The sequence below is a fragment of the Polyodon spathula genome, chromosome 1 (assembly GCF_017654505.1).
Source record: "Polyodon spathula isolate WHYD16114869_AA chromosome 1, ASM1765450v1, whole genome shotgun sequence".
Classification (NCBI taxonomy): Eukaryota; Metazoa; Chordata; class Actinopteri; order Acipenseriformes; family Polyodontidae; genus Polyodon; species Polyodon spathula.
The window spans coordinates 47977461-48038408 of record NC_054534.1 but is presented as its reverse complement, the minus strand read 5'-3'; the positions used below and the strand labels follow the sequence as shown (position 1 = coordinate 48038408).

The window sequence follows — 60948 nt, the reverse complement described above, 5'->3', positions numbered from 1 at the left end:
GATCTCATCCTTCCTAGCCCTGACGAGTGAGAATCCATTTGGAAGAGGGCTGCCCTCCTGCAGTTTGTTCTTTTTGAGAACCTGTAGCAGGGTGAGCAGTCCAAATCGCCCGCCATCGCCCGCCAGCGCCCTGGCCGCGTGGTCTGGCCTTATGCACCTAGCACAAGAAGTGTGCCCATCCTGTTTTGGGAGCTTGGCAGCACAATGGTCGCACTGGTGGAACCCAGCTGAGGACCCTGTAGAGCTCACAGACATGGAGCAGGGGCGTTGGTGCCGAGGAATATGCGTCTGTGCCGAGCTGTCTGTGTCGGTGACTATCGGCGTCGGTGTCAGTGCCGGAGTGTGTGCGAACAGTGCCAGGCTGTTGATCGGCGCCGAGTCAATCAGCGTCGGCGTCGAGTAACGCGGTAGCGCTAGGAAAGCCTGAGGCTGAGAAGGGCGCGTAGGCCCAAGCTGGATGGTAGCTGAAGCCAAGTAAATCAGTGTAGAGGACAGCACCGCGAGCCCGTGGGGTCACCCTACAGCACCACAATAGCTCACATGACTCAGCAAACGGTATTTTAACTACACAAGGTAATAATCGAGACTAAAAGCCTAGCGCCAATCTATAGAGGGGTAGAAACCAATTCTAATCAGTAGAATCTAACGAAGCGAGACTAACGCAATTTACAATCTCAAAACCATTTGTAGTTATCTAGCTTAACATTATGAATCCAGTTTTTAGGTCAAAACCATACAAATGAGCCAATTTCCAGCACAAAGAAAAGCACAGATCAGCGTGTTGTCTCAGTGAGGTGAGAGAGAAAATGGCGATATGTTGATAGGGCAGCTTTTTTATTGATTGACAGATCAGAGAAGCTCTCTTCCCATTCGGTAATGGTTGTCACTTGTGTAAATGTCTCAAGTTAAAAAAAAAAAAAAAAACTTGCAAGGAAACCCCGTGATTCACACAATTTATGAAAAAAGAAACTAATTAGTAAACAAACCGTTGCTTCTGCCCACTCTACCTAGACTGACCAACCGGTTCAATTCCTCGCTCCTCTCCCCTTTATAAGTGGCGTGGTGGCACCAGGGTTGCCAGGTCTGCTTTAAAACCGCTTAATTGTGTTTCTATTTCCACGGAGTCACTTACAATTTCACCTGGTCGCTTTTTTACTATATTTTGGGCTTCTTTTCATGCTTGGTCGCTTATGTTGAAAATGGTTAACGCTGCAAAAGTCTGTTCAATTAAATATCATTCTTGTATACAAAAGCGAAACACGTTATCTACCAGGTTTTTGTTTTCTCTGTAAGACATAAGGGGTCGATTGCAGCGTACCAAGGTTAGTCCACTTGATGCGTTTAACTCAGTGGTCATCAAAGTAATTTGGGCACAGGCATAAACGGGTTTTATTTGGCTGTTTGCGGGCATGCTGACTATTGCACTGCCTTCTCGAGACATATAGTGTGTGTGTGTGTGTGTGTAATATATATATATATATATATATATATATATATATATATATATATATATATATATATATATATATATGCAGTACCAGTCAAAAGTTTGAGCACACCTGCTTGAAACCAGGTTTTTCATGATTATCTATGCTTTTAACTGTATAATCTTGTCTATAAACACTTAATATTTCATTATATGATATGTGTACTTATATAAGCTGATAATCATAAGTGAATTGCATTCAAAAATGCAATTTTTAAATGAAAATGTAAATGTTGTGAAATTCAATGAAATGGTCACCCAAAGCAAGGGGATTTCAGTCTGAAGCTCAAGTCAGTTAAAAGTCTGAAATGTGTATAACACGCTGTTAGAACACTGGCCTAAGTATAAAAGTGTCTGTTAGATGTTCTCTGAGTTAACTAGCATGTTATCTAATTAACCTTTTGTCACCAATTATTGTTAACAGGTGAGGGTCCATGATTACTATAAATATTGGTAGCATAGGCACAAGTTTGTCATTCATGAATGTAAGGGAGCAGAAAATGGCAAAATGCACTCAGTTAAGCAAAGAAAAAAGACAGTCTGTAATTAAGAAATGAAGGTCAATCTTTAAGACAAATTGCAAGAACTTTGCAAGTGTCTGTAACTGCAGTGGCCAAGACCATCAAATGATTTGAAGAAACTGGTACTCATGCGGAACGAACAAGGTCAGGCAGGCCAAGAGGGACCTCAGAATCAGAACAAATTAATTTGAGTCACAAGTCTGCGAAACCGGCAATTAACTGCCCCTGAAATACAAGTTCAGCTAAATGCTACTAGAAGTACAGATGTTTCAACATCAACTGTTCAGAGGAGAGTGCATGAAGCCGGTCTAACTGGAAGAATTGCTGCAAGGAAACCATTGTTAAGAGTGTAGAATAAAAGGAAGAGACTTGCTTGGAACACAAAAACTGGATGTTTGAGGAGTGGAAGTCGGTCTTATGGACCGATGAGTCAAAATTTGAAATATTTGGGTGAGTGCACGAGTTCTGCATGTGTGGTTCCCACTGTCAAGCATGGAGGAGACAGTGTCATGGTCTGGGGTTGCTTTGCTAGTGACAAAGTTGGTGATCTTTACCAAGTCCAAGGCAAGCTCAACCAGCATGGCTATCATAGCATACCTCAGAGGCATGCCATTCCATCAGGATTACGGCTAGTTGGGCAGTCCTTCATTCTTCAGCAAGATAATGACCCAAAACACACCTCAATGTTGTGCAAGAACTATCTGGTGAAGAAGGAAAGTGAAGGAGAACTCAATCTAATGACCTGGCCTGCCCAGTCTCCAGACCTCAATCCCATAGAACTTGTATGGGACGAACTGGACAGAAGAGTCAAAGCAAAGCTATCCACAAGTGCCCTACATCTCTGGGAATTGCTGCAGAAGAGCTGGGAAGAGATGTCAGGTGATTTCCTGATGAAACTTGTTAACCAAATGCCTTGTGTTTGTGAGGCTGTTATCAAGGCAAAGGGTGGCTATTTTGAGGAATCCAAGATTTAGAGACAATTTTCAATTTTCTTGAACATTGCTTTGATACTCCTTATGTTTTGTTTTGTATATTATAACGTGTTTTCATTTTCAAGTATTTACAGAAACGTATATGACGTAAAACATTGTCAATTATGAAAAAAACCTAGTTTCTAGCAAGTGTACTCAAACTTTTGAATGATACTGTATATGTAGGGAATATCACAATTTTTGTCACACTTCGAAACCAATTTTATATACCAATAACAAACTAAATTTGTCCTGTTGTCATATTCTCTTTTTTTTTTTTTTTTTTTCACCTTTTGTGGTTATCATAAATAAATAACGGAGGGCCACACAACTTTTCCACATTTTTATTGTTCCAAACACAAACTATGAAAAGGCTTTTTTAATCCTTAATGCCCTTTCATTCGCAATAGCTTATAGGTGCAGCATCACTCTGGGAGATAAAAAAACAAAAACAAAACTAAACTTGCATCTGTTGTTTTTCTCTCTATTGACAGTTAAAGACACAAAAAAGGAAACCGAGAAACAGCTTGAATGCTTAACTCGGTCAGATCTATTAACTGTAAAATCAACCAAAAAGGAAAATCAAAAGCCAAGGCAATTACTTAAGCACGTACTGTCATATTTAAAAGATTACATATCTCAAATCAAATGGTAAGTAAGGAAGCATCATGCATTCTTTTCTAAAAATAAGTTTGGTTCCATACCTCTTTCTTATTATGCAGTTTAGCAAAGGGTCCCATCAATGATACAACTGAGTGCTAAAGAATACTTGCATTCCAATGCAACTGTAAATAGCATATTCCAGTCTAGTGAAAATGGTTTTAACTGATGCATTCATATGAATTGAAAAAAATACAGCTGCATTTACAAACCAGATTTACAAGTGCTGTACACTACAGAATGTGTGACCATAAAACAGCATGAGCTTGTTTTGTAGAGTGACCAACAGATTCATAACAACTTGACTGTTGTATGTAGAACTCCAGAACACATGACAATGGCATATGTACGACACGTGTGTGTAGTTGAATTCACATTAATAAATGTAGTAAGAAATTGTATATACGAAAGCCATGTTTACATATTTGCGCTTGTTTCTCTCATTGCCAACAAAAATGAGCCTGTGCTTCAGTTTCAAGAAGAGGGTCGTGGTTTGTGTGATTCTGTCACATCAGGTCTGTTCTCTCTGCTCCCTATGCCATTCTTTTCCTTTTCCTTTGGTTCCCGCCCTGGTCGTACTTTAACAATGGAAGTACCAGTGTACCGAACTTGTGGTCCTCAGACACTCCACCAGACACCGACACACTTCTTTTTGTGATCTTCAGTCCCATGGCTTTGGCAATTTCCAACATTCTTAAAAACAAAGTTCAACAAAAAAATATGTAGAATTTATGTATGGTAAATTAAACTGGTATTCAAGCACTCTTTCACTGAAGCTGTTAAGATGTTATTTTGGTACATGCCAGCTGACCACTGCAAAACCAAGGAATCATAACTAGGATGTACCTGTAAATATAGGGCCTTTATATGGTTGCTGAACATGTTTACCTGTTTTCAGGTATATTTAAATTAAAATATTGTTGAAGCACATTACCTAACTACTGAAGCAATGACAAGGTGGTAGTAAACCCCTGTATATGTCTCTATGTATTAAATGCAATGGGGTTCTGCTGTTGAGTATAAACCTGTATTCCTCAAAAGTTTGGACAGGCAACCTAAAATTATGTATCTATTGTTGAAAGAATACAAAATAATAGATAATAGAAAAGCCATGTGTTTATACTGATTTTTTTTTTTTTTTTTTTTAGGGGGGGGAGTTACCCATAAATATATTGGGTTACAGCTGATATGTAACGGAGGTACATGAGTTGGTTGCCCAATTTTCTTTGAAGGCTATTTATAGTTAGACATAGTTAGTTAGAAGATTTATTATCTCTTTTTTATACACCTTTGTATGATGTCATGTGTGTAAACTGAAAAAGAAATAAAGGAAATGAAAATGCTGCCTTACTTATTCTCACTGAGCTTCATGTCCCGCTGCAGAAGTGTCAGGTCTGTTTGAAAGTCATTGATATGCAGAGCCAGGGCCAGGACGTAGGCTGAGATCTTGGACTTCATTGAGGATGAAACCACATTCTGGATACTTAAAAGAAAACAGATCACTTTCACTGGAACTTCAAAGTCATTTGATCAAGGAAAACTTATGGATGAAAGTATATTAAGCCTTATATATCCATTTAATATTTGCAAATATGAACATGAATAAGGAAATTAAATTAGCTGACAACAAACCCTTTACATACCCATCTACAGATGTGTCAATGCTGGGTACACTTAGGTGTACTTACCGCTGGTCAGGATAGACATATGACGTAGGGGTCTTACATAAACTGTTACTCACCTGCCAGAGTTGAATGATAAGAATGTGAAGTTCTTCATTAATTTGCTCTGAATTAAACGCGGACAGGTATCAGCCAGGCCAACTGAAAGACACAACATGTTGCATGGTTAACAACTTTACTCTAGCAATGGTTAGGACAAAAATAAATAAATACATACATTTTAAAAATTCCGGAACCAGACTTTCCCCATCTTTACCCCCGACACCACATTTGTATTACTGTTTAAAAACCCCTCAGACCTTACCTCCAGAATGAGAACCCGGGGAAAACAGCCAATTTTTTTTGTTTTTGTAATACAACATTTACATGATTTTTAATACGCAGCGAGTTGTGAGTGATATTTGGAGGGGAAAAAACAGTAATTTTAAGTGTGCAGCAAAATAAAAAAAAAGTGCATCATTTACGTAAAGAGAACTGCATTTTTTTTTATTTAACAGATGCAATAGATTTGGAAAGCACATGTTGGAAGACAGTTTTATGTGTTATTTGTACAGATTTAATTCAGTGGTCTGCAGGTCCATAAATTATACTAGTTTTTTTTTTCTTTTTTTAAACAAAATGAACCTTTAAAGTGTTCCAAAAGAAAGTTCAGTCATGGCATCCTAGAATAACCTGAGACACTTCCACGATTGCCAAGCAATCACAGCACAGTGAACGGACATCACATTTGTTAGGCACGGGGCACAGGCAGAAGTAGTTCAGACAGAGCAGAGTTTAACATTTTTAATAAATTACCATCAGAAAAAAGATAACGTGTTTGTTTATCATAATGTTCAATCATCTGCATACTCATCACATTCCTTGTGAAATGCTGCTGTTATCAACTATTTTCTAAGTGAAAATCTCATATGTTTTGTCAATGCCGGTGCAAAAAAACTAATTCATAGCTACATATTGCAAGTACGATACTTTAAATAAATATTGCGTACTTCATGTTAATTGTGCTATCTTTTATGTTTGGTTTAAGTACAATAATACAAACATTTTTTTATAATCTTAATTTAAACAAATAAGTCAATCCCTCTTAGTAGGCAATCACGTAGTCCTATGACACAATTTTCCATCTATAAAGCAACAGAACCCCAAAGAAGCATTTTAAGGAGTGGAGTGTAATATTTTAAAGGAAACGTCAACAAAACAAACAGTTTTAAATATCCATCTGTGGCAAAGTGGTTTGCAGTGCGCAGGTGTAGAACTGATGCAGTGCTCAGTAATAATATTACACAACGCAGTTCACGGTGAAAAGCTGCTCTTTATTGTGCTGCAAATAATAACTGGCACTGCACAAAGGTATGTATGGCACAGTTAAAACCCCCAGGGTTCACTCCCGAAATAATACTGAATACTAACACGCACTTTAAACACACACAAGATCACAGTTCCCAAGCGAGTGCTCCTAGGATACAATAATGGTAGAATATTACTGCAGTGTGGTCCATGGTTGGTGCTGGCTTTTTAGCAGCAGCTCCCGGATTTTTGCAGTCTACGAATGACAAACGACACAGTTACTGAGGCACACAAACAACACGAAACACTCACGGTTAAACCACAGTGCTCCTTTACAGGTCCTCTCATAACCATAACAAAGGAACAGATTGCTTTGTCACACCCCCTGATATACCCTAAGTCACGCCCCCTTCAGTAGAGATTGCAATCACTTTTCTTCCAATACGTGATTGTCACATCGCTAACCACATTAAAGTGATGAATTGGAATTAATTGCCAACCCATCCAGTTTGAGGTTGGCCCTTGCAGATCGGGAAGGAGATTTAAAATACACACACACACATATTATGGTGTGCTGTCACAGACATGATGTTTCTTGTCTCTAGACCAGCATCAGAAAGTATGTTTAAGTAGCTTTTTATGTTATCAGATTAGTTGTAGATTAGAATGTTAAGAAAAAGCTGGTATGTATGCGCAGATTGATTTAAAATTTATTTCACAGCTAAGAACTTCAACCTTCCAGCGGGGATCTATGCAAAACAGAAGCCCACTAGCTCTGGAATCTCAATCGTTTTATTTATTTATTTATATACACACACACACACACACACACACACACACACACACACAGTCATTCAGACCCCCGATCAATTCTCTCATATTACCAAATTACAAATGGTACATTGAAATTTCGTTCTGTTTGATATTTTATTTTTAAACACTGAAACTCAGAATCAATTATTGTAAGGTGACATTGGTTTTATGTTGGAAAATATTTAAGAAAAATAAAACACTGAAATATCTTGCTTGCATAAGTATTCAACCTCTGTGCTGTGGAAGCTCCCAGTTTGCACTGATGAAAGAAATTGCCCTAACGAGGACACAATTACCTTACCATTGGCCTCCACCTGTGAACCATTAAAGTTGCTGTCACATTTTCTGGATGAAAACCCCACTGTTGAAGGATCACTGGTAAGGCTGTGAATCTGAAGGAAAATGAAGACCAAAGAGCATTCTACAGAAGTTAGAGATAAAGTAATACAAATGCATAGATTAGGGTAAGGGTACAAAATAATATCCAAGTGTTTGGATATACCAGTGAGCACAGTTAGATCAATAAGCAGGAAGTGGAAGCTACATCACATCACCCAGGCACTGCCAAGAAAAGGCTGTCCCACAAAACTCAGCGCTCAAACAAGGAGACTTGTGAGAGAAGCCACAGAGAGGCCAACAATCACTTTGAAGGAGCTACAGAGTTCAGTGGCTGGGAGTGGAGTAATGGTGCACCAGTCAACCATATCAAGAGCTCTGCATAACACTGGCCTGTATGAGAGGGTGGCAAGAAAGAAGCTGTTACTCAAAAAGTACCACATGAAAGCAGGTCTGGAGTTTGCCAGAAAGCATGAGAGTGACCCAGCTGCGATGTGGGAAAAGGTTTTGTGGTCAGATGAGACCAAGTTAGAGCTTTTTGGCTAAAACTCAAAGCGCTATGTGTGGCACAAACCTAACACTGCCCATGCCTCAAGACACACCATCCCTATAGTGAAGTATGATGGTGGCAGCATCATGCTGTGGGGATACTTCTCATCAGCATAAGAACATAAGAAAGTTTACAAACGAGAGGAGGCCATTCGGCCCATCTTGCTCGTTTGGTTGTTAGTAGCTTATTGATCCCAAAATCTCATCAAGCAGCTTCTTGAAGGATCCCAGGGTGTCAGCTTCAACAACATTACTGGGAAGTTGATTCCAGACCCTCACAATTCTCTGTGTAAAAAAGTGCCTCTATTTTCTGTTCTGAATGCCCCTTTGTCTAATCTCCATTTGTGACCCCTGGTCCTTGTTTCTTTTTTCAGGCTGAAAAAGTCCCTTGGGTCGACACTGTCAATACCTTTTAGAATTTTGAATGCTTGAATTAGGTCGCCACGTAGTCTTCTTTGTTCAAGACTGAACAGATTCAATTCTTTTAGCCTGTCTGCATATGACATGCCTTTTAAGCCCGGAATAATTCTGGTCGCTCTTCTTTGCACTCTTTCTAGAGCAGCAATATCTTTTTTATAGCGAGGTGACCAGAACTGCACACAATATTCAAGATGAGGTCTTACTAGTGCATTGTACAGTTTTAACATTACTTCCCTTGATTTAAATTCAACACTTTTCACAATGTATCCGAGCATCTTGTTAGCCTTTTTTATAGCTTCCCCACATTGTCTAGATGAAGACATTTCTGAGTCAACAAAAACTCCTAGGTCTTTTTCATAGATTCCTTCTCCAATTTCAATATCTCCCATATGATATTTATAATGTACATTTTTATTTCCTGCGTGCAGTACCTTACACTTTTCTCTATTAAATGTCATTTGCCATGTGTCTGCCCAGTTCTGAATCTTGTCTAGATCATTTTGAATGACCTTTGCTGCTGCAACAGTGTTTGCCACTCCTACTTTTGTGTCGTCTGCAAATTTAACAAGTTTGCTTACTATACCAGAATCTAAATCATTAATGTAGATTAGGAATAGCAGAGGACCTAATACTGATCCCTGTGGTACACCGCTGGTTACCACACTCCATTCTGAGGTTTTTCCTCTAATCAGTACTTTCTGTTTTCTACATGTTAACCACTCCCTAATCCATGTACATGTGTTTCCTTGAATCCCAACTGCGTTCAGTTTGAGAATTAATCTTTTGTGCAGGACTTTGTCAAAAGCTTTCTGGAAATCTAAATAAACCATGTCATATGCTTTGCAATTATCCATTATCGATGTTGCAGCCTCAAAAAAATCAAGCAAGTTAGTTAGACACGATCTCCCTTTCCTAAAACCATGTTGACTGTCTCCCAGGACCCTGTTACCATATAGGTAATTTTCCATTTTGGATCTTATTATAGTTTCCATAAGTTTGCATATAATAGAAGTCAGGCTTACTGGTCTGTAGTTACCTGGTTCAGTTTTGTTTCCCTTTTTGTGGATCGGTATTACGTTTGCAATTTTCCAGTCTGTCGGTACCACCCCTGTGTCAAGAGACTGCTGCATGATCTTGGTTAGCGGTTTGTAAATTACTTCTTTCATTTCTTTGAGTACTACTGGGAGGATCTCATCCGGCCCAGGGGATTTGTTTATTTTAAGAGCTCCTAGTCCCTTTAACACTTCTGCCTCAGTTATGCTAAAGTTATTTAAAACTGGATAGGAACTGGATGACATGTGGGGCATGTTGTCAGTATCTTCCTTTGTAAAAACTTGTGAAAAGTAATCATTTAATATATTTGCTATTTTTTTTCTTCATCTACGATTTTGCCATTTGTATCTCTTAAACATTTAATCTCCTCTTTGAATGTTCGCTTGCTGTTGTAATATTGGAAAAACATTTTGGAATTGGTTTTAGCTCCCTTAGCAATGTTCATTTCTATTTCTCTCTTGGCCTTTCTAACTTCCTTTTTGACTTGCATTTGCAGTTCTGTGTACTCTTTCTGTGTACTTTCTTTTTGGTCCTTTTTTAATGCTCTGTAAAGTGCCTTTTTTCGCTGAATATTTTTTTTAATTGATCTATTAAACCATTTTGGCAATTTAGTTTTACATTTAGATTTGTCTACTTTAGGGATGTAATTGTTTTGCGCCTCTAGTACTACATTTTTGAAGAACAACCATCCTTCTTCTGTGGGTGTTTTCTCTATTTTACTCCAATCTACTTCTGTTAGTCTCTGTTTCATACCTTCATAGTTTGCTTTTCTAAAATTGTAAACCTTAGCTTTAGTCATTACTTTTGGGGATTTAAAAAACACTTCAAATGAGACCATGTTGTGGTCTGAGTTTGCCAGTGGTTCTCTGACCTCTGTTTTAGTTATTCTATCTTCGTTATTTGAAAAGACTAAATCAAGGCATGCCTCCCCTCTAGTGGGTGCCTTCACAAATTGTGTTAGGAAGCAGTCATTTGTCATTTCCACCATTTCTATTTCATCCTTCGCGCTACCCACCGGGTTTTCCCATTTTATTTGGGGGAAGTTGAAATCCCCCATTAGTATGGCTTCTCCTTTGCTACACACATTTCTAATGTCATTGTATAACAGATTATTGTGCTCACCGTCTGAATCTGGCGGTCTATAGCATGCTCCTATTATTATGCCTTTTGAATTTTTGTCCGTTATTCTGACCCATATTGATTCGGTTTTATTTTCTTTGTCCAGGTTTAACACCTGGACTTCAAGACTGTTTCTTATAGCGCTACCCCTCCTCCTCTTCTGTCCTGCCTGTCTTTCCTATACAGTGTATACCCACAAATATTATATTCGTCCCCATCACTCTCAGACAACCACGTTTCTGTAACACCTATCACATCATAGTTACCTGTTAGTGCAGTAGCTTCAAGTTCTAGAATTTTGTTTCTGATACTTCTAGCATTTAGATAAATACATTTAATGGTTGTCTTACCTGAGTTGTTGTTCTTGTTTTGATGCTGTCTCCCTTCTGTTTTTTTGTTGATTTCTCCCCCCTTCCTTTCTAGTTTAAATGCTTCTGAACCTGCTCGAGGATCTTTTCTCCAAGTAGACTAGTTCCCTTGTTATTTAAATGTAGTCCATCCCGTCTATACAGATAGTCCTCGTTGTAGAATGTGGTCCAATGATCAAGATAGGTGAAGCCTTCCCGTGCGCACCACGTCTTCAGCCATGCGTTTTGATTAATTATTTCCAGCTGTCCATATGGTCCTTTGCAAGGTGCCGGTAGTATACCAGAAAATACCACAGTTTTGGTTTTCTCTTTTAATTTCCTTCCTAGTTCTCTGAATTTGTTTTGCAGAGATTTTGGTCTGTCTCTTCCAATGTTGTTTGTACCGACGTGGACGACTACTACTGGGTCGTCTCCTGTTCGTTCTAGGAGCCTGTCCACGTTCTCAGTGATGTGCTTGACCGAGGCTCCCGGAAGGCAGCACAATTGCACAGTTGCATTGTAACAAGATGCCCAAGACTGGGCATCTTGTTACAATTGAAGGAAGAATGGATGGAGCAAAATACAGGAAAATGCTGCAAGAGAATCTGCTTCAGTCTGATAAAAAACTGAAGCTTGGGAGGAAATTCACCTTTCAGCAGGACAATGATCCCAAGCACAAGGCCAAAACATTCGAGTGGCTCAAGAACAAAAAGGTGAATGTTCCACAGTGCCCCAGTCAAAGTCCTGATCTCAATCCCATTGAAAACACCGTGTAACAATTATTTTTTTTTTTTTTTTTTTTTTTTTGTTCCTGGGTAGTAAGTGTTATTTCCTAATTGCTTATGCCTCAAAAGTATAGAAAATGGCTTATTCCCCACAAACTTTGCTTTTGTGACCAGGACAGTGATATTTCAAAATATCACTATTTCCAATGGGAAAACGGGCAAATGTGTGTCTTCTCGTTCAAATAAAGTCAGAAAAAAACAACATATGAATCCAAATTAACATGTATTTATACTAAAGTAATCCAAAAATGACTACAAAAGATATAGAAGTGAGTAGTTTTTCGAGATTTACGATTAAACTGTATTTACTGTATTAGTATAAATACATTAGTATTAGTTAAATACATGTTAATTTGGATTCATATGTTGTTTTTTTCTGACTTTATGTGAACGAAAAGACCCGTTTTCCCATTGGAAATCCTGTCCTGGTCACAAAAGCAAAGTTTGTGGGGAATAATAGCCATTTTCTATACTTTTGAGGCATAAGCAATTAGGAAATAACACTTACTACCCAGGAACAAAAATTGTGTTACATAGTGGAATCTGTGGCACTATTTGAAAATTGCGGTCCACAAGCGTCGTCCAACCAACCTGAACAACCTGGAGCAAATCTGCCAAGAAGAATGGTCCAAAATCACTTTAATTTAATTTAGTATATAACTATTCACAAACCACCATTTACAACATCCTTAAATATACAGTTTGGAGGTACTGTAGAGCCACAACTACAGTACTACAAAAAAGATTCCATAATTAATAAATAATAAAAATCTCCAACCCTGTTTTTTTATATATTTGACTCATAAAAGAACTTAGTCTAAACAATGCACAACAGCACCCCCAAATCGCTGTCAGCCAAAATGAGTCTTCAACTCTGAATATTACGAATGGATGGTCAAAAGTCAGTATTTAAAAAAAAAAATATATATATATATATATATATATATATATATATATATATATATATATATATATATATATATATATATATATATGGTATATTTATTTCATAGAATGATGTTTTTGCTTACGAGTTGTAACGAATGCACTTGTACTGTGGGCTAGGTTTTGACATGCATGTGTGTTTTATTTTTTTTCTTCATAGAAACGGTTTTATACTAACCTTTGTACCTCATAACATTAATTAAAAAATCCAATTCATGCCTATAACTTAAGTTTTGTGACTAATTTGAAGCTATTAATAATGTTTCAATGTTAACTAAATCGAGTTACTAATCAAATTGATTCACCTTGTTACACAACTGATTTATTAGTGTTTGGACATACTGTTACTTGATTGATTACTGTCTTGTTCACAGTCGATTTAGATTTTACTGCCGATGTATTTCAAAAGGTCTTCTAGGATGTGCTTTTTTTTTTCTTTGCACCGGGGCCAAGTAAATTGCAGTGCCGGTGTCACAGGTAACAAGTTAGCTGGGAAATAAGTTACCGTTTGCCTTTTTATGCCTTTCTATGCATGCGAGAACAAAAATGGGATGTGTTTAACCAAGTTTACAAATATAGCCACTTTCACTTTGTGATAAACTGATGTTGTCTTTCGCCATTCAAATCGTAGGGTGCCTAACAAAAGTTTTGAGATAACGGAAACATTTTTTCATCTGTTGCATCTTCTTTAGCAGCCGCAACTATCCCAGATACAATACATTTGGTTACACTGTTTACTGTCAGGAGATTAAGGATGATTTAATTGCGCAGCAGAATCCCGTTAGGTGATGAGCTGATAATATCTCTTCAGCTAAAGCAGGCACAGTAATTTAAGATATTACTACAATGAAAAACAGTAGAGTGAGTTTTGCACTAAACTATTGTGGTGAAAACAAAGTATTTCTCATTTTAAGAAAGATGAAAGCAGAATGGATAGAAATACTGTAATTAGGAAGTGTACCGGTGAGAAAAAGCAAAACATTTAGGGAATTCAAAATGAAAAGCACTGCAGCTTACTTGAAAAACTGCCATTCACTAAATTTAGCTCTGATTGTGCTAATGAAAATATGACATGTGCTTGCTGTGCTGTATTCAATATCACAAATAGGGCTTATAGTTTAGGTTTTTATTTTCTGTCTCTCTCCCTCCCTTTAAACATTAATAGTTGTTAAGCCTTAACTGAATAGCAGACTGTTTAAATTAGCGACACACTACTAGAAACTAACGCAGTGGAAACTAATACGCTGAATTCGGTGATTAAAGCCAGAATGAAATGCAGGTCCAAACAGAATCAGGTGAGATCAATGCAAGTCTTTTGTTAACGCAGTCAAGATATAAGGGTAAAAAGAAGCAACTTCCTTTGGTAATTAATGTTTGATTAATAAAGCGAATCGGCTCAAAATATGTTTAAAGCGACATCACGTGATCAAAAATAAACCCCTAAAACCAGAAGACCTAATCATAAATAGCATAACGCACAAATTCCAAAGACTTGCAAAATAATTAAAATAAACAGGCTGCAAATGTGGCAACGAACAAGTGAGTACAGACATTAACTTACTGTTTAGTATTATTTTAGTGTCTTGTACTTTAAAGCCCAAGACACACTGGCTGATGTGATCAATAGCGACAAGATTTTTCAGTCGCATCAGGTAGTGTATGCTTCGAGATGCGATTTTACAGGATCGTCTGATCGATTTCAGTCGACTCAAAGTTTAAACACGTTTAATATTTTGCGATGTAATTCCTTTGCATTGGCTAGTCTGTTATACTAGCAAGTGTAAAAGTCAGCAACCAATGATTTCACTGCATTTGGTCATCTCTCTCTGGAAGTATAAGCATTGTACTTTAACAATATTTACGTAAGTTTAAAAACTGCTGCTATAACCATGCTGTATGATTGACATATAGTGTAATTAATGACCAAATCACATTTTTATTTATATGTTTTCCCTTCATTGTAAATATACGGAATTTGGTATAATTTTATTATGACACTATTAATAAATTATTCATACAACATGGTTATGGCAGCAGTTTAAGTATTCTGTAAATATTTTGTCTAAGTTAAAAAGTATAATGCTTACAGGGGTGTCAGGGCTTGTTTTCAATAGATATTACATACTGTACATGCACATACATACACAGCACATCAGATAAGGTTTGGGTCATGAATAATCTTGATAAATATGTACAATCTTTAATGATTGGGTAGGCATTAAAAAAGAGCCTTCCTCCCTTTTTAACTGAAACGTTACTTTGAACTACTGTACTACCACGTGTGTGTTCTACACATTTTTTTTGAGTTATCACACTGACTGCAAATTAATTATTTTACTTATATTTTAATATTAAATTCTTAAACTTAGAATATGTTAAAATTACATTATAAAATCCATAAAGAAATAAAACAAGGACATTCATTAATAAGTTATAAAACGGTTAGTTTAATATTACAGGCACCTTTTTTTAGTGGTTGCCTCTGACGACTGTTCCAGTTGGATTTGTACCTGGATTGGGGTGTTTACACTTCAACCTGTGTAGCTTCAAATTTTTGTTATTCTTCTGTGATTGGCTGCAAGACAACAGGGCCGGCCAGAGATTGGATAACAAAATATGGATTGGTTTTTCTTGTGTAGTTTCTTAGTAACTGAAGACATTGTATTCTTGGAGATGTAGTTGTTAGTGGAAGTTTTAGGGGAGGCAGGAGGCAGGCAGACCATTTTAAATTATTGCAGATTTCAGATTTTTTAATGCGTAAAAATGGCAGCTTATCTGTACATACATATACCAACATCGCCTTCTAGCCAAGCCTGTAGATATTTGCCCCATTGCCACTGTACTTTAAGTATCCAGGACAAATCAAACATCAGGAAAAACGTATTGTGTGTCCCTTCCTGTGATTTTATCGGGCAGTGTGTGATGCCCGCTTGCAAAGATTTTTTTTGTGAGGAGACTATCGGGCATTGGGATGCGATGATCATATTGGGCAGAACGTACCGGGCTTAACAGTTGAATATGATAAGAACCAAACTGCTCCTGAAGTGGCATTCAGGAACTGGATTTGGCGAGCAATTTTTTTGGTGTAGCTGCCATTGGCTCCTAAGGCAAAACATTTGTCTGGAGCCCTGCATGATGTTTGATATCGGAATTACTTTTCTGAAACATATTGTAATTCTTATGTTCATGTAAACAACTGAATGTCTCCCCTTCTGTTGCTCTTGCTGTTATGCCCAACCCCCTGAAGGAAATCTTAAAAGTACTGTGTACTTGCTGCAGTACCAACTCCATGACTACCAGCGGACGAGAAATGACAATAAATAGTAAAAACACATTGAAGAAGCTCATTCTCCATGGCTTCTATAAGCATCACACTTACACTTGTGCTTGATGACTTTCATGAACGACAACTTGATAAGCTGGTTCAGGTACCACAGACAGCGTGCTTTGTGATCTCTGAGCTCGTCATTCATGGGCATGCACTTCAGCTCTTCCACCACAAACGAGGGGCTGTAACACACACACACAGGAAATGGATCAGAAACAAATTATTTTAAAAACTGACCAATTAGGCATGAACTACATTTTTAAATTCAGACTTTAAATCACTTCTGTATATTGTAACCTTTTTGATAACTGCACACCTTCAACAAAAAATGTGTCAAAATACTATTGTGTGAAATAATTTCTACCAGCAGGGATATTAAGATCATCATCAATAAAATGTTAGTATAAAATGTCCACCTTTCTCAAGTATGAACACCAAATAGAAGTAATTGTCATTCTCACCTGCCCTCCTCTATCATTTTCGGTATGTCTTCAGATAAGATGTCCCTAAACGCTTTAGCAGGGGTTGCAGAGGCTTCATACTCTGCCGGGGAGATAACTGAACAACAACTGCTAAGGAAAATCTGGAATGAACCACTTCACTGCTTTATACCACAATTACATGCAAGTATTTCCCTGAACAGCAGAAAAGAATACATTTGTCACCAAGTACGGCTAGTTTTGGAAAAGGATACGGTCATCAAACTTGTAAACATCTTCTGGTTTGGTGGCAGCAGTCTGACACGGCGGAATGAAGAGCACTGCGTCCTGAGCCTCTGTCTGAGCAACATCGTTCACTAAAGCTAAAAAACAAAAGCAGCATATATCACTATATGTGTATATATACACACACACTCACATCCTGAGCCATTCGAAAAAAAAGGCGACGGCAAAACAGCATATTCATCTAGAAGAGTATATTTGACTTTTCACCCATATTTGACTCCTGTCCATCCAAAGACTACTTTCGACAACACCCACAATTTTTTATTTTTTAGGTGGAAACCTCAGGGATTCTGTGGCTGAGAGCAGGCTAGGCTCTAAGGGTTCACTCCTGTTTCAGCCCCCCAGCACTTGACTGAGCAGCTGAAACAGAAGTGACATTAAAGAATAACACACAGAGCTTTTATACACTTGCTGATGACGTGTTGCTTAGGGGCGAATTCGCCTTTCCAGAAAAGCAACTAAGTTTACAATTCCTTAATTTTATTTTTTGCAGTTCATTATCTACCCAGTTTAATTCAGCATTCCTGAATGATCAAATTAATTATATTTAAGATTTTAATATTGGCTTAATTTACGTTATTGTTCATTAAAATCAGTTGCAATTTGAACCTTAATACCCGTTTAATGTCTTATTACAGATACTAATATTCATGTATTATAAAATAAATAATAGATGGGCTTCAGTGAGTTAAAGGAAATAATTCCATCTTGGGTTTCAATCTATAATTTTGGTAATTGTAAACACACGGCAGTTAGAAATTTAAAAACCCCAATAAAAATACTTCAACACTGATTTTTTATTTTTTAAACTTGGAGTTCTATTCTGTGTTTTAGTGCTATCAAACCTGAACTGAAATATTCAACGTCAAAACTAACAAAACACAAAATGCTGCATCCAATGTTTAAAAGCGAGTTAAACCTAAAAACCCATTTGCATAAACACACAGTAATGGGGGTGTCAGATTTCTTGTATTGCTGGTGTTTCTTCATACCTACAGTGCCTATAGAATGTCTACACCCTCTTTCAAAAATGCTCACCTTTTGTTGCCTTATAGTCTGGAATTAATGCATTTATAAAAAAAAAATGTAAAAAAATTATATTTATTTCATTTATTTACACATCCTACCCCCCAACTTCCAAGTGAAAAAAATATTCTAGAAATTTGTAGAAAATTAAATATAAAAAATTAAAATAGCTTGGTTGGATAAGTGTCCATCCCCCTTGTAATGTCAATCCTAAATTAGCTCAGGTGTAACCAATTGCCTACAAAATCCCACGCCAAGTTAAGCGGCCTCCATCTGTGTTAAATTGTAGTGATTCACATGATTTCAGGATAAATTCAGCAGTTCCTGTAGGTTCCCTCTGCTGGGTAGTGCATTTCAAAGCAAAGACTCAACCATGAGCACTAAAAAAACTCCAAAACAAAGTTATTGAAAGGCACAGATCAGGGGATGGGTATAAAAAAAATATCAAAAGGCCTTGAATATCCCTTGAAGCACGCTCAAGACTATCATTAAGAAGTGGAATGTCTATGGCAGCACCAATACCCTGCCTAGATCAGGCCGTCCCTCCAACCTGGATGACTGAGCAAGAAGGAGACTGATCAGAGAGGCTACCAAGAGGCCAACGGCAACTTTGCAAGAGCTACAGACTTATGGCCAAGACTGGTCAAAGTGTGCATGTGACAACAATATCCAAAGCACTCCGCAAATCTGCCCTGTATGGTAGGTGGCAAGAAGGAAGCCATTACTCAAGAAAGCCCCCCTTGAATCCCGTTTGAAATTAAAAAAAAAAAAAAAAAAAAAACACTGTAGCCATGTGGCAAAAAGTTTTGTGGTCTGACGAAAGTAAAATGGAACTTTTTGGCCTAAATGCAAAGCTTTATGTTTGGTGCAAACCCAACACAGTGCATCACCCAAAGAACACCATCCCTACTTTGAAGCATGGTGGTGGCAGCATCATGTTATGGGGATGTTTCTCATCAGCAGGGACTGGGCACTGGTCAGGATAGAAGGGAAAATGAATGGAGCAAAGTACAGAGAAGTCCTTGAGGAAAACCTGCTGCCCTCTGCAAGAAAGCTGAAACTGGGACAGAAGTTCACCTTTCAGCATGACAATGACCCAAAGCTACACTGGAGTGGCTAAGGAATAAAAAGGTAAATGTCCTTGAGTGGCCCAGTCAGAGCCCCAACCTAAATCCAATCAAACATTTGTGGCATGACTCGAAGATTGCTATCCATCACCGCACCCCAAGGAACTTGACAGAGCTTGAACAGTTTTGTAAAGAACAATGGTCAAGCACTGCTAAATCTAGATGCAAAACTGGCAGAGACCTATTCCAACAGACTCACAGCTGTAATTGATGCCAAAGGTACTTCCACCAAGTATTAACTCATGGGGGTGGAAACTTATCCAATTATGATCTTTCAGTTTTATAGTTTTTTCTCAATAAATCCTTGTTTCCTCTTAATGTGGAGTATGGTGTGTAGTTAAGTCAAAAAAAAAATCCTCATTTAAAAGCATGATTGAGGGACTGACAACAAAATATGAAAAAAGTTCAAGGGAGTGTAGACTTTCTTTGTCACAATAATTATACTAATTATATATATATATATATATATATATATATATATATATATATATATATACACACACACACACACATATATATATATATATATATATATATATATATATATATATATATATATATATATATATATATATATATAATTATTCCATTTTGTTCTTTTGCCCATTGTTACCTGTGACCCCCTTCTTGTCAATAATATTCTCAGCAGCTTTAGCCACAGCCTTCTGCAGGGTGTCGCTGCCAACCTGATTCATCCGACGGGTACCAAGAGCCCGCTTCTGCTTGTTCGTACCAAATGCTTCGATAAGGGAATCTACCTGCATACATTGGGAAGAGAAAAAACAAAACACTATGGTTCAGTCATGTCCCTCAACTAGGGACATAAAAGTACTTCAACATTTTGAGAGAGAGAGAGAGATATCTGGGGTGTACCGACTATTGGTTGTTTTCATAGGCTATACGCATTTGCTTATGCTTTAATTTTTCGCCACATAAAATGCAATGTTAAGTTTTGTTACGCAGGAAGACTGACACTGGAATTTTCCTTGAAGTCATATGCAACACATATACAGCAAATACGTCTTGAAAGAGTGTAGTTTGGAACTATAAAATCTGAAACCAAGAACAGTGCAGCCAACTGCAAGTTGTTTGCAGCTACAATTTCACATGGACGTGCCACTTCTAAAGATTACAACACAATACATCAGCTCACTGTACAGCACCGTGCTCATTGGTTAGTGAAAAGAAACAGGCAGAATCTGAAAAATATGAACACATCTAAGACAAAGCAGCTGACTTTAGCCCAAGCATTAAATCAAGGATTCCAGGGCAAAAGATATAACTAAACACTTATTAAAATGTATAACTCTGGATGATCAACCATTTGATTGTAGATGTCACTTGATTTCACTATATTGAATATCTGGAGCCCAGTTTCATGCTGCCCAGTAGAAAGTATATTTCCAAAACTGTGCTGCCAGAACTGTACAGTGGCATTTTAACGCATACAAAAGCTCATTGAAAGTGACGATGTATCAAATATGTAAATTGCTGTAATTATACTACAGTGGTTTAAATACATGCCAAAGTAAAAAAAACAGTTAGAAAAATGCAACAGCCGTTTAAAGTGGTGATATCAAACACAAAAGCAAGTTAGGAGAAGCAATTTGGGCAACCTTGTCAAGCATCAAGCAAATAGGCACAATTGGAAAGGTGCTGGGGCCCAACATTCACACAATTGTTGCTTCTAACTTGGCTTCTTTTTTTCATCACTCCACTTTACACTGAAATGCTCATTCCCTTATCAGCTGGGTTGTAACCAGAATAAAGATGCAGAGACACGTGTGCCAAGGAAAGTGCTCAACACAGACTGAAGTGTTCTTGGTTATCCTTACAAGCACTACTACAGAGAGAAAGACAGACAGTGAATGGGACAGGCGTCATCACATGCACAGACAAGTATGCTTTGGGAAGACACACTGACAACATGCAGGTAAAACACAGTTCAGAATACACATGAACAGATATTTAGCCCATACATACAAGAACACCTGAAAGAGCATGAAGCAATATATATCCAACAATGAAGATGATGAACAAGTCCAATATTGGCAACGAGTGCAAGGGATAATGAGAATGCAAGGTAAGTGTATGGTAAATGACAGTTGATGGGTCAGGATTTGCAGATCCAGGGCTGGGGTGGGAGCCTTTTTTTTCGTTGTGCATTGTCAATGTTTTTTGTTGCAGATGTGACTTTTGAGCTGATAAGGGAATGGTCACAACCCCCTTGAAGTTGTACAAAGAGCATTTCGCTGTAAAGTGGAGCGATCAAAAAAAGAAGTCAAGTTAGAAGCAACAATTGTGTGAATACTGGGCCCCAGCACCTTTCCAATTGTGCAGATTTACTTGATGCTTGACATGGTTACTCAAATTGCTTCTCCTAACTTTTTGTATTTGATATGCTCACTTTAAACGACTGTTGCGTTTTTCTAACTTGTTTTTTTACACTGACAATGTTTTTATTATAGATATAACTTATTTTTTTACTTAATCAAATAATGAATAAAGCAGGGGAAAGATTCAATAATATGTACAGTAAATACAGACAAGAGAGTAATAAGTAATAACAGAAATGAGAAAACATTTTAAAGTAAAATAATGGTAGAAGGGACTTTTGGACAGTATTGAAAGCATAAGCATTGTATTCCTTTAGTTGCAAATTTACATCCATGAGTGGTGAAAACAATGTCTATTTTGGTAGGTACTGATATATTGATATTTACTACAATAGATATAAAACTACAATGTTATGAATGGTTAAAAAGGTACCTATGCACGTCAGTGTTAAAGGGTAGTATACTAACACATTTTAATGCTGAAAAAAAACGTATTCTCCTTGTTATAGAGATGTTATGAACTTAGGCAAATGTAAAGCATTTGTAAAGCATTAGATCTCTTCATAAAAGGCCATATCCATGTCCTTTGCATTGGCCATGGTTTGACTTCAATGAGTGCATTATTTGCATGCACCCATTTTCCAGTAGTAACACCCTGTCTTTGATCTATGATAATGGAAACTAATTGGTAATTCCGGTTGTCCACAGTAATTTTGCTCTTCTGCACAGCAGTAAACTTGGCATTGTTTCGCTTTGCAATGGTCCTGTCTGGTTTGGTTTCCCAAAGCATAAGTTGGAGTGCAATCATTCTTCCTGCTGACTAAATAAATTGACATTTCATGATTGGAGAAGTTTTGCATTGCCAATTTTCAGACAATTTGGTGAGAAACTGCAAAATATTGCTGCTCACCTCTATTGAAGGGTTCTCCTAAGAAGTGACAAATATCCACAGTAGTTAAGAGATGTAATGGCTGGCAAGTGATAATAGTTTTGAGCAAAGCTCCCGATTGCCTATTGTTGACTGTGTTTTAATTAATCCTTTAGAGGTTGCAAGTGAAGGCGGCACTGCAATGTTGCGTTTGCATTGCATGAGGTGAAATTGGGGTTGTTCAAGCCGCTGAATGGATGTGTAACTGAAAGTGTTCTCTTCAAAGAAACTTTGTCCATAGAAGGAAATGACGTTACCAAGATCCATCATAACTGTTTTCAGGAGTCATACCTTGGCATTTGTGAATGGTGATTGAATGAGCACCAATGACTGGGAACTGCTCTTGAACAATGTAGAGTCCATGATTTCAAACTTTCAGCATAAACGTTCAAAGGTATGGGTGACTCCATTGTTAAATTAGATGGTTATGGTTTTGACCATACTTGAGTTTTCCAGACAGTAGGAAACAGCTTGAAGCTTCCCTATTGCCCTATTGATGATACCAGTGGCAATGTCAATATTCTTGCGAAGCACCAGTTTTCAGCCTATTTTGACTCGTATGGTAGTTTCAGTCCAGCTGTACGACTACAGTCAGCCTTGTAGGCTTTATTTTTTTTCAGCACATTTCTCTGGAAGTTAAAAGGGCAGTCCACAGTCCATAAGATGAATGTCCTCTCCAGGCATACGATCAAGCACGGCAGTTTGGATCTGGTAACTGGCATCTTCAGTAGGCATGACGCAGACTGAGCTTGCATTTTTGTCATCCAAGTCTTTCATGTGTTTGATAATTTGTTTTTTGCAGCTGGAAATATCTCCTCTTTCTATAGGTATCAAGCATGAAGTCAACAATCTGCAATCAGCTTGGCTGGTGGCTCCGTTAAGGAGGTTACCAAGAGTTCTGTCCTGTTTCTGGCACATATTAAGTGCGAGTTGATCATACGCAAACAAATTCCACAGATCCACAGATACCATGGAGCCCGTCATTTTGTGCAATTCCTCTTGAGTAAATGGAACAAGGTGGATTCTGATGCACAGGTAGAAGCTGTAGCAAATCCTCCAGAAGACAGATGTTGATTTTTCCAAAGCAGCCATCATCTGTGTTATCAGTCTGAAAAATCTCAAAGATGGATGTACATTAAGGTGACAATGGAAATCATGGACACCTCATTAATAATGAGGATGGTCATACAGACATGCGAGATGTGTAGACATTGCAGTACCTCAGAGAGGTTACGATACACCTGTGTTTTTCCATATTTCACTAGAAGCATTAGTAGTCTTTGAATGGTCATCCCATTGATATTGCAAATTGCAACTACAGTGGGTGCTGTGATTGCCACTTTTTCCCCAGGCTTTGTTTCACCCATGCTGTGACAGTGTGAATGAGAAAAGTCTTTCCTGTGCCTCCAGTGCCACTCACAAACATGCAGAGGATGGGTGCGTTTCAGTTTGTTGTTGCAAAGTTTAGGCAATGTGGTCAAACACTCTCTGCTGATCTTTATTAAGGCACTTGAGCATGTCTTCTACATTCTGTAGAAGAGGTTGCGCCGCCACATCTCTGAATTCAGCCGTTGCCTCTGGAGACCGCAGAGGAGCAAAGTGAACTTGATTTTCAGGTCCTCCTGCTTCAAGCTCATTGTCCTCTTCAGCCTCTATTCCCTTTTGTTTCTCCTCTACTAGTCGGGTTAACTCCTTATCAGCTGCAGGTATTTGTTGTAGTTGGTCATGATAGGCCATAGCTTTTTGAAGTGTATCCCTACAAGCAAGGAAGGCTTCAGCATAGGAATGGCACCCTTCGGGAAGGTCTGTTTTGTCTTTCCATTGCATGAAATGTAGAAGAATAGAAGGATAAAAGTAGTTTTCTGGTTAGTCTTGTACACTCTAATGGTAATGATTGATTAAGGGCGTGCTTCTCTTTTTGATGTATCCCAAGGGAAACATTTTAGGCTTCTTTGTCACCACGTCATGCCATGCAATGAAATCATAGAAGCTTACATCTTGCACAGCCTCCAGAAGTTTTGAGTATGAGTCAATCCAGGAAGGAAAGTAGACGTCGGTTGACTCAGGATTTTCATTTGCTATCATGTCAATGTGTTCCTTGGATTTCAGCCGGCGGCTAGAAACCTTTGATACATCAATCCACTTGATGGATGTCTGCGGATCTGTGCCACAGAGAGGTAAGCCTAGGAGATTGTCTGCTGCTTCAAGTGCACATTCTCTGTTGGACAAGCTGCGGAGTGCAACATTTCACAGTCTGCTGGCCAGACTTGTTTGAGTTGATGTAATTCATGATGCCAAGGGCAAAACTCTTCTCAGGTTTTGAAAGGTATTTTCTAATGTAGCGGTTCAGGGCTGTAGATTGTTCACCAATTAACTGAATATCCATATTGCCTTCCCAAGCTAAAAAAATGGCTGGATTGTAGTCATTGGTTCTGACTTCTGCACTACTCCATGGTAGACCATAGAGTCTGCCTTGAGGCCTCAGCCACATCTCTAATTACCACCACGGTTTGTTCTTTTCTGGGAAATGCACTATCACCACCTTGTTTTTGATTTTCTTGGATCTTAGACAGTACTTGTTGCATTTATGCTGCTGCCATTTCAAGACACAGTCTCAGAGTTCAGGTGCTATCAGGTCATTTGGAATGGTACAGGTGACATGTTGATTAATGTACTGTGCAATTTGGGAGTTGAGGGAAACTCCAATAAGTGCTGTATCTTCCACCCAAAGAAGCATGTGGAATTGCTGCATTCCACAACCCTGGCACTCTCTGCACCAAAAGTAATGTGTAACTTTCCCCAGAGGGCCATTTGGGGATGTAATAAAATACAGGATTGCAAGAAACTTGTTGTGCATGAACAGAGACGCACTGACAGGATCTCGTGAGACAAGTTCTCCGATGGGCATGTTTGCAAACCCTGGTCCATTCAACTCCTTTATGTATTGTCCCAGGTTAGTCCAGGTCCTATATTAATCTGGAAAAGACTGGCCTGTTGCTGCAGGTGAAAGATATATTGCTGAATCAGCCTAAATTGCATGTGACATGACTGAAGCCGAGCTTTGAGAAACTGTTGGATTCAAACGATTCCATGAATTCCATGAGTGTACAAGTCTAGGAAATACAGTAGGTCCATTTTTTTCCCTCCAGTCTTCCAGAGCGTCATCCTGTATGTAAAGCATTTGGTAAAGATCAGTAGCTGTACCTTTCTTTCTTTCACTGCGTATGGGATGTATTGTCTAATTATGGTAAATGAAGCCTCTTCATCCGGTTGAACCTTACGTAGTAAGGTTGTTCTTTGGTTGTTTCCTCCGCAGTGATTTCATTGTCATCTTCTTCTTTGTCAGAATTGTCAGAGTTTTTAAGGCTCTGGGGCTCCACCAAACCTCAGTCAGAGCCATATTGTCCAAACGGAGAAAGTATAGGACAGTAGTGAATTTTCCCAGGAGTGGCCGTCCTGCAAAAATCTCACCAAGAGCAAGCCGTAAAATTGTCCAGGAAGTCACAAAGAACCCTAGAACATCATCCAGAGATCTGCAGGCCTCTCTCGCCTCGGCTAAGGTCAGTGTTCGTGACTCCACCATCAGAAAGACAATGGGCAAAAATGGGATTCATGGCAGAGAAGTAAGGCGGAAACCACTGCTCACTAAGAACATGAATGCTCATCTCAAGTTTGCCAAAAAGCACCTGGATGCTCCTCAAGAGTTCCGGAACAGTGCTCTATGGACAGATGAGTGAAAAGTGGAACTTTTTGGCCAACATGGGCCCTGTTATGTCTGGCAAAAACCAAACACTGCATTCTGCAGTAATAACCTCATAGCAAAAGATCATGCATGGTGGTGGTAGTGTCATGATTTGGGGATGCTTTGCTGCATCAGGACCTGGACGACTTGCCATCACTGAAGGAACCACTGAATTCTGCTCTGTATCAGAGAATTCTACAGGAGAATGTCAGGCCATCTGTCCGTGAGCTGAAGCTGAAGTGCAGCTTGGTCATGCAGCAAGACAATGATCCGAAACACACAAGCAAGTCTACATCAGAATGGTTGAAGAACAAGAAATTTAAAAGTTCTGGAATGGCCTAGACAAAGTCCAGACCGAAACCCCACTGTGATGTGGCAGGACCTGAAACGAGCAGTTTATGTTTGAAAACCCACACATGTCACCGAGTTGAAGCAGTTCTGCATGAAGGAGTGGGACAATATTCCTCCAGGGTGCTGTGAGAGACTGATTAATAACTACAGGAAGTGTTTGGTTGCAGTCATTGCAGCTAAAGGTGTCCTAACTAGTTATTGAGTCTAAGGGAGCGATTACTGATTCTCACAGGGGCATTGGGTGTTGCATAACTTTCTTCAATATATAAATTAAATATGTATCAAAATTGTGTTATTTGTTCACTCAAGGTCCTTTTTATCTAATATTAGATTTTGGATGAAGAACTAATAACATTCAGTGTAAGAAATATGCAAAAATGCAGAAAATCAGAAAAAGGGGCAAATAATTTTTTCCATATTAGTGCCTTGAAAAAAAGTAAGAGACCACTGCAAAATTATCAATTTCTCTGGTTTTACTATTTATAGGTATGTGTTTGGGTAAAATGAACATTTCTGTTTTATTCTATAAACTACTGACAACATTTCTCCCAAATGCCAAATAAAAATATTATCATTTAGAGCATTTATTTGCAGAAAATGACAACTGGTCAAAATAACAAAAAAGATGCAGTGTTGTCAGACCTCGAATAATGCAAAGAAAATAAGTTTATATTCATTTTTAAACAACACAATACTAATGTTTTAACTTAGGAAGAGTTCAGAAATCAATATTTGGTGGAATAACCCTGATTTTCAAGCACAGCTTTCATGCGTCTTGGCATGCTCTCCACCAGTCTTTCACATTGACGTTGGGTGACTTTATGCCACTCCTGGCGCAAAAATTCAAGCAGCTCGGCTTTGTTTGATGGCTTGTGACCATCCATCTTCCTCTTGATCACATTCCAGAGGTTTTCAATGGGGTTCAGGTCTGGAGATTGGGCTGGCCATGACAGGGTCTTGATCTGGTGGTCCTCCATCCACACCTTGATTGACCTGGCTGTGAGGCATGGAGCACTGTCCTGCTGGAAAAACCAATCCTCAGAGTTGGGGAACATTGTCAGAGCAGAAGGAAGCAAGTTTTCTTCCAGGACAACCTTGTACTTGGCTTGATTCATGCGTCCTTCACAAAGACAAATCTGCCCGATTCCAGCCTTGCTGAAGCACCCCCAGATCATCACCGCTCCTCCACCACATTTCACAGTGGGTACAAGACACTGTGGCTTGTAGGCCTCTCTAGGTCTCCGTCTAACCATTAGACGACCAGGTGTTGGGCAAAGCTGAAAATTGGACTCATCTGGGGGTGTTTCAGCAAGACCAGATCAAGACCCTGTCATGGCCAGCCCAATCTCCAGACCTGAACCCCATTGAAAACCTCTGGAATGTGATCAAGAGGAAGATGGATGGTCACAAGCCATCAAACAAAGCTGAGCTGCTTGAATTTTTGCGCCAGGAGTGGCATAAAGTCACTCAACATCAATGTGAAAGACTGGTGGAGAGCATGCCAAGACGCATGAAAGCTGTGCTTGAAAATCAGGGTTATTCCACCAAATATTGATTTCTGAACTCGTCCTAAGTTAAAACATTAGTATTGTGTTGTTTAAAAATGAATATAAACTTATTTTCTTTGCATTATTCGAGGTCTGACAACACTGCATCTTTTTTGTTATTTTGACCAGTTGTCATTTTCTGCAAATAAATGCTCTAAATGACAATATTTTTATTTGGAATTTGGGAGAAATGTTGTCAGTAGTTTATAGAATAAAACAAAAATGTTCATTTTACGCAAACACATACCTATAAATAGTAAAACCAGAGAAACTGATAATTTTGCAGTGGTCTCAATATTTTCCAGAGCTGTATATATATATATATATATATATATATATATATATATATATATATATATATATATATATATATATATATATATATGTGTGTGTGTGTGTGTGTGTGTATGTATATATATATATATATATATATATATATATATATATATATATATATATATATATATATATATATATATAGTTTAGATGCAAAACTAGATATATCCATGGTCACAAAGACGGCCGGAGTGGGGGACGTCAGACCAGAAACAAGAACGAGGAAATAAACAACAGAGAGGTGGAGTTTGGTGGAGCTGAGCGAATGGTCTCGCTCAGCATTTAATAGTGCACAGACAGACAGAAAATAAAAGGTTGTAAGACAAAAAACAAAAACACAGGACACGGCACTGGTAGCCAAAATAAACAGACAAACAAAATGGACTAACATTAAACAAACACGGTGAGCAGATATTTTACTTATTATTACTATTATTATTACCTCTGTCTCCAATCCCGTTCTCCACTCACCTTACACACAACCCCGAGTGAGTTAAAACATGCTGCTTTTATGCAGCTGTACCGAGACTCGATCGCTAATCAATCATTCAATTGGAGTCGCGGTACAACTACACGTGAATTAATAAAGTGCAATTCCCCCTGCTCACATATTATTACACTTTACTTGCACGTGAAGTGCTGTGCAATCCTCGTGCCTAAATACAAATATACATTTTAAATCACTTGTGTTACACAGACCCATTTATATCCCATGTACCAATGACTATACACCAACATTAACACACAACATATAATAAACACAGGGACGGGCACTTTGCCACAATCCATTTTTCCTATTTTTGGTAAATGATCATGTTTTTTGGTGCTTTTCTGAATAAATTGATTCCACATTAGGTGTTTCTCAAATGGAAAACCTAAAGAAATAAGAAATCAAACAAAATATAATGTTTCACTTTATGTTTTGCAGCAAAAGGCTATATATCCATGGGCTGTTTTCTTGCAAAACAAGACACCTACATTCCACTCAATTAATCAAATTGATTAATCAAAGTCACAAGGAATTAGCAAACATTCACAAATTTGACATCAAATAATTCTGGAGACAAATTACTTTTAGGCATTTAAAAAAAAAAAAAATTAAGTTTTCTGCTTTTACATGGTATATTAAATGTCATATTGATACCTACATGAACAAACTCTTGAAAGAAAAGTCACTGATTTTCAGTATTACAGAGGCACACTAATGAGGGTTCATCAAATAAATTGTTTAAAATTACTCAAAGTACAATAATATCAGGGTTAGAAACCAACAATATTGTGCCTTTTGAAACTTTCTAGTCCTTATGTGAAGTGCCTAAGTTGGAATCAACAACAACAGTTGGGAGTCCCTAAATAGGCTTAGATTTTATTTTGCTAAAAAAAAAAAATATATATTTTTTTTCTTTTTAACAAAGCACCTTCATAAACGCTCATACAGATTGACCAATCATCTGTTTCTACCTCGTTACTGAGCAACTAATGTACTGTGTGCTGAGATGAGAAACTGACACGGACAGCACAAGGACAGGAACACAAAGGAAAAAAAATTCTCTCTGCTGTGTCACCTTGCCAGCCGTGAAGCTCCGTCTGAAATTGACACCGATGACACAAATTAAATTTTTTTATTTTATTGTTCATAACACGCGTTGCTGTTTACAATAATGCTGGCCGGTTGGTTACGAATTGCTATCTACAGTAATTAATGTACTCGTGTACACATGCGGTCTTCACAAAAGTCCCAATTTAAAGACAGTACATTTCACTGTAGCCCTTGGGTTGAAATTGTTAGCTAAGAGGCTATTTTTTTAACTAGCAGTGGGAGAAAACCACTGCAACAAGTATAGCAGAACCTGCCACAACTGACAAACGCTGTATCTACTATAGATACTAATGAGAGCAAAACAAATACAAAAGAAAAACAAGGGAACGCAGATCTTTTCAAGAAAGTTGCGAGAGTTTGTATAAATGGATTTTACATTTTTAAACGCTGCAGTAACAGTTCTGCTTGTGATGCATCCACACTATAATTTGGCGGAACACGTGATTTATTTGCACTGTGCAGGACCTTATTTTCCTCCATTGGTGCTTGAGCCCTGCAGCACTCAAGGGTGATTAAAGCCTGGTTTTCAAACTGATTATCGCTCACCAATACTGTATTGGTATAAGAAAACTGTGTTTTTAACCCTTTGAGTAGTGCAAATGTTCCAGCACGTTCGCTGCTCTCCGGTCCCCAGGGAGTATGAACGCACAGGTAAGTTCTGCAACTTTAAACTTGAATTACTGAGCCTACAAAACCCCTGCTCTCATGATATTATAACACTAGGTTTCCGTAACGCCTTTTACTGGTCTCTTGCGTAGTCTGCAAGATATTGACTGAATTACATATAATTATTCCAGTCAGAAAAATGTCAACACTGTTTGTAAACCGGCAAAAATCGCTCAGTGAGAAAGAAGTATTAGTAATAACACTGAATTCAGATTCCGATTTAAATTCAAATACACCCAATTCTTCCACTGAATAGGATGTTAGCGAGTGTGTCAGTGAAGACATAAGCCAAGAATATTTACCATCAACATCAAGTTACAATGAAGAGGTAGCGCCAAGCTCTGTGCCTTGCTCAATATCACACACTGAAGCCTTAGACACTCTCATTCCCTCCTCCCCCACAACCTGTTTACCCAGATATGATTTATTCATCTCTCTCTCTCTAGTTAAGCCTTTTTTTTGTTAGGATGTGTTGTTGTGGTTGTTTATTTACGGTAAAAATTATTTGTCTATTTCGTCAGTATTCTTTACATACATGCAAACATATAGCTTTCAGCTTGTACGCTGTACTCATAATAATCAAGCGCATGCAGAAGACAGAAAAAAAAAAAAAACCCTCACTCCCGTAGGACCGGCAGTGTATTTTAGAAGCTTTCAATCATTTAAAATATGCTGAAGATAATGTAAACAACACCAAGCTACAGACAGGGAGTCCCAAGCGTTAAACATGTTATTTATAATAAGAACTCAACTTTATTATGAATATTGTGTTATTATGTTTTAAGCAACACACTACAGTAATGTTCATTATGGTAATTGTTTATTAGTTTTAAAATGTTTAGTAAAACGTGACCTATTGTTTGACCTCGTTAATACAACCAACCCCCTTTGCTAACGACATCTTCAGTCAGGGACATAACCATGTATAAATCTCCATTTTTGTAAAATGACTTTACGCTTACTTCTAAAGATGCAACACATTTCAGCGAATTCAAACGATCAACTTCATGTCCCACGCAGAGGGAGAACACAAACTAAACACCATTAAGTGGAGTTGGCATTGCAAGGGAGATGACGGGAGGTTTTACAGTTCCGATCAAGTGACAGTTTTCTAAGCATTATTTGTGAATGCTTATTCACCATTGTTACACACTGTTAGGAAATTGACTTCCCTGCATTTTTTTTTTTTTTTAATTATTCATCATTTAAATCATGAAAATCACAATTTACAAGATTAAATACACTATGATCCTCCCCCTGGGCGCTGCCATAACTGGGTCACAAGACTGATACTGCACACTGATTGGCTCAGTGGATATGTCGGACTTTGCTAAATTAGAAGCCTGGCGTATATAGTTATGGAAAGAATTGATCATTTGAGTTGTAGGTATTTAACGTGGTGTATATAATGTTTTGAGGACAAAGGACACTGAACATCAGAAAGTAGGCACAGTGAGATGAATGATCCTGCCTTTAGCTCAGTTTTGGTGTGAATAGCGTATATCACGTTTTGCATCTAAACTTTTCATATATATATATATATATATATATATATATATATATATATATATATATATATATACACACACACATATATACACACACACACACACACTGAACAAAAATACAAATGCAACATCCAAAAATTTCAAGGAAATCAGTCAATTGAAATAAATTCATTAGGCCCTAATCTATGGATTTCACATGACTGGGAATACAGATATGCATCTGTTGGTCACAGATACCTTAAAAAAAGGTAGGGGCATGGATCAGAAAACCAGTCAGTATCTCGTGCTACCACCACTTGCCTCATGCAGCGCGACACATCTCCTTCGCATAGAGTTGATCAGGCTGTTGATTGTGGCCTGTGGAATGTTGTCCCACTCCTCTTCAATGGCTTTGCGAGTTGCTAGATATTGGCGGGAACTGGAACATGCTGTCGTACACGTAGATCCAGAGCATCTCAAACATGCTCAATGGGTGACATGTCTGGTGAGTATGCAGGAAGAACTGGGACATTTTCAGATTCCAGGAATTGTGTACAGACATGGGGCCATGCATTATCATGCTGAAACATGAGGTGATGGCAGCGGATGAATGGCACAACAATGGGCCTCAGGATCACATTACGGTATCTCTGTGCATTCAAATTGCCATCGATAAAATGCAATGCCTGCCCATAACGTAACCCCACTGCCACCATGGGGCACTCTGTTCACATCCGCAAACCGCTCGCCCACACGACGCCATACGTGCCGTCTGCCATCTGCCCAGTACAGTTGAAACCGAGATTCGTCCGTGAAGAGCACACTTCTCCAGCGTGCCAGTGGCCATCAAAGGTGAGCATTTGTCCACTGAAGTCAGTTACAACACTGAACTGCAGTCAGGTCAAGACCCTGGTAAGTACAACGAGCATGCAGATGAGCTTCCCTGAGACGATTTCTGACAGTTTGTGCAAAAATTATTCGGTTTTGTAAACCCACAGTTTCATCAGCTGTCTGGGTGGCTGGTCTCAGACGATCCTGCAGGTGAAGAAGCCGGATGTGGCGGTCCTGGGCTGGCATGGTTACACATGGTCTGTGGTTGTGAGGCCGGTTGGACGTACTGCCAAATTCTCTAAAACGACGTTAGAGGCGGCTTATGGTAGAGAAATGAACATTCACTTCTCTGGCAACAGCTCTGGTGGACATTCCTGCAGTCAGAATGCCAATTGCACGCTCCCTCAAAACTTGAGACATCTGTGGCATTGTGTTGTGTGACAAAACTGCACATTTTAGATTGGCCTTTTATTGTCCTAGCACAAGGTGCACCTGTCTAATGATCATGCTTTTTAATCAGCTTCTTGATATGGCACACCTGTCAGGTGGATGGATTATCTTGGCAAAGGAGAAATGCTCACTAACAGGTATGTAAACAAATGTGTGCACAAAATTTGAGAGAAATAAGCTTTTTGTGCGTATGGAAAATTTCTGGGATCTTTTATTTCAGTTCATGAAACATGGGACCAACACATTACACGTTGCGTTTATATTTTTCTTCAGTGTGTGTGTGTGTGTGTGTGTGTGTGTGTATGTATATATATGTATATATATATATATATATATATATATATATATATATATATATATATATATATATATATATATATATATATATATATATATATACACACACACACACACACATACATATATACACATACATATATACACACACACACTGAGTGTACAAAACATTAAGAACACCTTCCTAATATTGAGTTGCACCCCATTTTGCCCTCAGAACAGCTTCAATTCGTCAGGGCATGGACTCTACAAGGTGTCGAAAGCGTTCCACAGGGATGCTGGCCCATGTTGACTCCAATGCTTCCCACAGTTATGTCAAGTTGGCTGGTAGTGGATCTCTACTCTGAATAGCTTGTTCCATCTCATCCCACAGTTGCTCAATTGGACTGACTGGGCAGGCCACTGCAGTAAGCTGAATTCACTGTCATATTCATGGAACCATTCCTGGGCAATCCTAGCCTTGTGGCATGGGTCATTATCCTGCTGAAAAAATACATTAGCAGATGGATACACTGCTGCCATGAAGGGATGCACCTGATTGGCAATGATGTTCAGATATCCTGTGGCATTCAAACGTTGCTCCACTTTTATCAAGGGGCCCAATGTGTGCCATGAAAACACACCCCACACCATCACACCACCACGAGCACCAGCCTGCAATGTTGATACACGGCATGATAGATGCATGTACCCATGTGGTTTTCTCCACACCCTAGTCCTCCCACCCATTCATCAGACCAGGCAATGTTTTTTCAATCCTCCAGTGTCCAGTGTTTTTGTTCCTTAGCCCACTGCAACCGCAGTTTCTTGTGTTTTGCTGAAAGAAGTGGAACTCTGTTAGGTCATTGTCTGCCATACCCCATTCGTGTCAAGGTACGACAAGTTGTGCATTCTTTTATGGGTCTTTCGGCACCAATGTTTTATTGGACTGTCAGTTGACTAACTGTAGCCCGTCTGTTGCTCTGCACAATTCGTGTCAGCCTCCTTTGGCCTCTTTCATCAATGGGCCGTTTTCGACCACTGGCCTGCCGTTGGCTGGATGTCCTTTGGGTGGTGGACCATCCTTGATACTCACAGGAAACTGCTCAGCGTGAAAAACCGAGCAGTGTTGCAGTTCTTGACACACTCAAACCGGCGCCCCTGGCACCTGCTACCATACCCCGTTCAAAGGCACTTAAATCTTTTGTCTTGCCCATTTACCCTCTGAATGGCACACATACACAATCAATGTCTCAGTTGTGTCAAGGCTTAAAAATTCTTCTGTAACCTGTCTCACCTTCATCTACACTGACTGAAGTGGATTTAACAGGTTACAACAATAAGGGATCAAAGCCTTCACCTGGATTCACCTTGTCTGTATTTAATGGAAAGATCAGGTGTTCCTAATGTTTACAGACACAAACAGTGCCTACTGAAAGTCTACACCTCCTTTCAAAATTTTCCTTTTTTACTTCTGTTGTCTTATAGCCTGGAATTAAAATGCATTAATAGTTTTTTTCCCCCCCAATTTACCTACCCCACAACTTCCAAGTGAAAAACATTCCACAAATGTGTAGAAAATTAATTAAAAAATAAAAACTGACATATCTTGGTTGTATATGTGTCCACCCCCCTTGTAATAGCAATCCCAAATTAGCTATTAACAAATCACCTTCAAAATCACACATCAAGTAGCTTCCACCTGTGTTAAATTGTAGAGATTCACATGATTTCAGGATAAATTCAGCAGTTCCTGTAGGTTCCCTCTGCTGGGTAGTGCATTTCAAAGCAAAGACTCAACCATGAGCACCAAGGGGCTTTCAAAAGAACTCCAAGACAAAGTTACTGAAAGGCAAAGATCAGGGGGATGGGTAAAAAAAAAATATCAAAAGGCCTAGAATATCCCGTGGAGGACGGTCAAGATGATTATTAAGAAGTGTAAGGTATATGGCACCACCAAGACCCTGCCTAGATCAGGCCGTCCCTCCAGATTGGATGACCGAGCAAGAAAGAGACTGATCAGAGATGCTACCAAGAGGCCAATGGCAATTTGCAAGAGCTACAGGCTTTTATGGCCAAGACTGGTCAAAGCGTGCATGTGACAACAATATCCTAAGCACTCCACAAATCTGGCCTGTATGGTAGTGTGGCAAGAAGGAAGCCATTACTCAAGAAAACCCACCTTGAATTCCGTTTGAAGCCATGTGGGAAAAAGTTTTGTGGTCGGACGGAACTAAAATTGAACTTTCTGACCTAAATGCAAATCGTTATGTTGGCGCAAACCCAACACAGCGCACCACCCAAAGAACACCATCCCTACTGTGAAGCATGGTGGTGGCAGCATCATGTTATGGGGATGTTTCTCATCGTCAGGGACTGGAGCACTTGTCAGGATAGAAGGGAAAATGAATGGAGCAATGTACAGAGAATTCCTTGAGGAAAACTTGCTGCCCTCTGCAAGAAAGCTGAAACTGGGACAGAAGTTCACCTTTCAGCAAGACAACGAGCCAAAGTAGACAGCCAAAGCTACACTGGTGGCTAAGGAACAACAGGTATATGTCCTTGAATGGCCCAGTCAGAGCCCCGACCTAAATCCAATCGAAAATTTGTGGCATGACTCGAAGATTGCTGTCCATCAACGCTCCCCAAGGAACTTGATAGAGCCTGAACAGTTTTGTAAAGAATGGTCAAATATTGCCAAATCTAGCTGGGCAAAGTTGGTAGAGACCTACCCCAACAGACTCACAGCTGTAATTGCTTCCACCAAGTATTAACTCAGGGGGGTGGAGACTTATCCAATTATGATCTTTCAGTTTTGTATTTAACATATCATTTTTTTCTCAATAAAAACTGTTTTCCCCTTAACACTGTGGAGTATGGTGTGTAGATAAGTGGAAAAAAATCCTCATTTAAATGCATGAAACTCTGCGGCACTGACAACAAAATGTGAAAACGTTCAAAAGGGGTGTAGACTTTACCGTTCCTCTCAATACATGCACTACTACTGCATTGGACAATACTGGGTGCGTGATCGGTATCTACCAAGAAAATCTTAAATAAATAATAATCCCAAACATACATCCATTCAAACAGACAGTGGTCTGGCACTATTATATTTTTCTTAAAAAAATGCATATCATCTTAAAACAGCACGTAGCAGGCTTTTGGAAAAATATAGCATTACACATCCCCTTGTGTTGGTACAACTATTTAAATAATGTACCTATCATTTTCTTTTTATTGTTAACATCTTGACCCATTTTTTTACACCAAATAACTTTAAAATCTGTTTCAAAGCTCTTTTCTAAATGGCTGCTCTCGTGCACTGATAGTGCATAGATTATTGCCCACATTGTCAAACAGATAACAAATCCATGATGTGGTACGGAACAGAAAAGCCAGAGCACGCGTTATGTTTTTGCTTTATCGCTCTTCCTGCAGTGATTTAGGACCGATCTTAAAACACCTGAGTATTAGGCAGACATTTTGAAACAGACTTTGAACTTTAAAATTTAAAGTGTAAAAAGCTGTCAGGACGTAACAATGAAAGAAGTTCCAAGTTATTGAAACAGGTGTAGCTAAACGAGGGGATGTACAACACTATATTTTTTTAGAACCCCGCTACTTGCTCTTTAAGAGTACCGGTAGCACAGGCCGCAGATACTAAATTCAGGACTCTCAGGTTAAAGCTTTCCATTATGTGCAATAAAATAATCTTACAAAGGAAAAATAGAGGCAAACATGTCATACAGTATCCAAGAGGCAAAAGTCTGTTAGGGTCCATTTCTGTAACTGTAATTCAGTGCCTTATATACAGAGACTAAATAGGCACAGTTAATGCAGTTTTCTGTTCAAAATACTTAAAACAGGCAAACTAGTTTAACTGAGTGGACAGTTAGGCATATGAGGCTGATACTTTAGACAGTTTCTATGCATTAGCCCAGCGTTTCTCAAACTTAATCATTAACAGTAAAAAAAAGCCAGCCCTCCCGCTGTGTTTTACTGATCAGCTAATTCACTTTTTTTTTTGTTTGTTTTGTTTTACTCAACTATAAAGCAATACCATAAGCGCACAGCCCTTAACAGCGTCGCCTCTCCCTGCCCACCACACGCTGCAAACAGTCTGAGTGACAAGTTTAGAAACTAATGTGTTTGTTGGGAAGGTGAGTGGAAGCAAACCCTGTCAGGAACATTTGTTTAAATCAGAAATATCTTATACTATTTAAGCAGAAACAGTTTTACAAATAACAATGATAAACTGAAAACTTCTCGGTCACAAGGTTTTTTTTTTTTTTGTTTTTTGTTTTTTTCTGTTTGCTTACTAATCCGTGCACACTAGTATCATTACAAATACAGTTTAGAAAAAGTTTGTCAATAGCAGTATATTAATGCTTGTTTTTGGTTCGTAGATTAAATGCAATACTTTCTTTTTTGTTTTTCTTGATAACACTGTGTAACAATTTTTTTTTTTTTTTTTTTGTTCCTGGGTAGTAAGTGTTATTTCCTAATTGCTTATGCCTCAAAAGTATAGAAAATGGCTATTATTCCCCACAAACTTTGCTTTTGTGACGAGGACAGTGATATTTCAAAACATCACTATTTCCAATGGGAAAACGGGCAAATGTGTGTCTTTTCGTTCACATAAAGTCAGGAAAAAACAACATATGAATCCAAATTAACATGTATTTATACTAAAGTAATACAAAAATGACTACAAAAGATTTAGAAGCGAGTAGTTTTTCGAGACTTACGATTATACTGTATTGTCCTGGTCACAAAAGCAAAGTTTGTGGGGAATAATAGACATTTTCTATACTTTTGAGGCATAAGCAATTAGGAAATAACACTCACTACCCAGGAACAAAAATTGTGTTACATAGTGTAATATTCTCTTTTTGATCCACTGGGCTGGCTGACTATTTGCATTATTTTTTCATTGAGTAACTGGGTCTGAAAATTGTCCATAACGCATAACACCGTCTTCTGAAATGAATGTTAAGTTAGGTAAGGGACTGGGAGTCTAGAATTGGTAATCGGGTTTATGAAAACAGGAGGGGGTTTTTGTACTACCCTCTCCTGTATCGAAGTGCTACATATGGAAGTGGCTACTATACAAAGTATACAACATATATGTATGAAATCTTTTTTATTTCCCGCCAGTTTAATTCAAGTAGCATATAATATGACACATAGAAATTAAATTGGCTGTTCTTGCTCACAAAATATTATTTTTGTAGATTATAACAAGAAATATGGTTGACAATTATTTTAAATCATTAATTATGTGTTGACAGTGTTTTTATTTATTGTACTTCTGTGGTAAATCAGCTCCAATCTCACCTAGCATTTATTTTGTATTTTGAATGTTAATTTATATATTTATTTTACTCTATACTTTATTGCTATTTCAGTCTGAAACATTTCCAAAGGGGGGCAGAGATATAAAAATAAATAAATAAAAAAATAAATTTGAGAACCCCTGCATTAGCCAATAAGGGCCATACAGGTCTACTACTTAGCTGAAAACAATGGTCCATTTCATTCACCACCATGTAAATCAGACATACCTTTTCTCTATAAGATTTGTTCTGACTTTCTGAAGATGCTTCTTCAGTAACAGATTCACCTGTAAACAAAATACTAAAATGAAAAACATAACAAACATATATGAAAACCATGGGTAAGAGAATGTACAATATTTCTTTAACAAACGTCACAGATATATCCCTTTGACAGCTGAGCATCATTTCCACCTTTTTTAAAACAACCATAAAATTAGCTCACAAACATCCTTCAAGTGGTAACAACATGGTCAGCAGGTATGGAAATAAGACATAGCAGTTTCTACAAGCTTGACTAGCCACACCGTACAGGTAACAAGCTCAGGTGTGTCTTAGTAAACGTAGTAAAACCAAGAACGCACCAAACTTTTTTTTTTTGTAAATTTGAAATCTCCAATTAATTTACCCCCGCCTGGGCAGCGCTTGACCAATTGTGCGCTGCCCCCTGGGAACTCCCGGCTACAGTCGGCAGTGGCATAGCCTAGATTCGAACTGGCAGTCTCTAAGACCTAGGGAGCATCCCGCACTCCAGGCAGAGTGCCTTTACTGGACGTGCCACTCGGGAGCCAGAATGCACCCAACCTCTACATAACAAGAGTCTTATTACCATCCCTGCATCAGCTTTAATTTGATTGTGTCTAAATATCTGTTTTTTGTAAAAATAATTCTTATTAAAATAGATTAAAATAGATCATGTTACACTGTGCCATACACCTGTGTCACTGTATTTTTTATGGGTTGTTATGGCAACTGCAAATTTATTTTAACGGTACATACCTGGGAAGACCGGCTGCATGTTAAATAACTCAGCATTGTGAATTTCCATTCTTCCAGTCGTCTTGTCAAGAACACCAACAAAATACCTTGGGAGCAAATGTGTATTGAATTAATATGAAAAATTTGATTTCAAAATAAACACTATGCAAACTTGCATACTGTACACCTTCAATAGGTCCCAGTTTTGTTTGATTAAAATAAACTATCAAAGGGAATTAATCTATTTCTTTCAAACTAACCAAGCTGTACTCAGTTAGAAATAAACTGTCGAAATGAACCAAATGTGAACGGGCCCGTTCTCAAAAGCAACCCCATTTTTTCTCAACGTTCTAATTCTGTTTGAAATTTAACAACAAGGGCAACATGATGGCTAGAGACTAAAGCTGTACACATCTTTTTAGCACCTCTTTTTCCCCCAAAGCATTTTAGAAGAAGAAAAATGTCACTACTCTAGATAAACTAATTTCTGAAACTGGTAACATGCAACCAGTGACAAGAAATCGAGATATAGTTGACTACCTGACCAAAGTGTACATTTACTGTACCCGATGCAAAATATCCACACCCATCGTCAATATATTTTACTGCCCATTTTATGTTACATTCCAGTATTTAAAACCAGGAAAACCGATTGAGGGCAAAAAGTTTGTCTTATTGTAATTAATACAATTTATCCGAAAGGGTACCCAGATCCACAGTATTTTTCAGGACATACGAGGTTTCAGATGTTCTAACTTGCTTACTGAATATCTCGATACACCTGAATATATAATCACCCCCTTCTTCAAAGACATAAAATACTTAATGAACAATCTACTTAACAGTAAAATAATGACTGTTCATGAGATTCACTTCCAGGGCCAGACTCATTTAAATGTAAACTATTCACTTACTTGCAGAGAGTGTTGCATTTTAGCGATATGGGTCCAAAATTATTACCCACGTAACATAATCTGTCTGTATCAGCAGCCTGCAATTAAATTTATAACAGGTGAGGTTTCAGGATATGAGTAACAACTATCTTTGGAGAAAGAAACTTTATTCTATATTCAATGTGTTTAAAACATATTAGTTTTAAACAATTGTTTGTCTATAGCTCGGCTGTGACTAATTTAAGCTCTACTTGTAAAATCTGTAATGGCCTTACTGCTAGACCATTGCCCCTTACAAATGAACAAACAGATGGATTAAATTAAACAATTTTGCTATATTTTGTAGCTTTGTATGGGGAAAAGTATTTATTTACCACAAATTTATCTTACCACAATTCGCCTGTGTTTCTTTCTTGGATTGTTGGTGTCAACGTGTTTATATAACGTGAAGTCCACCTGCTCTGTGTTTCTGAGCTTCCCGTTTGAAAACTGAACTGCAAAAAAAATATGGCTATATAAAAAGTGTATCATACTAGTACTTTTAAAACATTACTAAACATAATAATAATGTCATCTAGCAAGTCAAGTACCCCCTCCCCCCCCGGGGAATAAGTACGTAATATTTAGCATGTGCTGCTGTGATGCCACGTTTTTAACAGGACTAATCAAGAAATACTTTAAACCAAAGTACCACATTTTGCTGTTAAAGGAAAATCAAACTGATGCAAACAGAACCTTGATACGTATATGCCCATGGCATTATGGCTTGCACTGAGACATCCTTTTAAAACATTTTCAATCTCAAACTCAGTGCATTCCAGAAGCGTGGTTTCACTAGTGTACTGACAAGGCACAAGCAGGCCTATTGCACCCTCGTGTTCCCACAATAATGCTATATCAGATACAAACAGGATAACACCGATATGTCCCCATGCCTCACATAAGCTACGTATACACTTTAAAAGTATATTTATACCAACTACGGCGTGTTGTTTCTCTTGTTCCTCGACATTGTACTCCAAAATACTGGAGGCTGCCATTGCTGTCTTCGTCACAACTGACAACAAGCACAGACTGAGAAAAGTGATTAATAGAGTAAAGTTTTTGCTTTGTTTTTGTAATACAGTAGAGCCCCCTGGTGGTTAGGAGTATTCAAAGATAACTGCAAATTTCACAATTCACAACTAGTTGATTTAAAGAATCGTAAACACTAAACTAGTCACTTAATCGATACAGTATTTTAAATATTGAACACTGAGACATTATGTTATTTTCATATCAAATTATCTGTTTATTTAGGTGGGGACAGAGTTACTAATCAATACTAAGGATAAACATTTTTCATAGATTCCTTCTCCAATTTCAATATCTCCCATATAAATATCATATGGGAGATATTGAAATTGGAGAAGGAATCTATGAAAAAGACCTAGGAGTTTTTGTTGACTCAGAAATGTCTCCATCTAGGCAATGTGGGGAAGCTATAAAAAAGGCTAACAAGATACTCGGATACATTGTGAAAAGTGTTGAATTTAAATCAAGGGAAGTAATGTTAAAACTGTACAATGCACTTGTAAGACCTCATCTTGAATATTGTGTGCAGTTCTGGTCACCTCGCTATAAAAAAGATATTGCTGCTCTAGAAAGAGTGCAAAGAAGAGCGACCAGAATTATTCCGGGCTTAAAAGGCATGTCATATGCAGACAGGCTAAAAGAATTGAATCTGTTCAGTCTTGAACAAAGAAGACTACGTGGCGACCTAATTCAAGCATTCAAAATTCTAAAAGGTATTGACAGTGTCGACGCAAGGGACTTTTTCAGCCTGAAAAAAGAAACAAGGACCAGGGGTCACAAATGGAGTTTAGAAAAAGGGGCATTCAGAACAGAAAATAGGAGACACTTTTTTACACAGAGAATTGTGAGGGTCTGGAATCAACTCCCCAGTAATGTTGTTGAAGCTGACACCCTGGGATCCTTCAAGAAGCTGCTTGATGAGATTTTGGGATCAATAAGCTACTAACAACCAAACGAGCAAGATGGGCCGAATGGCCTCCTCTCGTTTGTAAACTTTCTTATGTTCTTATGTTCTTATGTTCTTATGTTCTTAAACTACTTTTTAATAAAACAAAAAGCAAAATGCACAATTTCTAGTAATTTAACAAATAATCTTTATAAAAAAACAAACTTATTTAATTTAAAGTATTAGTTCATGACAAAAGTATTGTCACCATTGCTTTAGTATTTTGTATGTCCTTTTGCTTTTATTACAGCTTTCAGACACTTATGATTATTCTTAGCCTGTATGTTAGTTTGTTGTTGAAATATAGATCCATTCTGTCTTGCATATTTCCTTCAGCTCAGACAGACTGGATACACAATGCTTAGCTACAGCTTTTTTTTTCAGATCAGTCCAAAGCATTTTTATTGAATGGAGATCGGGTGATTGTGGTGAAGGCCATTCTAGAACTTTTGTCTTTGTTTGCTTCATGAATTCCAGAGTTGACATAACCGTATACTTTGGGTCATTGTGTTGGAAGATAAACTGTCTGCCAATCAGCCTACAAGCAGATGGGGTCATTGTACTTTGTAGAATGTTTTGATTCATGGCTGCCTTCACTCGATCTTAAATAACATGAATGTCTTGTCCTGAACTACTAAAACCGCCCCTATCATGATCAAGCCACCTCCACATTTAACTGTAGGTACAAGAGTCTCTTCATTGAAAGCTTTCCCAAACATAATATGGTCCATTGTTGGGGAAAAGTTATATTTTAGTTTAATTGGACAAGAGAATTTTGTTCAAGAATGCTTCAGATTTCTGTTCCCATTTCTTGGCAAATTTTAATTGTTTATGAATTTTCTTTAAAAGTGGTTTGCAGCGAGGTTTATGTGCATACAACTCTTCTGTGTTCAGGTGCCTTCGTAGAGTACTTTCATGCACTATTATTCTTGATGCTTCTAAATCTTTCTTTAAGTCCTTGGTTGTTAATCTTTGATTTTTTTTAGCTGCTCGGACGATTCTCCTACCTGCTGTACCTGTAATTGTCTTTGGACGTCCAGTTCTTTCAAGTGTTTCAGTTGAATTTGTTCAGTGGTACTTCTTGATTATTGGGCCGATCATGGATGTTGGTATTCCATATTTCTTTGATACTGTTCTTTAGCCATTTCCTTTGTTGTAGTTTGCTATGAGTGCTTTTCTCAAACGTGAATCCACCTCCTTTGTCTTGACTACCATCTGCTGTTTTGTCAAAATGTTCTTCTTCAGCAGATGTTGAAAATAATGTTTTTTTTTTTTTTCTGGCTATTGACTTTATAATGCAGCTTTTATTTGCTGTGTAATGGTTTTGGTTTTCAGTCAGTCAGTATTTTTTAACTAGTTCTATTACATTTTTACAGACTTTTAATATAAAGGTGCCAATACTTTCGTCATGAAAAAATATTTGAAATTGCGTAAGTGCTTTTGTATTTAGCTTTTGTTGCAAATGTTCACTAAATGCTTGTATTTAACATGTTTTCTTGAATTATGTCATATTACGTGTAGGGTGCTGTGAGACAGGTGGCTTGTGATGACGTCAGACCAAGATTTAAATAAACAAAAACACTTTACAAAACCAAACGGCATGTTGGCCAAAACAAACAGACAACAAACACCCACTGTGAATAAACAAGTATCGTGTTGGTTTCAGATTGTAGGCGGATAGAACTACAGTTTATTTTCAGCTCTTTTAGGATAGGATCTCTAGATCTTGGGAAAACATATACTAACTGTCGCATTCACACAGTGTGGGATTGGCGTGCTGTGCTCTCTCTCTCTTTCTCTGGTCAGAAGGTCACTTTCTCTCTAGATAGGCATGTAGACAGCGGCGGCTCGTTATCCAGGGGTAGTGTAGGGCTCTGCAGTCTGTCTCTCATTGTGGGACTTGTTCTCCGCTTGCAATACCAGACACTAGAATCTACACTCTGTTTCTCTCTGATGCTGCAGCTCGCTCGGCACAACTCTCTCTTCCTGATAGTGGGGCTGCCCGTCCTTTTATAGGGGGGCTGCCTGCCAGATCACAGGAGACCTATCAGCACGCAGGTTCAAATTCTTGTATCTCATTTGCTGGCTTCTGTCAGGGGCGGCATCCGTCTGTCAAACATTCACAGCAGAACAAGTTACAGGTAGCACACAACACATAAAACAACACAATAATCAACCATTCACAAATCTCCCAACAATCCCAGTCCCCCTGATAGTCCCGAAACCAGTCCCGATAGTTCCAGAGCTCGCGCCCATTTGACCCAGAGTACAATATTAATGATGCAAACAAATAAAACACAATCAATACGTACATTTGCAATTTTATTTGGTCAGTTGAGAGGACAGCAACAACTTGTTGGATGTTTTAGCGCTGTTTTGGACGATCGAACTGGCTCATGACATCTAGTTCACCAATTATATTTATTAACGTGGAGGGCAGACACACATTGTTTTTTGACATAGCTGGGTGTGGCGGAGTGTCCCGCCCCTTTGTGTTTATTAATGTTTTATGTTGTATGTAGTGTGTTAATGTTGGTGTTTATGTATAAAATACACAATGCTGAAGTTAGCTTCTTATTTGGCCAGCTTCTTATTCACATCCCGTGAGTGCAGCAACACAAATTGAATAGGTAACTTGGGGAATTTCGGGGGTTAAATCACTCTGGGCCACTTTTTTCAAAGTTCATTCTCACAGAGGGGAAACTCCTCTATGATACTGTGAACAGAATGGCTTTGCAGGGGTGATGTCAGACCATTAATACAGACCCCAAACAGTGAGGAAAGGCGGTGAACCTGAGAAGCTACGGCTTCCAGTATTTTATTAATTAATAATAACAAACAAAAGATTTAAACAAAACACACAACTGAAAATAAAGGGTGCGTTGGCCAAAGTAAATAGACAGACAAACAAAGTGGACAGACAGAAAAAAAGTTCCGAGCTGGAGCTTCCAGCACAAAATAGCAATTGTTGGTAGAATCTCTCCTTCTCTCTCCCGTTCTCCACTCAAGAACATACAACCCCGAGTGAGTGAAAACATGCAGCTTTTATGCAGCTGTACCGAGACTCGATTGCTAATCAATCATTCAATTGGAGTCTTGGTACAACTGCACGTGAATTAATAAAGTGCAATTCCCTGTGCTCACATATTATTTTACCTGCACGTGAAGTGCTGTGCAATCCTCGTGCCTAAATACATTTTAAACACTTGTGCTCGTATATCCCGTGTATTTTATACATAAACACCAACATTAACACACTACATGCAACAGAAAACACTAATAAACATAAAGGGGCAGGACACTCCACCACACTGGGATAAAAAAAAAAAAGGCCGGGAATTAATTCAGTTAGACTTTTAAGCAGCTCACTTCCTTTTTGTGTTTAACTTTAGCATAGTTTTTATAGCAAGGGTATTCTTAAACAGTTGCTTTAATACTAACAAGGGCAATGCTCGCCCAAAGTTAAGCTGGTTCCCCTCCAGTTTGATTCTTCTCAGCCTTGCTAAACAGTTAATGTACTATATAATTTGTACAAAATGTACTTTGTTTGAGTCAAGTTTGTATTTATTGTAGGTTACTGAGTTACCCCCTACTGGATCTCTATGTATTTACGTAATCACCGTACAAAACTCATACTGAAAAAGTAGAGTAGGGGTGTGTCTTATGTGGTGCAAACTGAAAGTTTCACAGAAAACTAAGTACATATTTTGTGAGTGTAAATGTAACCTCTTTCATGTAGAGTTATGGATATTAGAAAGTGAATAAATAAAAAGTCTGATGCTGGTCATAAATCTGTATAAGAGACAAGCAGCGAGGAAGTTAATACTTCAGCCAGCTCAAACAATTTGCAGGCCCCAGCAGCAGCAACCAGATGATTTAGCTATGGAAAACACATATGCTGAATGACTGTGGTGAAACAACTGCCATGCAAGAAACAGTTTTACATTTGAGCAAGCACCTTGAAGACTTTGTGATTGAGGGATCTGTTGGTCAGCCAGGGGGTGAAGCGGATAATGAATGTGAGCTCAAGAGGCTGTTTTACGGTGTGCTGGATGCTGTGCTACTTGAACTGTTAGCTCGTTTTAATGAATGTAATACTACACTAATTGCAGCGCTACATACTACTGACCCTAATAGCCCTATGTTTCTACAACTTGCTTATTTGCAACACTTAGTTAATTTAACCAAGATGGACATTGTTGAATCTGAAATTGTTTCTGGGCAATTCCAGCATCATGGATGTGACATTTGCACACAAAATTCAATTTTGTTACCATATACAGGGCTTACTTAAATATTTACTTAAATATGATACACTAGATAATGTGCTTTTTGGACTGTGTCATGTTAAAATTACAAAGTCTTACCATTATTATTATTTTTTTTATTGCCCAAAGAAACTTGCGTTATAGATGTGACTGAAATGGACACTCATTGCTGGGTCACTTAACATGCCATCAAAAGTCTTTATTTGTGAAACCTACAATCAAAACATTTAATGTAATTTTGTAAGAACAACTTGGCAGCTCCCAAAAATCATATAAAGTAATACCTCAGGTTTTTAATATTTTTATAGCATAACTCGAAGTGCATTGTTATGGATATGACACCGTCTGAACTGTATTCAAGAAATTAATTTAAATATTTAAAAAGAAAACACTTTAAATTGACATTTGTCATTAGAAGTCCACATACATTTAAATCAAGTCAGAATTCTGATTAAAGTGCATTTATTTTAATTTATTTTAATTTTAATTTGTATTAATCTTTTTAATTAACAATTTAATGTAATTAATATTAACAATTCCATTTAAAATAGTATTTAATTAAGGCTTAAAAATATTGGTGTATTGGCACAATATAAAAACTTTCAAAACATACATTTTAACCAGCTATTTCTTGGTTACCGGTAGCTTTATAGCTTCCAAAACAATTACATTTTTTCAGCCAGATATTTTAATATTAATAAAAGTCATGTCATACTGTAATCACAAGGAATTTATTTTCAAAAGCAAGATCTGTTTGTGTTCATGGCTATGTTATTTCATTTATGTGCAAACTCGTGTTGCAGTATTAAGCTGCCTGTGTGTTCTCTATAGCATTTAACATTTCCCAATTGCACCTGTTGTTACATGTCATTCTTTCTTCCTGTTTGCCAAGAAAAAGTAGAAAAAGTACACAATGGAAACAGGGAGACAGAGAAACATTTTAAAGGTGACCAATTAGGTTACAAACACACTTCCTTTCTCCCCTCAGCGAGGATACACAGTATGGAGTACAGGAGTTGAAAATGGACCCAAAAACTGTTGAATAAAAACATGTAAAGCGGTACAAATTTGTTTTTTGATTTCAAATTGAAAAAAAAAACGGAAGTGTGTTGTGAATTGTTATATGCGATGCAAAGTGAATAGTGAAATCCTTTTGAGTAACATCTTGGTGTTTTTCAGTTTAATGGTAGGCTATGTATAAGCCAGGTCCACAACTGAGCAATCAGTTGCAATCAATCTAACCACTTACATGTGGGCGTCCTTGCAACCAGTTCCGAGCAGTTGAGCAACCGGTTGCTCAAAGTAGAGCAGCGCTCTACTTTCCAAGCAACCGTCTGAGCGACTTCTAGGGACGTGAGCGATCATGCGGCAATTTGCAAACTCTAATTGACTCTTATAAAATTGTATAATGTACTTACAATAGCAACCGCTTACAGTGTCTCCATTCCCCTCCCTGTATCACCTGCATGTTGAATATTAAGCATTCAGTACTGAAATGTATAAAATGGCATTATGAAATGGAGCAGTCTGTTTCATTGATAAATCAGAGCTCTGTAATTACACTTAAGTAAATTAATGGCTGTACATCATAACCTTTAAACACTTAAATTTTAACATCTCCGCCATAGGATCATAGTTGCACTCGTGATGTCGTTGGTGGTACCTTCTCTAGACAAATTTTATACAATACACTTAATATGTGCAATTATAGCAAAATAATGCACACAGGTACTGTACATTTAGGGAATTAAAAAAAAAGAATAGAAATAATCACTTGTGGAATAGGAATTATCCATCTTTTGAGATTTTTTTGATATCTTCATTTGAGGTGGCATCCTTGAAAAACATTACTTATTGTTAAACACACAGAAATTATCTGTTGTGGAAACCGTACATAATGTATACAATGACATGTTAGGATTGCAGAACCTTCATAACTTTCTACCAGACATCTGCGCAGTGTGTAACCAGCATGCTAGGCAGCTGCACGTATGTATCCAACCTGCCAGGCAGCTGCACTGTGTAACCAGCCTGCCAGGCAGCAGATGCACGTATGTATCCAGCCTGCCAGGCAGCTGCATTGTGTAACCAGCCTGCCAGGCAGCAGCTGCACAGTATGTAACCAGCCTGCCAGGCAGTTGATGCGCAGTGTGTAACCAGTAAGTCAACTGCTGCTCAGAACTGGAACATTTTTTTTACATAACCATCATAAGTAACACAATAATTACATGCTGCACAAAAAATTATCATAATAATAATTGTTTCAAGTGTATATAACAGATACATGATTTTTTGTTTCTCATTTAAAAAAGCGTTTTGGATGGTGCTGACAGCTATTAGTTATTTGTTTAATATTCTGTTAATATATTTGCCAATGTTTTATTCATGTAAAACACTTTGTTACATTGTGTTGTGAAATGTGCTATACTAAATAAAGATTAATTGAGAAAACATTATTATTATACCTATAATTGTATTCAAGATTATGCCAATATTCAAGCTAGTAACAAAATGTTTTTTTTGTTGTTGTTTTTTTTGTGAACAGGTCTTTTAAATTCCAAAAAAAAAACCTAAAACGTAACCTACCTCTTTCTTCAAAATGTAATAAATCCAGTAATCAGTGCACTTCTCAGCTTAAAAATGAAGTAGAACGAGTTTGCTTATGACCTCACAAAGGCGAGTTTACTTCGTATCGTCACTGAAAAATTGGGGCTTCGGGCAGGGTGCAGAGTTGCCAAGTCCGTACTTGGTGGCGTTTGAGCGACTGTGGCGGGATGGCTGAGGGAGGTCTGGGCAAGTCAGGTGGGACCTTGCCTGATCGGGGAGGCTCAGGCAGCCTACCAAGCCTTGAGCGACCAGTACGCCACCGATTATGACCTGGTCAAGCAGGCTATTCTCCATCGCCTCAACATCACCGCGGAGAGTGCTGCAATGTTAACAAACGGCAGTCGAAGGGAGTTGGAACGCAGTGTGACTGAGAGAGCGAGGTTACTTGGCCAGCTAGAGCAGAGGTTATTCCAGCTCCTCTCAATGTACCAGACCTGTGGCACTCAAGCGCGGACATAGTGTGGGGCCAACATAACGACCCGTCACTGGTGCACGCTTGGGGGAAGGTCCAGTCCATTGAAGGTAAGGATGTTGATGGCGCTAGGGCGCTAGTATATCCATATTTCAGTATTAAGGGGCAATTACTATATTGGGTAAACCTAGCCACAGGCACAGGACAGTCTGTAACACAACTGTTGGTTCCCCCGTCTTGTCGGACCGAGGTCATGAGGCTGGGGCATGATATCCCTTTTGTGGGGCACCTCGGAGCCGAGAAGACGAGGGGACGGATATTGGCTCGATTCTATTGGCTCGATTATCATACTGATGCGTCGAGATATGTAGCCACATGCCCAGACTGCCAGCGAGTAGCACCGGGTCGACTGTGCCCAGCCCCTTTGGTTCCACTGCCAATTATTTCCACTCCTTTAGAGCGTATTGCAATGGACATAGTGGGCCCTTTGCTACTTTCTGACTCTGGGTATATGCATATATTAGTAGTGGTGGATTATGCAACGCGATACCCGGAGGCAGTTCCATTGAGGTCCACTAGTGCCGCTGCAATAGCCAATGAGTTAGCGCAGATTATGGCTAGAGTAGGGATCCCCAAAGAGATTTTGACTGATCACAGAACCAATTTTTTGTCCAATATGTTACAGTAGGTGTAGAGAATACTGAAAATACGTCCCATCAGGACGTCCATTTATCATCCCCATGGACGGTCTGGTGGAGCGCTTTAATCAGACCTTAAAGTTGATGCTGAGGCAATTCGTAACACAGGAGCAGAAACATTGGGCATCGCTTCTTCCCCACATCCTTTTTGCAGTGAGAGAAGTGCCGCAGAGTTCAATGGGGTTCTCCCCCTTTGAGTTCCTGTATGGCCGGCAGCTCCGCGGCATTCTCGACCTGCTGAGAGAGGGGTGGGAAGAGCACAAAGGCTCGTCCAAAAATGTAGTGAAGTATGTGCTCCTACTAAGAGATCGTCTGGATTTGGTCGGTCGTTTGGCCCAAGACAACCTCAGATTGGCTCAGCACCGACAGCAGCAGCATTACAACAAAAATGCACGGATTCGAACCTTACGACAAGGGGACAAGGTAATGCTACTACTTCCCTCATCAGAGTCAAAACTGTGTGTTAAATGGCAGGGGCCATATGAGGTGATTCGGGCTTTAGGGAAAGTAAATTATGAAATTAGACAGCCCGATCGCCAGAATGAACGTGAAATTTACCATGTTAATTTGTTAAAGCCCTGGCAGGCAAGGGAGGTCTTATTTATAGCCCCAGGCAATATGGAGGATGATTTAGGCTGCTGTCCAGAGACCCCGAGCACAAGAACGATTTCTATGGAGAAACAATTGGTTCCGGATCAGTAAAGAGAGCTGCGTAGGCTTATTGAGGAGTTCATTGATGTTTGTGCCCGGCAGAACAAACTTAGTTGAATATAACATTATCTCTCCACCAGGTGTCACAGTGCGAGAGAGACCGTACCAGATCCCGGAAAGTCGACGAAGTGGCGTTCACAAAGAGGTATGGGATATGCTCAAGCTTGGGGTGATTGAACCTTCCAGGAGTGAGTGGTGCAGTCCAATTGTCATAGTGGCCAAGAAAGACGGCACCAACCGCTTCTTCGTGGATTTCAGAAAGGTAAACACTTTTGCTAAGTTTGATGCATATCCCATGCCTCGGGTCGATAAACTTTTAGACAGACTGGGAAAAGCGAGGTTTACTTCCACTCTGGAACTGACGAAGGGATACTGGCAAATCCCTTTAACCCACAGATCCAGAGAGAAAACTGCATTGTCAACACCAGAAGGGCTGTTCCACTTTAAAACCATGCCATTTGGGCTACATGGTGCGCCCGCTGCCTTTCAGAGACTGATGGACCAGGTTTTACTCCCACAACATGAATATGATGATGTGGTGATTTACAGCTCCACCTGGAGAGAGCATTTGGCTTAGGGTTGCAGCCGTTCTTCAGTCTCTAAGGGCAGCCCGGCTGACAGCTAACTTGAGGAAATGTGCATTTGCCAAAACAGAGACTCAATATTTATTTTTAATGGGGAATGGAAGGGTGAGACCTATGGTCACCAAAATCCAGGCTTTGGTTGATGCAGTGATCCCCAAAACCAAGACTCAGGTGAGGTCACTACTGGGCTTAGCCAGTTATTACTGCCGCTTCATCCCAGAGTACCCCACAGTGGTTAACCTGTTAGTCCAACTCACCAAAAAGAGTGCTCCAAATTTAATTAAATGGTCAGCTTGGTGTCAGGGAGCGTTTGATACTATTAAGCGTCGACTTTGCCAGGCCTCCACTCTTATTACTCTAGATTTCACCAAGAGATTCATCCTCCACACCGACGCATCGGATGTAGGTTTGGGTGCAGTTTTGTCCCAAAAAGTAGCTGGAGTAGAACACCCGATATTGTACCTGTGCAAAAAAATGTTATCTTGGGAACGTAAATACTGTGTAGTCGAAAAAGAGTGTTTGGCCATTAAATGGGCTACTCACTCTTTATGATACTACCTGCTGGGATACTCATTTGATCTGGACACAGACCACGCCCCACTCACGTGGTTAAGCACAATGAAGGACAGCAATGCCCAGATAACTCTGTGGTATCTGGCATTGCAGCCCTTCATGTACCATATGGTACACCGTGCAGGGAAAGAACACCAAAATGCGGATTATTATTCCCGGGAGGGGGGAGTAATGGGAAAGGTAGATTTAGCCGAGTGTTCCTTCGGCTCTACTCTGAGCGGTGGGATATGTGACAGAAATACAATGAGTTCTGGTGATAAATCTTCCTTCCGACCTGTGAGGGCGCTAAAGAACGGGAGGAGAAGTATCTGGAAGGGCTGGCCTGACAGTTCGTTTTTCCGGGACCGGGAAGTGGGTCAGCCTGGAAAGAAGCGAGACTCTGTTGTAAGACCGTATTGACCTGAAAGGTAAATGAGGGGCAGCTGCAAGTAATAAGGCAGCTGCAACCGTTTACCTAGATGTCAGGCGGGATTACATATAGGGGCCAGGGTAACGCTGATCTTTTCCTTCGTTTGGGTTAACATTAGGAGAGAAGGACGGAGAGAGGAGCTCTCAGAGAGTCTTTGTCGCACTAATAGACAGTTAACACATACCTCCGGAGCTGTCGAAAGGAAAGCACTATCCGGAGCACCACTGCACTGAGCACCTGCACGTTTTTGATTACCCAGGACTGGTGACCGTGCCGCTGTTTTCATTATCCCCGTGCTTTACACTTTGTTGTGTATTGCCAGGGATTTATTATTTGACGGTCGCCAGACCTGGAAAAAGAGCAATAAAGCACTTATTCACTGAATCACCGTTGTCTGTTCATCACTCCTGCATCGCATCACCGCTTCACCTGTTCCCCTTACCAGCCACTTTCCACACCAAGTCACTAAAATTTGGACTCGAGTCGAGTCGAGTTATTTAGGAGTAAAGACTCGAGTCAAGTCAGTTACATGCCAAGCTCGAGTCAAGTCGAGTCACTGAATTTGCAGAGTCAAGTCAAGTTGAGTCACCTATGTGGCTCAAGTCACTTCAAGTCATTAGTTCCGACAGTTCAAGACAGCTTGATTTAATCCAATTTTAAGGCATACAGTAAAAAGGCTGATAGTACAGTACAGCCTCGATATACAAACCTGTTGGGGTTCAAGATTTTTCCTAAGTTGACTTGGATAAATTAATCAGTCCTGTTTCTATTCTTTTTTTATTTGACTAATAGCCCCCACCCTCATACCAGACCGTGATTGGTAATTAAACATTTAAAAGCACATCAGCCAAGTTTCAGTTTTATTTCAATGTTAATTTAAGCCTTGGTTCCATATTTTTTGTGACACTTTGGTTTCAGCGCCAACAAAATTTACTGTGAGACTGGATTTAAAAAAAAAAAAAAACTATACATGCAGTAGGATACAGGTTTGTTGTACTATGTCATGAAGGCCATTATATGGTGCAGTAATGTACTGTATGTCCACTGTGCTCTGAATCTACATACTAGTATTAATAATTACTGTACCTTGGTCCTAAATATTCTCTCCCTGACTGGTCCAAAAAAACTGGTCAAAATGGGAGACTTGGCAGGTATGCATTATACAGACACATTTTTTTATACTGTTATGTTAATATTAACTTAAGAATAAAATTACTTACCGGTCAGGGTATTTAGTCTTCAAATGTCGGGTGAAGTTAGACGATGTTCCAAGTTTTTCACATATTTTTGCTTTACAGTGTAGACAAGATGCAGCCTGCTTGTTCTTCTCCCAGTCACTAGTGTAATCTTTGAAAGAGAACTCCATCACCACAGGTACTTTCAGTGTGCTGCTTTCATAAGAACATAAAGTTTACAAACGAGAGGAGGCCATTCGGCCCATATTGCTCATTTGGTTGTTATTAGCTTATTGATCCCAGAATCTCATCAAGCAGCTTTGTGGCAGAGCAAAGCTCTGCCCTTTTTAAATTGGCAGGGATGGGGTTAATTTCCCCTACCTGCCTGGGTTTATTATGTTCAGGTGGCTGGGGTTGATTAGTTGATTAGGTTAATTAACGATCAATCAGCGCCCAGCCACCTGACATAAAAGGAGGCCTCTGCTTCTCTTCTTTCTCATTTTGTTGGTTGTGATTTTTTTCAATTTTCTAAATCCAGTGAAGGCATTGCCCAGCCTGGAAACCTTTATTTTGTACATTTTGCTTTTTTGTCTTTTTGTGTTTCAATCCCTTTGTTTTGGCCCTTGTGCCTTTTTATTTTTGTATCTATTTATAATAAAAATATATATTTTTTTAAATGCAGTCTGTCTCTGGGCCTCTATCCACTAGCCAGCCTGCCATTTTTGGTGTCAGAAGTGGGACAGCGCCACCTAGAGGCCCAGAGACAGACTGTAGTTCAAAAAAAGATATACTTTTATTATACATACAAAATAAAAAGGCACAAGGGCCAAAACAAAGGGATTGAAACACAAAAAGAAAGACAAAAAAGCAAAATGTACAAAATAAAGGTTTTCAGACTGGGCAATGCCTTCACTGGATTTAGAAAATTGAAAAATCACAACCAACAAAACACCAACCTGCTCCCTCCTCCCAAATGAGAAGCAGAGGCCTCCTTTTATGTCAGGTGGCTGGGCGCTGATTGATCGTTAATTAACCTAATCAACTAATCAACCCCAGCCACCTGAACATAATAAACCCAGGCAGGTAGGGGAAATTAACCCCATCCCTGCCAATTTAAAAAGGGCAGAGCTTTGCTCTGCCACAAGCTTCTTGAAGGATCCCAGGGTGTCAGCTTCAACAACATTGGAAAGTTGATTCCAGACCCTCACGATTCCCTGTTTAAAAAAATGCCTCCTATTTTCTGTTCTGAATGCCCCTTTGTCTAATCTCCATTTGTGACCCCTGGTCCTTGTTTCTTTTTTCAGGTCGAAAAAGTCCCTTGGGTCAACATTGTCAATACCTTTTAGAATTTTGAATGCTTGAATTAGGTCGCCGCGTAGTCTTCTTTGTTCAAGACTGAATAGATTAAATTCTTTTAGCCTGTCTGCATATGACATGCCTTTTAAACCCGGAATAATTCTGTCTGCTATTCTTTGCACTCTTTCTAGAGCAGCAATATCCTTTTTGTAGCAAGGTGACCAGAACTGAACACAATGTTCAAGATGAGGTCTTACTAATGCATTGTACAGTTTAACTTTACTTTCCTTGATTTAAATTCAACACTTTTCACAATGTATCCGAGCATATTGTCTAATATACAGTTAACTTACACCGATTTCTTCATCCCGCCACATATTATGCTTGATTCTGGCTTGCTGCTTATGACGTTTTGATCAAAGAACGATGCTATAGGCTAGAAAAGTGTTTCCTTAGCAACGGTGTTGACATTCACTGCATGAGGCTGTTCTGTGCTACTATATGACTGCTTGTAGAGAGGGGCTGCCCCTGCATGCGTTTTGATTTTTAAAATATATTTTATCACGAAGACAATGATTCGAATCAGATGGAGACTTTTGAGCATTGACTCGAGTCAAGTCTTTTCTTGCAGGGACTCGAACCTTTTGATGACAATGACAATGTCGAGTTGAGTCATCATAAATTGCGACTCAAGTCTGACTCGAGTCGAGTCATTGACTTGAGTCATTACAACTCTGATGTTGACAGACTTTCATTTTCACATCTCAGATAATTGAGGTAGTCCTCAAAGAGCTCCACAATCCTTGCACATGAATGCTTCTCAAGGACCTCCTTCAGTGATGCTTTGGAGACATCTTGGCACAGGTTGCTGATGCTTTTCAGCATTTCATCCATGTGGACCTTGTCATCAAAGTGGGTGTCTTGTAACCATGAGAGGAAACCCTGCCATGTTAACCTCATGAGTGCTTCATACACCAGCTTGTGAAATCGGACTGCCTAGTTGTACTTGCAACCTTCCATCACCCCAGCAACTGAGCCTTCTGCAATTACACTAGTCAGCTGCAGAGACTGCATGATGCTGATTGACTGGTTCAGCACCTCATGGACAGTGGACATTTGTGTTGCAGGAATATTGATAGTGGGCAAATAGCCTACATTGTCTTGTACAACTGTTACATCATAACGCCTCAGAATGTTGAAGCCTGTCCAGCTGCTGATTGTTTGACCTTCTTGGTCTGATATACGCGCAAGAAGCCAGATGAGGTTCTTCTCCTTAGCAGGTCGAATCACAGTGGGAGTGTCAACCTCTACACTTTGGATTCTTGGTGGGCCGTCCCTCTGGCCAACATTATAAGTGGGCAGCATTAATACCTTGGTGCTGATGTTTCTCTTCTTTGTTTTGGCAACTGCAGGCATGGATCTGGTTGGCTGAGGTCCAATGATCTTCGGCTGGATGCCAATACCATTGACTCTGTGTGATGTCCCCTTGCCACTGACTGTCTCTTCTAAACGGTCAATGTTGTCCCAGGCCAAGGTGGTGGGAATTCCAGGGTGGATATTTGCTGGCAGGGCAACATCACCTTCTGACAGCGACATTTTTTTTTCATGCAGAGGGTTGTATCAATCTCTTCTAGTTTGGAGTATGATACGCTATGACCAAGCCGGTTGAGAATCTAGATTAGCTCCACATTTCCTGTCAGTGACTTCACTGCAAATGCCAGAAGGATGTGCTTTGAAGGATTTGTCCTGCCATGGGTAATGGTGAGGACCAGGTCATGCCCAAAGGAGGATACAAGCCGCTGGACCTTTTTGAGGTGAATTTCCATTGTTCTGCGTTCCAGTGAGTAATGTGTAGAGGAATCTGCTAACAGATTCTGGGAGGATGACTTCACCATCCACTACATCTGACATCTTAGGAGGCCAGGCTTGGGTGACTTCTTGCTTTTTTATATCAGCTCTCATTTACAGGGCTGCCTTAGAAACATCTTCAGTGATGGCAGCCTGCAAAGTACATAACTCAAATTTTAGGGACTGGTTTTCTTTGGCAAGTTCACACATTGATAGATTGTCAGGGTTTTTAGGGAGAAGCTTCCCTTTGTCATCAGGAAATATGTGCAGGGCTCCAGAAAACTCACTTTCCAGATTATGTCAAATGTACTTCTTGGTTGAATTTTAACCTTGTGAACACCATAAGAGTTCCTGGAAGCAATCAGTCTTGATGTGAGATCAGACATACACATCACTTGTATGAGTTATTCTCTGCTGCCTCATATGAATCGTCATCATTTTCGTTGTCATTCTCATTGTCAGCAACACTGTTGGAAGCAGCCTCCTCCTTTGTGTATATATGGTAGCACAACCTGTGGGACTGGCTTTCAGCAGCTACAAGGTCTCTGCTAACAATGGCAATCATTTTTGTGTCCATTTTCCTCATGGCTGCATGTCTGATTCTGGCATCTGCTCACAACACTGAATAAGAGGCTCCCTTGTATTCTGTTGTTTCAGGTACTTGTTGGGTTTCTGGCAAAAGATGCACTCTGCCTCATACACATGAGTTTGATTCACTAGGTGTATTTTTTTTGGTGATGATAGTGTCAAGAAGCTTTTTCATTGTAAAAATGCTGTGGCACTTGTGATGGTATTGACCTGGTGGGATTTCTCCCTCTGGCAAGTCTTTTGCCGTGTTCAAGACTGGCTTATGATTTCTGATTTCAGCTGCCCTCAGCAAACTGTTCAACGACTCCAGGCTTTGTGGAGACAGCAATTTAGAATCTACGTCCTCATCAGAGAAATGGATGAGGCAGTTCATACATGGTTGCGTTGGTCTGGTTTTTTCATCCGGAAAATCCTTTGTCATCCAGAGTACTGCCTTACGCCTGCAAGATGCAAGACCCAAGTAATAAGTGCACAATGACTCTGACTACAATAAATAAAAAAAAGAAAACAAAAAAAAACTACACTACTACCAATACAACCCTGTTTTAGAATATTACTGGATCTGTGTTGTGTTATTTTATTATTTTGTAGCCTTTTTATTCTTTATTTATTCTTTATTCTTTATAAAAAATAAACCTAACAATCTTTTAAATCAAATTTTGTTTTTGTTTTCTCTTTCCACACAAACATGTATATAAAAGATATATAGTCAGGGTAAAACACTGAAAATCAAAAGCCCTATTTATAGACATATATGCAGTAATTCATAAAGAGCCATTTGTTAAAAAATAAGTAAATAAAATGTTTTTTTCTCTTTCAATTAAAGTTTAAACTATAGATTTAAAAAAATAAAAATCTAACACCCCCTACTTGTTATGGTTTTAGCACCATATGTCATAAACCAACTTATAAGGCCAGAATTTGACAAAAGTACTATCCATACAGCTATAAATGTTGCACTACTGCCACATTTCTCAATAGATATGAAGTAAGCATAAATGAAGGAGAAGATGCAGCAGCCCTGAAAAACTGTATGAATGGTGTGGTAGCCTACCTAAGATGAGGCAAAACCAAAAAGCATCAAATAAAGCAACAGCTCTTAAAGGCAGGGATAGAAACAGCACTTATCTATGATCACCACACGGTGCTCCAAAATCACTGAGGGTATCACCAGCTTTTATTGAACCAAACATGTACATAGAGTAGAAATGTTTTCCAGTAGGGAATGATTTCTCACTAATAAGCGCCAGCGGATAGTCACTGTCCATATTATTAATTGTGCTTGCTCATTACATATGCTCCATACTATTTGATAAGTTTCAGTCTGGTTTTCTTGCTGCACATAGCACCGAGATGGCCCTTGTCAGAGTTGTGAACAATCTGCTGATAAGCTCCGACTCTGGCTTTCCATCAGTACTAATTGCTCTAGATTGAAGCGCTGCCTGATACTGTATCTGATGTGGAGAGACTAATGCATGCCTTTGTTTCATCCTGAGTTGATTATTGTAATGCACTTTATTCTGGTGTTCCAAAACGTGTGGTATCGCTCTTACAGCTTGTTCAGAATACCGACCTAGAATTCTGACTAAAATTAGAAAAAAGTGAACATATTGCCCATTTTGGCCTCTTTACCTTGGCTCTCTGTGCGGTATAGAATTGATTTTAAGATTTTGCTGTTAACTTACAAGGCCCTGAATGGATTAGCACCAGTTATTTGCAGGAGTTACTGACCCTGTATCTTCCAAACCACACTCTGAGATCACAGGATGTGGGGCTGCTGGTTATTCCTAGGGTCAACAAAAGCAACATGGGAGGTAGGGTTTTTCCTTGTAGAGCGCCTAAATTATGGAGTGCACTGCATTTGTTTGTCAGGGAAACTGGGACCATTAGTTTTCAAGTCAAGAATAAAAAACACACGTTTATAAAATGGCTTTCTTATTTTAGTGGGTTTTAAAGTAACTTTAAAATTGCTGCTTTTGTACTATGTGTATGTTATTTAAATGGTCTGATTATGGCAGCTGCATGTGTGACATGCTATACAAATGTATTACTCTTTTTTATGTACTGCATAGTGCTTTGCGATACTTTTGTATAAAAATCGCTATACAAAAAACTAAACAAAACATGATAATAAGTAAGCATTATGGTTGTATAGTAAACATTAACAGTAAATATATACATCCTTCTATGAAAACAGAGCTACAGGTACTGTATATTCATACTTTCCCATATGGAACAATTGTGTTATTTCAGTATATCCATTTTTTTTCAAATTATACATGTTTTCATTACTTCTCAGGTGAGGCTGCTGATCTTTCTAAAGACTTTGGAATGTTGGCCAACATGTTAATTGATTTCCACGGTGATAAGTTAGGTCAACACCCTGAATACAAGCAATGTGCATTCATTACTCACAACTGGGTCAACAAGCATGTGAAAACGACATCAGTGATACTGATGCCGTTTATATATAAAAACTTTCTTGCAGAACACGGGTACTTGTGGTGAATTGCTGCCCGGCTTTAGGTCTCAGCTACTGATGTCTGCAAGACTTTGGTGATGAAAACAGAAAGGGTTAGCAAAAGAAAGTGATGCCTGATACCTAGATTAATCAAGATCCAGAAGGCATTTAGTTAACCAAGTACATCACCATTCAGGTTATACCAAGACTGCTTAGCTTCAACTTGGTTTCATTGCTTTCTAGGATACAGCTGAATGAATTGACTGCTGTTCTGACTAGCCTTATGGGAATCTTTCATTTGGGCACCCATGCATTGGGTTCAAACCTCCTAAATGTATACAGCAGCATATTTGACCAA

General features: G+C 38.9%; 1 protein-coding gene across 1 annotated transcript; it reads right to left on the bottom strand.

Moving 5' to 3' along the window:
- Positions 1 to 3308: 3308 nt before the first annotated feature.
- Positions 3309 to 42003, bottom strand: polr1e (RNA polymerase I subunit E). Its single transcript, XM_041256896.1, has 12 exons — positions 41917 to 42003; positions 41331 to 41434; positions 40962 to 41038; positions 40069 to 40154; positions 39298 to 39356; positions 19794 to 19938; positions 16997 to 17104; positions 16764 to 16860; positions 16354 to 16484; positions 5380 to 5461; positions 4990 to 5121; positions 3309 to 4331 (listed from the first exon to the last, which is right to left on the bottom strand). Exons 1-12 carry the CDS (start codon positions 41978 to 41980, stop codon positions 4172 to 4174), a joined length of 1245 nt encoding a protein of 414 aa, XP_041112830.1. The 5' UTR covers positions 41981 to 42003; the 3' UTR covers positions 3309 to 4171.
- Between the last annotated feature and the right edge of the window lie 18945 nt (positions 42004 to 60948).

Coding starts and splice junctions, on each gene's coding strand:
- polr1e (XM_041256896.1), bottom strand. CDS start 41,980: ATGGCAGCCTCCAGTATTTTGGAGTACAATGTCGAGGAACAAGAGAAA. Junction 16,861..16,996: donor TGTTTACAAGTTTGATGACC/GTATCCTTTTCC, acceptor GTTGTTGTTCAG/TTATCTCCCCGGCAGAGTAT. Junction 5,122..5,379: donor TTATCATTCAACTCTGGCAG/GTGAGTAACAGT, acceptor TTTTCTTTTAAG/TATCCAGAATGTGGTTTCAT.